The sequence below is a fragment of the Homo sapiens genome, chromosome 3, assembly GCF_000001405.40.
Source record: "Homo sapiens chromosome 3, GRCh38.p14 Primary Assembly".
Classification (NCBI taxonomy): domain Eukaryota; kingdom Metazoa; phylum Chordata; class Mammalia; order Primates; family Hominidae; genus Homo; species Homo sapiens.
In genome coordinates, this window is record NC_000003.12 from 176,332,900 (window position 1) to 176,404,988 (window position 72,089).

Sequence of the window (72,089 nt, forward strand, 5' to 3'; positions counted from 1 at the left end):
GGACTGTGAAAGAAATAGTCTAGAAAGATATAAAACTTTAAACAATAATGGTTTTACTCCAGACAAACACATAGAAAAAAAAAAAAAACTGTGGCCCGACCCTACTCACAGTAGCAAAGGTTGAGTGGGGAGCCTAGACTTCCATTTTCAACTGGCTTGATGAGGCAGCCCAAAGCCTTCCTCCCTGAAGGTGGTATCAGAAAGACTAAGTAGAAAGCTAGCACTTTCATCCCTACCCAGCAGTAATGAGGAGACCCTACTCCTCACTGCTGGAGTGGTGCCAGAGGAAGCCTCACACAGTCAGGACTTCCATCAACACCCATAAATAACAAGCACTTTTTCTCTCCACCCTACCCACCTAGAGTCAGATGTTAGTGGAGGCTGTGCAGTGAGCAGTAATGAGGAGTATTCCCACACATGTCAGCTGTCACTGAAGATTCAGTAAGGAGCCTGGACTTGTACGTAACTGCCTCCCACATCTTGCAGTATTGAGGCAGAGTGCCTTTTCTTCCCCTGGTGAAGTATTGTCAGAAAAAGCCAATGAAAAGAAGTTTAAATAAGACTCGAAATCTTATAACATAATACCCCAAATATTTAGCTTTTAATCAAAAATCATTTGTCATAACAAAAAGAGTATACTGAGTGGGAAAGGAAGTGAATACTGAGAAAATAGAGATGTTAGAATTCTCTGAAGAAGATTTTAAGACAACAATAAAGGAAATATTTCAACAAACATTATAAACAAGCTTGAAATAAATTTTGAAAAGAGGAAGTTTCAGCAAAGTGATAGAATACAGATACTCCTCTACTCATAGTGGGATTACATTCCTAATAGCCCATTGCAAGTCAAAAATATCATAAGTCAAAAATGCATTTAGCATCCACAGTGAACTCATCCGAAAGTTGAAATATCCTAAGTCATCCTAAGTCAAGAACTTATATTAAAATGGAAATATATAACTGAAAAATAAAATAACAAAAGAAACAATAGATGGGTTCAAAAACAGAATAGAGAGAAAAAGAAAAGAATCAGTGAACTCAAAGATAGAAAGATACAAATTACACTTTTGGAAAAACAGAAAATGGACCAAAAAAGGAAGAAGAAATGAAGAAACCCTCACAGACCAATGTATACATAATAAATGTATCTAGCATTTGTGTCATCAGTGTTCCAGAAAAAGAGGAGAAAGAGAATGGGGTGAAAAAAAGTGTTCAAAGAAATTATGACTGAAAACCTCCCAAAGTTGGCAACAAAATAAAAATCCACAGATTCAAGAAGCTAAGCAAACCCCAAACAGTATAACCCAAAGAAATGCAAAGCAACGTACATAATAGTGAAATTCCTGAAAACTGAAGACAAAGAAAAAATTCTTGAAAGCAGCTAGGGTGAAATGACACCATTCTTTCTTTTTTTTTTTTTTTTATACTTTAAGTTTTAGGGTACATGTGCACAATGTGCAGGTTAGTTACATATGTATACATGTGCCATGCTGGTGTGCTGCACCCATTAACTTGTCATTTAGCATGAGTTATATCTCCTAATGCTATCCCTCCCCCCTCCCCCAACCCCACAACAGTACCCAGAGTGTGATGTTCCCCTTCCTGTGTCCATGTGTTCTCATTGTTCAATTCCCACCTATGAGTGAGAACATGCGGTGTTTGGTTTTTTGTCCTTGCGATAGTTTACTGAGAATGATGATTTCCAATTTCATCCATGTCCCTACAAAGGACATGAACTCATCATTTTTTATGGCTGCATAGTATTCCATGGTGTATATGTGCCACATTTTCTTAATCCAGTCTATCATTGTTGGACATTTAGGTTGGTTCCAAGTCCTTGCTATTGTGAATAATACCGCAATAAACATACATGTGCATGTGTCTTTATAGCAACATGATTTATAGTCCTTTGGGTATATAGCCAGTAATGGGATGGCTGGGTCAAATGGTATTTCTAGTTCTAGATCCCTGAGGAATCACCACCCTGACTTCCACAATGGTTGAACTAGTTTACAGTCCCACCAACAGTGTAAAAGTGTTCCTATTTCTCCACATCCTCTCCAGCACCTGTTGTTTCCTGACTTTTTAATGATTGCCATTCTAACTGGTGTGAGATGGTATCTCATTGTGGTTTTGATTTGCATTTCTCTGATGGCCAGTGATGATGAGCATTTCTTCATGTGTCTGTTGGCTGCATAAATGTCTTCTTTTGAGAAGTGTCTGTTCATATCCTTTGCCCACTTTTTGATGGGGTTGTTTGTTTTTTTCTTGTAAATTTGTTTGAGTTCATTGTAGATTCTGGATATTAGCCCTTTGTCAGATGAGTAGGTTGCGAAAATTTTCTACCATTTTGTAGGCTGCCTGTTCACTTTGATGCTAGTTTCTTTTGCTGTGCAGAAGCTCTTTAGTTTAATTAGATCCCATTTGTCAATTTTGGCTTTTGTTGCCATTGCTTTTGGTGTTTTAGACATGAAGTCCTTGCCCATGCCTATGTCCTGAATGGTAATGCCTAGGTTTTCTTCTAGGGTTTTTATGGTTTTAGGTCTAACGTTTAAATCTTTAATCCATCTTGAATTAATTTTTGTATAAGGTGTAAGGAAGGGATCCAGTTTCAGTTTTCTACATATGGCTAGCCAGTTTTCCCAGCACCATTTATTAAATGGGGAATCCTTTCCCCATTGCTTGTTTTTCTCAGGTTTGTCAAAGATCAGATAGTTGTAGATATGCAGTGTTATTTCTGAGGGTTCTGTTCTGTCCCATTGATCTATATCTCTGTTTTGGTACCAGTACCATGCTGTTGTGGTTACTGTAGCACCATTCTTACAGAGAAAAAACAATTCAAGTGATGGGAGATTTCTCATCAGAAACCACAGAGACCAGAGCCGTTCCCCAGTTGCTCTCCTCTGGCCTCCCTATTCCCTGAGACACAGCAGTATTGAAATTAGATCAATTAATAATTCTACAGTAGTCTCTACGTGTTGAAGTGAAAGAAAAAGTCACACATCGCTCACTTTATATCAAAAGGTAGAAATGATTAAGCTTAGTGAGGAAGGTATGTCGAAAGCCAAAATAGGCCAAAAATGATCCCTTTTGTGCCAAACAGATTGCGGATGCCAAGAAAAAAGTTCACTAAGCAATTAAAAGTGCTACTCCAGTGAACATACAAATGATAAGAAAGACTTACTGCTGATACAGAGAAAGTTTTAATGGTCTAGATAGAAAATCAAACCAGCCACAATATCCCTTAAGTCAAAGCTGAGTCCAGAGCAAGGCTCTAACTCTCCTCAACTCTATGAAGGCTGAGAGAGGTGAGGAAGCTGCAGAAGAAAATCTGGAAGCTAGCAGAGGTCAGTTCATGAAGTTTGAGGGAATTGTCTGCATAACATAAAAGTGCAAGGTGAAGCAGCAGGTACTGATGGAGAAGCTGCAGCAAGTTATGCAGAAGACCTAGCTAAGATAACTGACGAAGGTGGCTACATTAAACAAGGATCTATATGCTGAAAATTACAAAATGCTGCAGAAAGAAAGAAAATTTTAAAAAATGAATAGAAACATTATGTGCAAATAGTTAAGATGTCAATCCCCACCAAATTTCTATACTGATTTAAAGTACTTACTGTCAAAATTTTTGTACATATAGAAAAGATTATTCAAAATTTATATGAGGAGCAAAGGAAGAAAAATAGCTAAAACAATATTGAAAAAAGAATAGAGTGGGAGAAATCAGTATACCCAATTCAAGACTTGTTGGTTAGCTATAATAATCAGTACCATATAGTATTTACGGAGTGATCTATTAGTGCAACAAAAGGGAGAACTCAGAAATAGGCCACAAATAAGGCTAGCCGATTTTTGACAAAGGAGCAAAAGAAATTCAATGGAGGAAACAGAGAATTTTCAACAAATTGTTCTCAAGTACTCCACATCAAACGCCATCCCCCACCAAAAAAGTGAAACTAAACCCGTCTCAAACCTAAACAAAAATTAACTCAAAATGAACTACAGACATACATACAGAACATAAAATTCATAAACTTTTAGAAAAAAAAATGGAAGAAAATATTTGGGATTCAGGGATAGGCAAAGAATTCTTAGACATGACACCAAAAGTCTTATCTATAAAAGAAAAAAATGATAAATTAGAATTCAAAAAAATGAAAAATTCTGTCCTGTGAAAAATTCTGCTAAGAGAAAGAAAAGAAAAAATACAGATTGAGAGAGAATATTTGCAAACCACATATCTGGCAAAAGAATAGGACTGAAAATATATAATGAACTCTCCAAAATCAACAGTAAAAACACAATCCAGTTAGAATATAGGCAAAATAAATTTAAAATATTTTCACCAAAGGATATACAGATGGCAACTAAGTACATGAAAATGTTTAACATCATTAGTCAATAGTAATATAATAATGAAAAGCCTAATGAGATACTGCTACATACCTACCACATGGCTAAAATAAAAAATACTGACAGTGACAAATGCTGACATAAATGCAGAGCAGCTTGGTCAATCATGCATTGTCATTGGAAATATAAAATGATACAGTCACTTTGGAAAACAGTTTGGCAATTACATAAGAAAAAAATAAGCTTGTCATTACCATACCATACAACAATTGCACCCCCTAAGTGTTTATTCCAGAGGAATGAAAACTAATGTTGGCACAAAAAGCCTGTACATGAATTTTTATAGCAACTTTATTATAATAGCTGAAAACTAGAAAAAAACTCGGATTCCTTCAGTGGGTGAATGGTTAAACAAACCATGGTACACCCATACCAGGAAAAATTACTCAGCAATAAAAAGTAATGGACTATCAATACAAAGAACCACCTGACAAACCTCCAGAAAATCATGCTAAGTAAAAAAATATATATAGCAGAAGGTTACATACTACATAATTTCATTAATAAAACACTTTTTGACATGACAAAGTTATACAAATAAATAACAAATTCATGTTTGCAAGGGGATAAGAAGGTGGTGATGGTGAGAGTAAAGTGGGTTTGGTGATACAAGGAGAACATGAAAGATCCTTGTGATGGAAATGCTTTGTGTGTTGACTGTACTGATAGCAATATCTTGGTTGTGATATTATACTATAGTGTTACAAGATGTTATCGTTGGGGGAAACTGAGTAAAGAGTACATGGAATCTCTGTATATTTTTTACAACTGCATGTGAATATACATTTATCTCAAAATAAAAGTTTCAAAATAAAATACAAACTTATGAAATATTTTCTTTCTTAGATCTGTTTTAAACATGAAAGCAGATGGCTGGTTCATGCTTTCAAAAGCCGATGTATAATTTGGACTTAGACAAGTGAGATTCTTAAAGAAAAGTGAAAAAGCACTTAAGGAGCCAAATCTGTTACAAGTTAGTTGCACTGTGTATTGTTTTCCCTCATGGGAAACTAGGTTTAGGGACTTCCATTTTACTTAACTGTTTTTTCAATAAGATTGCTTAAAATTTCTTAATTAAATAGTTATTTATTTAGCACATATTATACAACAGGAACTATCCTAGGTATAGAAAAATCGATGTGCAAAAATGACATGCCCAATAGAATGTGACAAGAATATATAATATTCAGAACCATGAGCCAAACAAACCTCTTCGTTATGAATTATCTAGCTTCAAGTATTCCTTAACAGCAACACAGACTGACACTTAGCAAGACTTCATGTGAATTTCCATGTGTTAAAAGTTCTATCTGCACTGAAAATATAGTTCAAGCTAATGACTTTCAAAATGAAAAAAAAAAATTAAACTTAATTTCTATACAATGCATAGGCAGTTTTAGGTTAAGTTTTTTGGAAAATCAAATTTTGTAGATTTTTGTATTTTTAAAAAAAGAATTTAGTAAATATCACAATGGAGTTTGCCTGCTCCTTTTCATTCAGCAAACAGCAGCATCTACAGTCACTAAGAGGAGCATACTTCTAAGGAAAATTACTAAATATTTTTTCCATGTTGTCAGTATTAATTCCTTTAAATGAAATCTCCATCTTATTAAATTTGTTTGTTCTTTAAAAGGTTTTGAAGTGAAAATAACTAAAGATTTGCTGAAAAATAAAATAGTATTCAGTTCCATAAGCCAGTAATGTCCATAAAATAATAAGGCAAATAGGAAACACCATAGCTATTTCATGGATAACTGGGATTTATGTAACTCATATAATTTTTGCTTGCCTTCTATTCCCTAGTCACACAATAATTTGTCCTTGAATTGCAGAATATCATATTTTTATAGAATTTGTTTGGATGACTAGAATCTAAAGCCCAGCAAAACATAAATCTCTCATTTACTATTTTGATGACAAAATTATATTCTTACCTTGTCTAGCTCTTCAAGTGCTCCCTATAATTTCCTGGATAACTCTTGTTGTTATAAAACTTAACATCGATTTTCTGTGGGTATCATTGTTTGGATGACATAATCACAAAATATTTTATAAGGAGAGCACATACTATTTTATAATATTTTAGTTGTCCTTTAAGCTTCACTATTGAATGTTTTTCTGAAACTGAAAGGTAGCAGTAACTTAGCATAATTAATTTCTACTGTGAGCAACAGAGATTTAAACATCTGTTCCTTTATTATTGAACTCTGCCTAAAAACCAATGTAAGATTTGGATTAAAGCTGTCAAGGACAAATTACACTTATGAAACAGAAAAAAAAAAGTGCCTTTTAAAAAAAGACCATTTATTTTTAGAAATCTCAACACCTTTGCCATTTATATCACCTGGTCAGTAACATGTCTTTATGGGACAAGGATTTCTGATCATGCCAAGTTATTTGCCAATTTGTTCAAACAGTGCATAAAAAGATGAATTAGAATAAATAATACAGAGAGAATTTTCTTTGCATACAAATAGTTTATTTCTCCTTTTTTACGTCATGGGATCCATTATGGAAAATTAAGTAAGCCACGATCACATAGTACATGCTAGTTTAAATATCAATTTCAAATCCACTACATCTAATCTTTTATAATAAGTATTTTTGATTGCTCCAATCATTGTCCCATGCTTCTGAAGGGAAAATAAGGATCAAAAGGGGCTTTTTAAAATTGATACATAATATTTGTACATGTCGATAGGATATATGTAATATTTTGTTACATGCATAGAATATGTAATAATCAAGTCAGAGTATTTAGAATATCCCTCGACTAAAGCATTTATCATTTCTGTGTTCAAGACCTCTCTTCTAGCTGTTTTGAAATATACAATTCATTGTTGTTAACTATAGTCACCCTACTCTGTTATTGAACATTAGATCTTATTTCTTCTATCTGTATGTTTATACCCATTAACCAATCACTCTTCATTACCCTCCGTCTACACACATACTCTTCTCAGCCTTTGGTAACTATCATCCAACACTATCTCCATGAGATTAACTTTTTAAGCTCCCATACACGGATAAGAACATGTGAATACGAATAAGAACATTGTCTTTCTGTGCCTGGCTTATTTCACTTCACCGAATGACCTTCAGACTAGGTATGGTGGCTCATGCTTGTAATCCCAGTGCTTTGGGAGGCTGAGGTGGGATGATCATGTGAGGCCAGGGGTTCAAGATAAGCCAGGTCAACATACAGAGACCCTGTCTCTCAAAAAAAAAATTAAAAAATATTAGCCATGTGTGATGGCATGCATCTTTAGTCCTAGCTACTCAGGAGGTTGGAGTGGGAGGGTTGCTTGAGGCCAGGAGTTCAAGGCTACAGTGAGCTGATTGTGCTACTGCACTCCCACTTGGGCAACAGTGTAAGAACCTGTCTCCAAGTAAAAACCCATAAAGGCCTCCAATTCCATCATGTTGCTGAAATAATAAGGTTTCATTAGTATGGCCAAATAGTATTCCATTGTGTATATATACCACTTTTTCTTTATTCATTCATTTGTTGGCAGCTACCTAGGTTGATCCCACATCTTTACCATTTTAAATAGCGTTGCAGTAAACATGTGTGGGTATCCCTTTGATATACTTCATTTCTTTCTTTGGATAAACATCCGGTAGTGGGATTGCTGGATCATAGAGTATTTTTATTTTTAGTTTTTTGAGAAACTGTCATGCTGTTTTTCATAGTGGCTATACTAACTTACATTTCAACCAACAGTGTATAAGAATTCCTTCTTTAATACATGTTTACCAGTATGTGTTGTTTTAGTTTCTTTGATAAGAGGCATTCTAACTGGGGTGGGATGATATCTCATTGTGGTTTTGATTTGCATTTCCCTGACTTTGATGCATTTTTTTCATATACTTATTGGACACCTGTATATCTTCTTTTGAGAAATGTCTATTCAGATCTTCATATTTTTGCCCACGTTTTAAAGAGATTTATTTTCCATTGAGATGTTTGATTGACTTACTTGTATATTCTGGATATTAGCACCTTGTTAAATGAATAGTTTGCAAATATTTTCTTTCATTCTACAGGTTATTTCATCTCTCTATTGATGGTTTCCTTTGCTATGGAGAAACCTTTTTATTTAACTTAACCCCATTTGTCTATTTTTGTTTTTGTTGCCTATACTTCTGAGGTCTTGCACATAAAGTCTTTGCCTAAACCAAGGTCCTGAAGTATTTTCCTTGTGTTTTCTACTAGTAGTTTTATAGCTTTGGGCCTTAAATTTAAGTCTTTAATTCATTTTGATTTGATTTGTGTACGTTGTAATTGACATATGTCTACTTCCATTTTGTTAAATATGGATATCCAGTTTTCCCAGAATCATTTATTGAAGAGGTTCTTGTATTAGTCTGTTTTCACACTGCTATTAAAAACTTCCCATCCTGGCCAACATGGCGAAAGCTCGTCTCTAATAAAAATACAAAAATTAGCTGGGCGTGGTGGTGCACGCCTGTAATCCCAGCTACTCAGGAGGCTGAGGCAGGAGAATCGTTTGAACCTGAGAGGCAGAGGTTGCAGTGAGCCGAGATTGCACAGTTGCACTCCGGCCTGGACAACAAGAGTGAAACTCTGCCTTAAATAAATAAATAAATAAATAAATAAATAAATAAACTTCCCTGAGACTGGGCAATTTATGTAGAAAGAGGTGTAATTTACTCACATACTCACAATTTGGCATGAGTAGGGAGGCCTTAGTAAATTTACAGTCATGGTGGAAAGGGAAGCAGGCATGTCTTACATAGCAGTAGGTGAGAAAGAACAAGAGAGAGAGAACCATGAAGGGGGAAGAGTCTCATAAAACTAACAGATCTCGTGAGAACTCACTCACTTTCACGAGAACAGCATGGGGGAAGCCACCCCCATGATCCAATCACCTTTTTCCCTCTACACGTCAGAATTACAGTGCCTCCCTCGAAGCGTGGGAATTACAATTCCAGATGAGATTTGAGTGAGAACACAGAGCCAAACCATATCAGTTGTCTTTTCCCCAGTGTGTGCTCTTGGTGCCTCTGTCAATAAATTGGTTGTAAATACATGAATTTATGTTAAGTTCTCTATTCTGTTCCATTGGTCTATGTGTTTGTTTTTATACCAATACTATGCGGTTTGGGTTACTACAGCCTATTGCTCAGGATTGCTTTAGCTATTTGGCATCTTTAGTGGTTCCATAGAAATTTTAGGCTTTTTATCTATTTCTCTGAAAATTGCCTTTGGTATTTTGATAGGGATTGCATTGAATCTGTAGATTCTTTTAAGTAGTTCAGTCATTTTTAACTACAATAATTCTTCTAATCCCTTATCATTGGATGTCTTTCCATCTATTTGTGTCCTCTTCAATTTCTTTCATCAGTGTTTCATAGTTTTTCTTGTAGGGATCTCTTACCTCTTTGGTAAATTTATTCCTATATAGTCCTTTTTTTGTAGCTATTGTAAATAGGATTGCCTTCTTGATTTCTTTTTCAGCTAGTTCATTATTGGTGTCTAGAAATGCTAATGATTTTGTATGCTGATTATTAAATTTGTTTACCAGATCTAAAGGTTTTTAGTGAAGTCTTTAGTTTTTCTATATATAAAACATGTCATATGCAAACAAGGACAATTTGATTTCCTCTTTTCCAATTTGGATGCCTTTTATTTTTTTCTCTCACATGATTGCTCCTGTTAGGACTTCCAGTACTATGTTAAATAGGAGTAGTGAAAGTGGGCATCCTTGTCTTGTACCAGTTCTTAGAGAAAAAGGCTTTCTGATTTCCCCATTTCGTATAATGTTAATTGTGGGTTTGCAATATATGACCTTTATTATGTTGAGAGATGTTACTTCTATGCATAGTTCGTTAAGAGTTTTTACCATGAAGGGATATAAAGTTTTATAAAAAGCATTTTCTGCATCTATTGAGATAATCATAGGGTTTTTATCCCTCATTCTCCTTGGTGTGATATATCACATTTATTGATTTGCCTATGTTGAACTATTCTTGCATTCGGGGTATAAATCCCACTTGATCACAGTGTATTATCTGTTTGAAGTGCTATTGGATTCAGTTTGCTAGTATTTTATTGAGAATATTTGTGTCTATGTTCATCAGAGATATTGGCATATAGTTTTCTTTTTTGTTGGTGTCTTTGTCTGGTTTTGGTGTAAGGATACTGTTGGTCTTGTAGAATGAGTTAGGGAGAATTCCCACCTTTTCAATTTTTGTTTTGAAATTAATTAAAGATAATTAGTGTTTAGTTCTTCTTTATCAGTTTGGTAGAACTAAGCAGTGAAGCCATCAGGTTCTGGGCTTTTCTTTGTTGGGAGACTCTTATTACTGATCAATTTTTTTTTTTTTTTTTTTTTTGAGATGGAGCCTTGCACTGTTGCCCAGACTGGAGTGCAAAGGCGCGATCTCGGCTCACTGCCACTTCAGTGTCCCAGGTTCACACGATTCTCCTGCTTCAGCCTCCCAAGTAGCTGGGTTTACAGGCACACACAACCACACCCAGCTAATTTTTGTATTTTTAGTAGAGATGGGGTTTCACTATGTTGGCCAGACTGGTCTCGAACTCCTGACCTCTTGATTTGCCTGCCTCAGCCTCCCAAAGTGCTGGGATTACAGGCGTGAGCAACCATGCCCAGCCTTTTTGTGCTATTTTTATGTGTTGCTCAGTGGTTTTGTTTTGAGGGAGGGCCTTGCTCTGTTCCCCAGCCTGGAAGGTGACATAATCATAGTTCATTGCAACCTCAAAATCTTGGGCTCAGGCAATCCTTTTGCTTCAGCCTCCTAAGTAATAAAGACTACAGGCACATGCCACCATGTCTGCCTATTTTTTTTTTTAACTTGTTTTAGAGACAGTGTCTCACTAGGCTGCCCAGGCTGGTCTTGAACTTCTGGTCTCAAGCAATCCTCCTGCCTCGGCCTCCCAAATTGCTGAGATTACAGGCATGAGCCTCTACACCCAGCTTGGTGTTCTAGTTCCTCCTGACGCAATCTTGGCAGGTTCTATTTGTCCAGAAATTTGTCTGTTCTTTAAGTTTTCCAGTTTGTTAGCAAATAGTTTTTCATAATTCTGTGATGATCCTTGGTACTTCTGTGGTACCAGTTGTAATGTATCCTTTTTCTTTCTGATTTTGTTTATTTGGCTCCTCTCTCTTTTTTTATTGGTTACTCTAGCTAGTAGTTTACGGATTTTGTTTATATTTTCAAAAAATAGCTTTTTGTTTTGTTGATTCCTTGTATTATTTTAGTGTGTATTTTATTTAGTTCTGCTATAATCTTATTTCTTTTCTTCTACCAATCTGGGGTTTGGTTTGTTCTCGCTTTTTTAGTTCCTTGAGGTGCATCTTTAGATTGTTTAGTCAAAATCTTTCTACTTTTTTGATGTAGGTATTTATTGTTATAAACTTTCCTCTCATTACTGTTTGTGCTATATTTCATAGGTGTTGCAATTCTATATATATTTTTTCAAGAATTTTTAATTTTTTAAAATTTCTTCCTTGACCCAATGGTCGTTCATTAGCACATTGTTTAATTTCCATGTATTTATACAGCTTCCAAAATTCCTGTTGTTTATTTCTAGTTTTATTTTATTGTGGTCTGAGGATATATTGATATGGTTTTGATTTTTAAAATTTGCTGAGAGTTGTTTTGTGTCTTAACATATGGTCTCTCCTGGAGAATGTTCCATGTGCTTATGAAAAGAATGTGTATTCTGCAGCTGTTTGTGTGTGAGTGTGTGTGTGTGTATGTGTGTGTCTGACTGGGTTATTTCAAAAGACCTCTCTTCTAGTTCTGAATTTCTTTCTTCTACTTAATCCAGTCTATTTATAACCTCTTAATTGAATGTTTTAATTTCACTCATTGAATTCTTCAGCTCCAGGATTTCTGTGTGGTTCTTTTGTGTATCTCTTTGGTGAATTTTTCATTCATATCCTGAATCGTTTTTCTGTTTTCTTTGTATTATATATCTGTGTTCATCACAGTCCACACCAACAGCTATGGCCTAAGGCACTAGTGAAATTACAAACACTACTGATGCTGTTTACAGCCAAAGAAATCATACAGAGACTACACTATTACACACACTCAGATGCACTACTCATTCCCCGGGGTGCAGGACACCGTGTGTACTAGAGTGCTGCGTAGCCTGCCACTCCACTTGGTCCAACCAGCATTGTGCCACTGAAGCCCTCTGGGTGGACATAAAGAGATGTCAGTAGAGCTCTAGGAATGATGCAGTCACTGTTGGGCCCCAGGGCAGCTGCAGTTTGTTTGAGGCTGGGCTCTCAAAACGGCACCATGCTGCAGCCACTTGGGGGTCAGGGGATGTGTGGGACCTAATGTGAGCTCTCTGTCTGGAGCAATATTGTCATATGAACTCATAGCCACACCCTATACCAGCCTCAGGGCTCACAAGGGTCCAGGGCCTCTCTCATGACTAGAATTGCAGGAGTCCACCATGGGAGTGTGGACCACTGGGGATTTCTCACTTAGTCTTTCCCCACACTGGGAAGTTTCTCTTGGCTCTCAGCCAATCCTGGCCCAGACCATCCTCACATCCCTTTGCTTCTGTGCCTGTAGGGTTTCCCATCACTTTTCTGCTGAAGTCCAGTGTTCTCCCTTGGATGCTCTATGTGAAGTATGATTATCTACTTACTATTTTGTGGAGGAAGCAAGTGGCAAATGTCTCTCTAGTCAGCCATCTTGATGTCCCCATGAGGATCAGAAGTTTTAATGTGACTTGCATCATAGAGCTTTATGAAATTCTTATTTAACCTGCATCAGATAGGATGGTCTATGATGGTTTCACACACATGAAAAGAATTTACTGTTTTTTTTTAATTTATTTGTTTTCTGTGATCAATGCTGATGAGAACATTTTGTACTGCAGAATCCCCCCAACATTTTTATTTATTCATTTTCAGTATTGTTTAGCATGGCATTGATTATGAACAAAATATTTAAATAGACACAGACAGAAGCAAAAATTATAAAACACAAATTCTTGCCTTGATTTATGACTTCATAATAATAACTAATAAAAACAATGACTGCACCAGTTATTGAGCACTGTCTAAAAGCCAGATGCAGATGCATATGTATGTGTGTGTGTGTGTGTGTGTGTCTGTCTGTCTGTCTGTTACTTCATTCAATCATTACCATGAGAAAATACTGTGAGAAATGTACTGTTATTATCTCAATTTTTCCCATGACAGAAACTGAAGGACAAGGAAGTTAAGTAACTTACAAAAGTACAAATATTTAGTAAAACTTTATAAAGTTTAGCAATCAGTAGGTGTACATTCCAAAGTTGTAATTAGCAAGGTTTTTTTTTTTTCCTTTTTCTTAAAACCAAGATATAGGTCCTAGTGCCTTCTTGTACAGCCCTGTGACTATCTACTGTTAAAGATTTGCCTGGGAATTTAAATAGAAGTGCTAACTCATAGCATTTTTTGTTTTCCCCACATCTTTTCTCCATTAGTATTTCTCTCTAAGTAGAAACTTGCCTATTCAAACAGTATATTCATCCCTGGATTTCTGATGTTCTTATAGACTTCTAGTGCCAAAGACTTTGATTCAATTTTCTTAGATAAGGGATAAACATTATCAATACTATACAAACCCTTCCAGAGAACAGGAAAAAAAATGGAAAGAATTCTTAACATACTTAGAAACCTGACAGTATTATTAGAGAAAAAAACTATAAACCAATAACTCATAAACATAGTTTCAAAAATTATTCCAAAATATTAGCAAATTGAATCCAGTGGCATACCACAAAGATAACATATTTTAACTAAGTAGAACTTATTACAGGTATAAAATGTCTTAACATTTTAAAATAAATTAATGTATTTTACCAATTTAACAAAAATATGAAAAAAATAATAGGATTATCCTATTCAATACAAAAGAGACAAAATTCAATACCCATTTATGGTTTTTAAAAATCACTTTAGGAAACTGGAATAGAAGAAATTTTTTCTTAATGTGATAACAATATCTACAAAAAAAACCCCAACAGCAAACATCATAATCAACAGTAAAACGTTGACTGAGTATGTTAGCAGAAAGGGGTTTCAATCCAGACCCCAACAGAGGGTTCTTGGACCTCACACAAGAAAGAATTCAGGGAGAGTCCATAGAGTAAAGTGAAAACAAGTGTATTAAGAAAGTAAAGAAATAAAGGATGACTACTCCATAGGCATGGGCTGCTCAACTGAATATACTTACAGTTATTTCTTGATTATATGCTGCTCACATGGTGGATTACTCATGAGTTTTTCAGGAAAGGGATGGGCAATTCCTGGAAATGAGGTTTCCTCCCCATTTTAGAGCATGTAGCATAACTTCTCAACGTCGCCACGGCATTTGTAAATTGTCATGGCACTGGTGAGAGTGTATCTTAGCATGTTAATGCATTATAAGTAGCATACAATGAGCAGTGAGGAGGACCAGCGGTCACCACTTTTCTCACCATCTTGGTTTTGGTCAGTTTTGGCTGGCTTCTTTATGACATCCTGTTTTATCAGCAAGATCTTTGTGACCTGTATCTTGTGTGAACCTCCTATCTCATCCTGTCACATAACCTCCTGAGAATGCAGCCCAGTAGGTCTCAGCCTTATTTTACCCAACCCCTATCCAAGATGGAATCACTCTGGTTCAAACACCTCTGACAAATACTTTCTTCTTCTTCTTTTTTTAAAAATTATATTTTAAGTTCTGGGATACATGTACAGAACATGCAGGTTTGTTACATAGGTATACACATGCCATGGTGGTTTGCTGCACCCATCAACCCATCATCTACATTAGGTATTTCTCCTAATGCTATCCTTTTCCTAGCCCCCACCCCCTGACAGGCCCCGGTGTGTGATGTTCCCCTCCCTGTGTCCATGTGTTCTCATTGTTCAGCTCCCACTTATGAGTGAGAATATGCAGTGTTTGGTTTTCTGTTCCTGTGTTAGTTTGCTGAGAATGATGGTTTCCAACTTTATCTGTGTCCCTGCAAAGGACATGAACTCATCCTTCTTTATGGCTGCATAGTATTTCATGGTGTATATGTGCCACATTTTCTTTAACCAGTCCATCATTGATGGGCATTTGGGTTAGTCCCAAGTCTTTGCTATTGTGAATAGTGCTAAAGACACATGACAAATACTTTCTCTGGAGATCAGGAACAAGAAGAGAATGTCTGTCATCACCACTTCTATTCAAAACTGTACTAAAGGAACTTGTCAGTTCAATGGGACAAAAGAAGGAAGTCTTTAGAATTGTTTTCAGAAAGTTTGATTTAAAAATTTTTTTAGTACCCAGAAAAACTTGAAATATGTGTCAATTTAGCAAGGAAGTTTTATATAAAGACTATATATTGTAATTTTATAACCTAGCAACAGAGAAGTTTATTTCAAAAAACACCATTTCAGTATTTTTAAAAACAAATACCCAATAATAAAGTTATTTAAAATGAGCAACTAAACACAAGAGTAAGATAAAAAAAAAACAAAAAGAAATTGAGATATACCATGTTCATAATTTGTAAAATTCTATAATATAAATATATAGATATTTTCAAATTAATCTGTAAAATCAATGCATCCCAATTTTTTAAATTTCCATCAGGATTTTTTGCAGAAATTTGGTAGACAATTTAAAAATGTATATGAATATGCAGGATCAAGAAGAGCTGAAAAATCATTTGGGGAAGAAAAGCTTCATTGTTGAAACTATCTATACCAAAATCGATTATAAAGCTACAGTAATTAAGACTGTGATATTTTTGTATGAATAGAGAAACTGGTTAAGGAATAGAACAAAGAGTGTAGAAATGCAATAGGAAAATCAAATGCAAAGGAGGAAAATGTGGCCTTTTAAATAACTGGTACTGGATCAATTGGATAGCTACCTGGAAAATGGTGTGTCTTCATCTCACATTACACCTTGCCCCCTCTGCACCCTGGCAAAAAGTAAAGCTTTCATTAAAAAGAAAAGAATACCTAGGAGGACATCTTTATGAACTTAAAGTAGGCAACTATTTCTTTAACAGAATATGAAATGTGCTGATTATAAAAGAAAAAAATGATCAACTAAACTATATAGTAATTAAGAACTTCTTTTAAACTGAGACCATCAAGAGAGTAGAGAGGCAAGGCACAACATGTGAAAAAATATTTGTCTATGCAAAAAGCTGTTTATCCAGAATATTTATTTATTTATTTATTTATTTATTTATTTTTGAGACAGAGTCTCACTCTGTTGCCAGACTGGAGTTCAGTGGTGCAATCACAGCTCACTGCAACCTCCACCTCCTGGGTTCAAGCAGAATATTTATTTTAAAAATACACACAAGGTACAAATGAGAAGTGAAAAATACGTGTACAGACATTCCATAGAAGAGAATATTCAAATAGCCCATAAATACAGGAAAACATGCTCAACTTCAACAGTCATCAGGCAAATTTAAACTTCAGCAACCACCACATGCATGACAAGATGGCCAAAATGAAAAGGACAGAAAGTTTCAAAATTCTATGGAAAAATTTGGAGCAACCACAATTCTCATATAATACCCATGGGACTGTACATTGTACATTGGTACAATATCTTCAGGGAAACTTCTGGCAGCATCTACTAAAGCTGAACATAGGAATAAGCTATGACTCAACAATTCTACTTGTTGGTATATAACCAAAAGTACAAATTAAATTAGCCCAGAACTCGAAACTACTCAAATATTCAACAGTAGTACAACAGATAAAACAAACTGTTGGATATTCACACATTGGAATACCTGAAAGCAATGAGAGTGTATGATCTCCAACTACACGCAACAGTAGAAAAGAATCTCACCACCATAATACTGAGATAAAGAGGCCAGGCACAAAAAAGCACATACTGCATGGTTTTGTTTATATAAAACATAGAAATAAGCAATCCTAATCTGTGATGTTAGAAGCTAAGTGATTATGCTTAAGGTAGGCAGGAGTGAATTGCAATGACTGAAAGGGCATGGATGGTGGGGAAAGAGGTGGCTTTGGAATGACAATGATATTAATTTTTTTAAATCTGGGCCCTGGTTACACAGGTGTGATGAGTTTGTGATAATTCTACCAGCCATATAGAGTGTACTAGTCAGAGTTCTCTAGAGGGGCAGTACTAATAAGATAGGTATATATATGTAAAACGGAGTTTCTTAAGGAGTATTGACTCACATGATCACAAAGTAAAGTCCCACAATAGAATATCTACAAGCTGAGGAGCAAGGAAGTCAGTACGAGTCCCCAAACCTCAAACGTAGGGAAGCTGACAGTGCAGCCTCCAGTCTGTGGCCGAAGGCCTGAGAGCCCCTGGCAAACCACTGGTGTAGGTCCAAGAGTCCAAAAGCTGAAGAAGTTGGAGTCCGATGTTTGAGAGCAGGAAGCATCCAGCACAGGAGAAAGATGGCGGCTAGAAGACTCAGGCCAGTCTAGTCCTTCCACATTCCTCTGCCTACTTTTATTTTAGCCATTCTGGCAGCTGATTAGATGGTGCCCACCTGGATTGTGGGTGGATCTGCCTTTCCCAGTCCACTGACTCAAATGTTAATCTAATTTGGCAACACCCTCACAGGCATACCCAGGAACAATACTTTGCATCCTTCAATCCAGTCAAGTTAATATTCAATATTAACCATCACATAGAGTTTGGTGTGTGCATTTGTAAGTATATATGTATACTTCAATAAAGAAATTCTAAAAATAATTTTAAAAGAAAAGCCGCCACCTGCATAGTACTTAAAAATCACTGGGTTCTAAAACAATTAAAAATTATAAGTTTGAATTCACAGACAGTGATTTGTAGAAAGGTAATTAACATATTTTTATTTAAAACATAGTTGTCTTTTATCAGCCTAGTTTTACTCTCTACATCTTAATATAATGACCAGTTTTATTAAAAAATCATTTTAAATTAAACTTTTCCACATTTGTGCAATTCCAGTGATGAATTCGTAAACAGGTTGTAACACATGTTTGCCACCTGGTATTAATTTTGCAGGAGTGGGAAGGTGTGAAACAAAATCAACCAACAATTATAGGTGATTTTTACTACAAAAAAAATCAAATATTACTATGCTAGGCATTTTGTGGCCATATGGAAAATTTAAATTCCAAACACTTAATTAAAACCACAGTGCATTTTTGGATAACTATCATAGCCTTTTTCACCCCATATCTTAGGCAATACTTTCAGATTCATTTGTGAAATTTTTCCACTTCTACTCATATTTCCGTGTCTAAGCACTAGACTGAAGTAATACCTCATTTTTCTTGGAAAACATTCAGTAAAATCCAGAGTCCATCCAAGAGCAAACTGTTACACGATAAAATGAGTCTTCAGTGCCTCCAAGCTTCCTATTTTCACGGTGCCTTCTTGGTGCCCCCACATACACACACATGCACACATACATTCTTATCCACTGCTATTATAGGTGTCTGTGTCCTCCAGTCCGGTGCCCATGGAGGAATCACACTCTGCCAGTCCTCCAGGAGCTGAGCGTCATGTCAAATTTCTCCTGCCCTTATTGTCAATAAAACATACTAATTTGTAATTTCATTCTCTTTGGACTAGGTGTACTTTCCAAAGGCGCAGCCAAAATTAATATGTCCTACAATCATATGTGTAAAATGCAATAGCCCTTGCTTCTCCTCCCAGGGAAATGCATCTCCCACAACAGTCCTCTTGAGACTAGGCTTTAACTGCAATGTACAATGTTTATGATGAACTTGTTAGACTCCACAGAACATTCACAAGAGATTTTTGGGGTAGCAAGAAACTCTCAGTGCCCGTCTCGTGTTTTTATACAAGTATCTAGCCTATGGCAGATCTTGTGCAATCCATTCTTCAATGATAATACTTCAGTATTTGCCATCTTCTTTTAAAAGACAGTCAAAATAAATATCAAAAATAGACAATGCTGAAATACTTGTATATTAAAAACAAATAAGCAAATTTGAAGAACAATTGTCCAGAATCAAATAGCGAAATGTTAGCCACCCTCGTTTAATTTCCCAAAGCACAAAAATTTACCTTTATTTGCCTAATTTTATAGACTCTATCTTTTGTGAAGCTAATTACTTGAAAATTTATTCTATTCGATTATATTTTTTGTTTTATTTTTCTAATATGGTCTAGAAATGCCTAGCTTATTGGTATGTTCTGACCTTTGAAATTAATAACTGTTTAATTGATCAGAATTGTTTACTATATAAAAGAATGAATAAGATCTATTCAGAATATTAGGGTTGGAAAATATCATTTTTAACCTTTCTTATTTAAAAACATAATCAAAAAAATTTTTTTAAGTCTATGTTAAGATCTTCCTGTAGAAGGGCAAAACTATCCCTTTAGGCTAAAAAAAGATCTCTATTCGGTTATGACATTTTCTCAGCACCCAAGTGAATGCTATACATATGAAAACCAGTTTTTTTTGAGAACCTCATCTATTTTACAAAGTTACTTAAGATTTTGTGGGAATTTTCAGTCAGACATAATCAAAGGGAGAAAAATGAAATACTCATTATGACTCAGCAGTTGTTTTAATGTGTGAATGCTCCAAAGGTCTTGACATTTATTTTCTTAGAAGAGTATTCACTTTCTCATTATTTATTTATAGTAAGAAAGAAGAAAGTACAACATACACACTGAAAAACATGTTGTATTATTGAATAAGGCAGGGAATGACTACGGGTGGGGTAATGTCGACAGTAAGTAAGTCAAGGTCATTGGGTGCTAAGGTTGTGGCCCTGAATAAAGTCTTAAATGAAAGCTTTGTATGGAAACTTGGAGAGGTTACAGGAATCAGCCACTTGGAAACACAAAGTGGGAAAGTCAGATACCACGGAACTAATGGAGCCACCAAGGAGAGAATTCCAAGAATATTGTTGAGTGAAAATGGCAAGTTGTAGCAAAATGTATGAAATATATGAAATAATGGCAGCAAAAATACTTGTAGCATTACTATGTATAAGGTTATCTGCTATATGTTTTTATGCTTCCCTTCTTATTTTACTCTCTCCTCCATCTATCCCTAAATAAATATTTTTAAACATCTCTCCTTCATCTGAAAGATTCATATAAAGTGTTACTGTTACAGACTTCCAGAGAAAGAATAAGATGATTTTGAAAGAGAGGGGAGGTGTCAAACAACTACTTTAGATTTAGAGATAAATTATTATTATTCATCAATTTTTAGAGGGAGAAAGTAATCATGTATTACAATAACTAATTACAATAACTAAAATTTTTAAATGTCAATAAAATGAATAATGAATTCAGCCATCAGAGCAGAAATGAGAAGCCATGGACCCTAAATAGGTTAGAAGTAAGTGGCAAGAGGAAAGTGCAGTGTACACAGAAAGAGTTTCAGTCTCCAGATCCCAGAGTGCACTTGCTATGACTCTACATCCCTTGCCTTGTCACTCACTCAGCAGATACTAATTTACCCACAATGTACCAGGGAACATACAGCTGTTGGGTCTTTGATGGCTCCTGACTTTGAGGGAAGACAGGCAATTAAATTACAATATGATATGAGCTTCTTGGCAGTCCGTACTCTGTAGTCCTACATACAATAATAAAACATTATTTTTGCCCTATGCAGTAAGGAGATAATACAGAAAAAAAATTCTTGGAGGAAGGTGCAGTAAAGTGCATAGGGATTTAGAGACATTACTTTAATTTGGATGTTAGAGATATTGACCTAAATCAGATCACCTCACTGAATAGAATGTAACCTCTAGAAAATCCTTGAAATTGGAGTCGATTGAGATGGAAGCTGATCTCTGCTCAGCAAACACAAGTTTCCTTCAAGTGGCAACTCCGGAAGTACCATGAGAACCACAGACTCAGTAGCATAAAGAGATACTTTTTTTCTTTCTTTTTTTGTTTGTTTGTTTGTTTGTTTGTTTGAGACGAAGAGTCTTGCTCTGTCGCCCAGGCTGGAGTGCAGTGGCGCAATCTCAGCTCACTGCTACCTCCGTCTCACGGGTTCAAGAGATTCTCTTGCCTCAGCCTCCCAAGTAGCTGAGACTACAAGGCATGAGCCACCATGCCCGCCTAATTTTTTGTGTGTGTATTTTGAGTAGAGACGGGGTTTCACCATGTTGGCCAGGCTGGTCTTGACTTCTGACCTCATGATCCACCCACCTCAGCCTCCAAAGTGCTGGGATTACAGGGGTGAGCCACCACACCCAGCCAAGAGATACTTTTCATAGTCTGTGTGTGTCAGTATAAATTTTTGCCAACTTTCAGTGGTCTTATGGTATTTCTCATGATCATCAAAACTGGGAAGCAATCACAATGTCCCTGGAGATGACGAATTAGTGTGCTTCTTATAATTGCTGATATTGAGATAAAAGATTGTGTATTTTTGAGATAACTAGTGTCTGTATTTTCATATAAATTGTTTATAATAAAATTTAGCTCTTTTTTAGTTGTGTCTATTTCCTAATTTCCCAGCTGACCTAACTAGAAGTATTGCAGATTTTCCCCTAAAGGTGAAGCCCATTCTGATTCACAGCCAATCCTGATCAAAGCAAGAAAAATATTTGGAAATTAATTTGGAATAGCAGCTGAAATGAAGAATTAGCATGCAGTTGGTTTGATGATATGCCCGCTAAATTGTAATATATAAATCTTGGCTTATGGTTCTGTTTCCAGTTTGTTATTTTGTCAGAACCTGCCAAAATTTGAAATGGTTTTTCTCTCTTGGCCTTCCATAACTTGATTACTTTAATTGGGACCAGATGATAATTTTAAGTGCTTGGGACTAGACGATCATTTTAAGTAAACAAAAGGTAGAGACTGGTCAAATTATTTTCCTAATTGAAATTCCTAATCAAATGTAACATCAAGATATTATATAAAGTGCTTCTTCTGTCTTTTTGAAAGTGAGATTCTTCAGCTGTCCAGATAGTTGTTAAAAACAAACAAACAAACAAAAAGAACAAGTCTGGACTTAGATAAAGAGAAACTTTGTAAAAGAAACTATTGTAATAGTTTTTGTGAACTATTGTGATAGTTATTGTAATTGAGGGAGAATGTCTCAATCTCAAAAATCAGCAAGTGTCTCAGAATAAAACAGAAAAAGATCTGTATGACAAAAAAGGTTGTTTTCTTCTATGGTAACATCTTCCACAACAGAGTATCACTGCCACGATATTGCCATTGATGCATCAAGATATAGGACATTTCCATCACGAGAAGAATCCTCATGTTGCTGTTCTATGGCCACATCCATTTCTCTTCTACTTAGAACTCTCTTTTACTTACCCATTTTTCAGCTACTTAACCTTGGCAACCACTGATATATTCTTCATCCCTATAATTTTGTCATTCCAAGAATATTATATAATGGAATCATAGAGTGTTTAACCCTTTGAGATAGCTTTTTATTTCACTCAGCATAATTTGGGTAGATTCATTGAGGATGGTATAAGTATTGATATGTTGTTTCTTTACTGTTGAGTGGTATTCCATTGCATGAATGTACCATTGTCTTTTCATTGATCAATTGAAAGAACACTGAGCTGTTTCCTAATGTTGGCTATTATAAATACACCTCCTATAAAAATTTGTGTACACACTTTTTGTGTGAAATAACTCTTCATTTCCCTGGAACAAGTGCCCAACAGTGCATTGCTGGGTTGTATGGTAATTATGTGCTTAGTTTATTATTAAGAAGCTGAAAATATTTCCCATTATAGTCATATCAGTTTATCACATTATGGTCCCAGCAGCAAGAGTGTAAGTCATCAGGTTGTGTCACATTCATGTCAGCATTTGACATTACCAATACTTTTTATTTTAGCCATTCTGGTAGATATGTAGCAACATCTCATTGAGGTTTCGATTAGCATTCTCCTAATGGTAAACCATGCTGAACTCCTTCCCATATACTTATTTGCAATCTATATATCCTCTTTGGTGAAATATCTGTTCATGTATTTTGCCCATGTTATCTTTGGATTATTTCTTTTTTTTTTTTTAACTATTATATTTTGAGAATTGTATTGGTTTTCTAGGGCTGCCTTAACAAACTACCACAGACTGGGTGGCTTAAACAGCAGAAATTTATTTTCTCACAAGTATGGAAGCTAGAAGTACAAAATTAAAATGTCAGCTGGCCTGGTTTCTTCTGAGGCTTCTCTCCTTGGCTCGTGCATGGCAAAGGAAGCCAGCCTGTGTCTTCATATGGCCTTTCCTCCATATGTTTCTCTATCCTAAATTTCTCTTTTTTAAAGAAGAGGAATCATATTGGATCAAGACCCACCCTTATGACCTAATTTTAACTTAATTAACTCCTGAAAGACACTATCTTCAAATATAGTCACATTCTGAGGTACTGAGGGTTAAAACCTCAATACGTGAATATTGAGGTGACACATTTCAGCCCATATAAAGTTGTATTATATATTTTAGATAATGTATCCTCTCCAAAAGTCAGTTATTTCCAATGTGATACTATTAAAAGATGGGGTCTTTGAAAGGTTATTAGGGCTAGGAGCAGTGGCTCATGTCTTTAATCCCAGCACTTTGAGACGCCGAGGCGGGCGCATCACCTGAGATACATGACCATATATGAGATCGAGACCAGCCTGGCCAACATGGTGAAACCCCATTTCTACTAAAAATACAAAAATTAGCTGCGTGTGGGGGTGCACACCTGTAATCCCAGCTACTCAGGAGGCTGAGGTGGGAGAATCTCTTGAACCCAGTGGGCAGAGGTTGCAGTGAGCCAAGATTGCAGTCTAGGTGACAGAGGGAGACTCCGTCAAAAAAAAAAAAATAGTTATTAGGCCATGAGAGCTTCTCCCTCATGAATCAGATCAATGCCTTTGCAAAAGAGGCTTCACGCAGCATTCAGCTAGTGTGCTCTTCCCCTCCTGACATGTGAAGGCCCTCACGAGATCCCAGTTCCTTGATCATGGGCTTTGCCACCTCCAGAGCTGAGAGAAAATAAATTTCTCTTTTTCATAAATTACTCAGCCCCTGATATTTTGTTTTAGCAGCACAACTGAACTAGGACAATCATCCTTTGTCAGATATGTAGTCTACAAATACTTTCTCCCCATCTGTAGGTTTCCATTTCATCCTCTTAACAAACTCACAGAGCAAATAGTTTAAATTTTGTTAAATTCTAATTTATCAACTTTTCCATTTGTACTTGTGCATTGATAGTTTTTTTATTATGAATAGATGTCAAATTTTGATTTTTCTGCGTGAATTGATATAATTATGTGATTTTTCTTCTTCAGTTTGTAAACAAGGTGGATCACATTGATTTTTTAAATATTAAACTAGTCTTGCAATTTTGGAATAAACCCTACTCAGTATAACATTCTTTTTTTACACTGTTACATTGTTGAATTCTATTTGCACGTATTTTTTAAAGAAATTTTGAGTCCATTTTATGAGAAATATTCATTGGTGGTACTCCTTTTTTGGTACTGTCTTTGCTTTTGCTGTCGGGCTAATTCTAGCTTCATAGAATAAATTCAGACGAGTTCTCTCGTTTTCTGTCTACTTTATCTTCCTAGAATCAGAAGTCATTCCTTAAGTTTTTAAGATTAACTTAAAAATTGTGTTACTCTTTTCCATTCTAACAAATTCTAAAAATCACTTTTAGGGAAATTTTTATAGCTTGATAAAATCACTTTTTTGAATCTTGCAATTGCATTTATAAAGTTAATATTAATATATGCAGGTTTTTTCCCTTTTTACTAACTTTAAAAACCTTTAGTCAGCAAAATGTTTGCCAATGTTTAAACTATTCTAATTTTTTCTATTGCTTACAAACATATCCAAATTATATTTTATATTTCTAATTAAAACTTGTAACAATAAAATCACTTAATTGTATACTTTTACTGTAATCCCAAGACTACTTTGAATAATATGTCAAAATATCTTAAATAGTTAAAATATTTTTAAACCACTATACCCATATTTTTCTGAACATAAAAGATTTGTAGTAAAGTAAGCTTTATTATTTCTGTACAAAAGTCTGAATCTTTCCAGGGTTAAAAAAAAAAAAGATTTCAACGAAAACTCACTAAAAAAAACAACTGTATCATCCCAAGCATATTAGAATTACCACATCAACAGCTAAATTTACATATCGACTGAATATTTGGGCAAGGGTATAAAACTCAAAGCTGTGACTATCAAGAGTGATTTTTCTCACTGCAAAATGAACAGGTTGAATCCCTTATAGGTGATTGGTCTTTCTTGGATTCAAGATATGCCATTAATTAATTCTTCTAATTGATTTCAATCTGGTGCCCCACTCAGGCTGTGGCTAACTTCGTTCAATATTGAGTTTGATTTTCCAATTTTCCCATATATTTGTTATTATTATATTTTAATTTTTTCGTCTCGTGCTAAAGGCATGTAAGCTTAGATACTGTATACCCTTATACTTATTTTTCCTACTTATTTTAGCTTTATCACCTAATTTGAGCTGATAGATTTCCTATATATTTTACATTTTTTTCTATTTGGCACTTTTTCATCATTACACACATATATATTTAAAAGGACCATACAGTGGGCTGACAAACTGCTAGTTGGATAACTATCCCAAACATTATTCACCAAGTACTATGAATCTGCTTCATATATAAGTGGGTCATTCTGTTACCTAGAGCCCCAAGTTTAGATTATTTTTCTTCAGACTGAGTTTACTGAAACTCATTAGAAATTATAATTAACATTAATTGGCATGCCTTCCTGGATTACAGTAATTCCCCAGCAAATAGGTGTCTTCTTTCTTCTGGCTTTAGGGGGAACTACTTCACCTACATAATTATAATTTGTTCCAAAGGGGGCTTTCAATAATGATACTTTGAATTATTTCACACCCTAAATATAAGAACATGTTTCAAACTTAGACAAACATAATACATTTACCCAAACCCTCTGCTGCAAAATGAACTAAGCAAGGTGTGAGCTGTGATAAATGGCCTGCCAATCAGAGTCCTGCTCTGATTTTCTACAAAACATTGTGGAGGGTAAAAGTCTCTTTTCCTCCAGCAATGAAGCTGCCCATCTAGTGGCCCATCTGCCATCATACGGTGAAAAGTGGTCGGTGGTAGAAGAATATTAAGGTAATACACAGAAAACCAGGAAAGGGAGGAAAAGAAAGCAAACCCCAGTGATGTAATGGTTATTTTTTAGCCATTTCCTTTAGTATTTCTGTAATTTCTGATTACATGAGCCAGTATATCCCTCAATTTGCCTAGGGGGCTTCGGGTTAGGTTTTTGTCACCAGCACCAAGAACAGACCTGATTACTATAGTCACAGCTTTTTGCCTTCCTCATGTGACAGACAGCTTTCTGCGCATTTCCCTTTCTACCTACACTCTTATTCATTTGAATTATAAATACTTGAGAATTATCTTAGACACTATATCTAGTTTTTAAATTTAATAATCAGAAAACATTCTACAATACTCAAAGAAAAGCACCAACATGCATGGTCTGACATACTATTTGTAAATTGAAAACAATTGGCTTTTTAAAGGAATTATTATGCTATAAGGGTGTGGTTATCTTCTTGGTTTGTTAGGTTCCTAGTAGCATTATAAAATGTTAATTAATATGATTCTATTTCTGTAAAGGATATCATCTATTCTATTCATTCATTCTAAACCAAAAAAAGTCACAGAAAAAGAAGCATAATTTGTCACCGTGTCTTTCTAGAATTTGCTTAGCATCCCAATTTTTTACACTAGCTTTTTCTCTTCCGTTCCATTTATAGTATTCCAAAACTGCCAAGAAATTATCCCCTCAAAGAAAATAAGATCATATTCTTAATAGCTATGCTCAGATAAGGATACTAATCTATGCCTTACAGAGTTATTCTAAAGATAAAATGAGTTGTCTTTGTCTCTCCAGTTACCCTGAAAAGCTCCTTGAGAATAAGAATCCTTTCTTCTGCTTCTTTTTTCTGTACACTGTGCCACCAAGGCTCACCAGGTTCACAAAATTGTTTTCAACCAATTAAAACTATACTACAAGTGTCTTCCTTTCTAAGCATTTCAGTCCTAGAGGTTTTAGTTGGATAAAGCGAGGTAGATGTCCAGAGCAAAAGTGAAGAGGGGTTGCCTCAATGAACAGAGCCTAAGCAGAGTGAGAATAACAACACTGCAGAAGAAACATCATGGTTTGGGGAGTTCAAACAGTGTGGCAAGGGGCGTTGGAGTGCACGAAGGCTGAGGAGACAGCCCATGCAATTGTGAAGGAAAACGTCCAGGAAGGGAGCATCGGCGTCTGAGCAGGGAGAGGACAGCCTCCATGCAGAAGAGAAAGTCGAAGCAGGGGAAGGAGATTGGATATATACAAGGTGATTGATTGGATTTAAAAAAAAAAAAAAGCCAGAGCTCCTTGGAGAAATGGATTATTTCTAGTTTGAGTCAGGGAAAGTACAAGATAAGCCTGGGCCATATTTTTCTTTCAGAAAGTAAGGAAATGCCCAGAGAAAAATGCGAACATCTCAGAAGCACAGAGCAGATAGCTTGAATGAAATAAAACTGGCCAAATCCAGGGACAATTTGAGCATCAAAATAAATAATGATAGCAATGGATTGTAATCAACTGAACACAAAAGTAACCATGAGTGCATATGATATGAAAAAATTAATGAATAAATGGAAATGTTAAAAGGGAGGATTATTTTCATAGATTTCAGAGTAACTCTATGTAATACTAATTTCAAAGTGAAAAGGTGTACTTTTAAAATTGAGGAACCTGACAGTCATCACCTTAAACAAGTGATCCAAGTAGACAACATCAGTGATGAAACAAATTGAAACCGTGCATCAACCTGATAGTACACACAAGAAACAACATTATATAAAACTCTTGCCATAGATGAATCTAAACATGAGGAAACATCAGACAATCCCAAATTAAGAAGTATTCCATAAAATAACTAGACAGTAATCTTCAAAAATATGAAGGTAATGAAATCAAGGTGTGTTCAGAATTGGTGGGTTCTTGGTCTCACTGACTTCAAGAATGAAGCCGCGGACCCTCGCGGTGAGTGTTACAGTTCTTAAAGGCGGCGTGTCCGGAGTTTGTTCCTTCTGATGTTCGGACGTATTAGGAGTTTCTTCCTTCTGGTGGGTTCGTGGTCTCACTGGCTTCAGGAGTGAAGCTGCAGACCTTCGCGATGAGTGTTACAGCTCTTAAGGCCGAGTGTCTGGAGTTGTTCGTTCCTCCCCGTAAGTTCGTGGTCTTGCTGGCCTTAGGAAGTGAAGCTGCAAACCTCCAGTGAGTGTTACAGCTCATAAAGGCAGCGCAGACCCAAAGAGTAAGCAGCAGCAAGATTTATTGCAAAGAGCGAAAAAACAAACCTTCCACTCTGTGGAAGGGGACCAGCCTGGCGGCTGGGCTAGTCCCCAGCCGGCTGGGCTAGTCCCCAGCCGGCTGGGCTAGTCCCCAGCCGGCTGGGCTAGTCCCCAGCCGGCTGGGCTAGTCCCCAGCCGGCTGGGCTAGCCTGCTTTTATTCCCTTATCTGGACCTACCTACATCCTGCTGTTTGGTCCATTTTACAGAGAGCTGATTGGTCTGTTTTACAGAGCGCTGAATGTTCCTTTTTGACAGGGTGCTGATTGGTGCATTTACAATCCCTGAGCTAGACACAAAAGTTCTCCATGTCCCCACTAGATGAGCTAGATACAGAGCACTGATTGGTGCATTTACACACCTTGAGCTAGACACAGAGTGCTGATTGGTGTATTTACAATCCCTTAGCTAAACATAAAGGTTCTCCAAGTCCCCACTAGACTCAGCAGCCCAGCTGGCTTCACGTAGTGGATCCTGCACTGGGGTCGCAGGCGGAGCTGCCCGCTAGTCCGGCACCTTGCGCCCGCACTTCTCAGCCATTGGGCAGTTAATGGGACCGGCGCCGCGGAGCAGGGGGCGGCGCTGGTCGGGGAGGTTTGGGCAGCGCAGGAGCCCACTGCGGGGGCGAGGCTTGGGCATGGCGGGCTGCAGGTCCTGAGCCCTGCCCTGTGGAGAGGCAGCTGAGGCTCAGCAAGAATTCGAGTGCAGCGCTGGTGGGCCGGCACTGCTGGGGGACCCGGCGCACCCTCCGCAGCTGCTGGCCCGGGTGGTAAGCCCCTCACTGCCCGGGGCCCGCGCCGCCGGCGGGCGGCTCAGAGTGCGGGGCCCTCTGAACCCACACCCACCCGGAACTTGCGCTGGCCCGAGAGTGCCGCTCGCAGCCCCGGTTGCCGCCCACGCCCCTCCCTCCACACCTCCCTGCAAGCAGAGGGAGCTGGCTCCGGCCTCGGCCAGCCCAATGAGGGGCTCCCACAGTGCAGCGCGGGGCTGAAGGGCTCCTCAAGCGCTGCCAGAGTGGGCGCAAAGGCCAAGGAGGCGCCGAGAGCAAGGAGCAAGCGAGGGCTGAGGGCTGCCAGCAAGCTGTCACCTCTCAAAGGTAAGATTGAGGAACTGTTACAAATTGAAGAAGACTAAGGACTAAATGCAATGAGGGATTCTAAACTGAAATCTTCTGTCATGTGTAAATTACATGACAAAATTTTTAGGGAAATTGGAAAAATTAGAATGGGAACTAAGGATTAGGTAGTCATATGTATCATTGTTAAGTTTCTGGTTTTGATAGTTATGGTTATTAAGGAGGATACAACTTGTTTTTTGTGCTAAAAACTATGTCCTACTACTACTAAATGCTACTAAGAGCTATTAAAAACACAACCACTATGGAAAACAGTGTGGAGGTTCCTTAAAGAACTAAAAGTAGATCTACCATTTGATCCAGCAATTCTACTACTAGGTATCTATCTACCCAGTGGAAAAGATGTCATTACATGAAAAAGATACTTGCACATGCATGTTTATAGCAGCACAATTTGCAGTTGCAAAATATCGAACTAGCTCAAATGACCATCAATCAACTAGTGGATAAAGAAAAAAATATATATATATATACCGCATTTTCTTTATCCACTAGTTGATATATGTATATATATGTGTGTATATATATATATGAGTACTACAGCCATAAAAAGGAATGAAATAATGGCATTCACAGCAACCTGAATGGAATTGAAGAGTATCATTCTAAGTGAAGTATCTCAGGAATAGAAAAACAAACATCATATGTAGGCGTAAGTGGGAGCTAAGCTGTGAGGATGCAAAGGCATAAGAATGATACAGTGGGCATTGGGGATTCGGGGAAAGGGTGGGTGTAGGTGAGGGATAAAAGACTACACATTGGGTACTGTGTACACTGCTCAGGTGATGGGTGCAACAAAATCTCAGAAATCACAACTAAAGAACTTATTCATGTAATCAAACACCACTTGATCCCTAAAAACCTATTAAAATTAAAAATAAATTTTAAAAAAAGGAAAATTGAAGTTTGTCAACATAAAAAGACAGAGTATAGTACAATAAGTGTAATAAAATAGCAAACAAATCCAGAATGTTAACAAACCCTGATATAGACTATGTTTTAAAAATGAATAAAATGCAGGTGACCTTGAATGACAACAATTAAAAAAAAAAAAACCTATGTTCTTATTTCTAGGACTAAAGTATTGGAGTGTTAAATGGTATTAGGTTGTCAATTTCATCTCAAATTAGTCAGAAAAAAAATGTTCCTTGTCCAGTACATCCAACTTGTTTATGTTTAAAATTGTTACAAAGTTAATAAGAATACTATTTACTAGCATTATGAAATGTAAAATATCCTGAAGTATATCACTGTCACAATACACGCAAATAAAATTATAATACAATTACTATTTATTTCATGTACAGTTTATCTACCTAGTTAAGTATTATGATTCTAGATAGAAATCAAATATCATCTTTTTAGGTAAAAGGCAAATCAACCACTTTAAAATAAAAATACAGAAACAACTTAATTGTGTCAAGTAATTGTATCAGATTGTAAGATGCATAAGGGACTTGGTTCAATTTTTCAATTTTTCTCCTGTGCTTTGCACTTAGAAATAAGGACATAGCTATTTCAATTCCCTTCACACACCACATTGTAATTATGAGTTTCCTTGTCTGTCCACCATATTGTGAGTACCTGAAGGGCAGAATCCTTGTCTTACTCAGCTTTGCACAGCTGGGGCTTATAACATCTGCTAAAAAAAAAAAAAAAGAAACCATTTATTAAACTGTTGCTATTTTCATGAACTTTTGTTAACAGCCTGATGAGCTTGGGAATGATCATTGCTACCTGAAATGAATGAGCTGTGCAAATGGAAGATATTCTCAGGGCTCATGACCACACCTGAAGCAGGTATAAATGCAGGAGTGGATGAGAAAATCTATATATTGACACAAAGTGAAGCGGAAAATTTAGAGTAACATAGCAATCAATTTTTTAATCTATAGGTTATATATATATATTTGCGTTCTCCTTATCCTCTTCTATGAGAACTGCCTTTCCCTTAGCGGTAAGACCCTGAGACTACTATATGCGCTATATGGCTCTCCGGGCCATAGGTTATTTGGCAGAAAATGAACACCTAATAGAGAGTATCTCTAGAGATTTGGCTAGGCCAATTAAATTCTGTCTTCCAGGAATTCAGAACAAGGATAAGAGAAGTGTAGACACTGGACCAGTGAATATAGATATAGAAGCTAAGAAAACTGACCAGAGAAAAGAGGAAAAAAAGGGAGGGGAAGAGCAGAAAGACCAATAAGTCTTTCTGTGAAGAAATTGTAGAAGTGCTGCCCAAATTTTCAGGGTTGTTGGAGTCCCAGCCTCACTTCCTGTCCTTGGCTTTAATGTGATGTCCTTTTATCTTTCCAATACAATGATTCTTTTTTGTGCTATAGGTGTTTCAAATGAGATTTGTTCCTTATAATCAAAGTATTTCCTTATAATCAAAGTATTGCTGATCAAGAAATTAGTGCAGTATACACATAGCCAACATCTATCAAATGCAATGATTGCTGAACCAGACTAAGCAGGGAAAGTAATAAAAGTAGTAATAACAATGAGAACACAAAATCAACTCAACTGAAGCTACCAAGTGATTTAATCAACTGAGACAAAAGCTTTGTTGTAGAATCTCTGGGCAATATCAATATTAATAACTTGGAGGCGATTGGTAATGTTATCAAGAATTATTTTAGTGGAATCCTGGGGCCAGGTAACAAAGTGAATTCTATAGTGAATAAGAGGTTTAAATGAGCTCTGCTGTTCTATAGCACTGTAGCATGACTATAGTTAACAATATTATATTATATAGTTTCAAATAGCCAAAGGAGGAAATTGAATGTTCCCAAAACAGATAATAAATGTTTGAGATGACAGATATGTTAATTACCCTGGTGTGATCATTTACATTGTATGTATCAAACTATCACTATGCACCCCATAAATATTTACAACTATTATTTGTTAATAAAAAAAGAAAAAAGTTTAAAATATTGAAGTAAGTTTAGACAAATTTTATATCATTTTTAGATATGGAGAGGAGGTAGAGTGGGATTGGAGAATACATAAAGAGTTTTTATGGCTTTTGTGTTTGAGGACTGACACAACACAAAGTTTAGATGTACAAGAGATAAAAAGTATAATTGATAGTGCATGATTCATTCAAAACAAGTGTTTACTGTATGCCCACTTATGTGCTGAGCTTTATTCTAGGAGCTAGAGATGTGGCAGTAACTACGAGGTCACCTTTGTCGTGAAGCCCACAATCTAGTATGCAAAGCGGACAATAAAGAAATATATGTCAGTTCAGATCAAGATTTTGGAGGAAAAAATAAGCATTTCAAAGTTAAGCAGAAATATAGAGTGTGTGGGGAGGAGGTGTTAGTTTAGGTGCTGCATAGTTAGGGAGGTATGGGTAAGGTGATACCTTTCCATCAAGAACTGAATGGAGTTATGGAGCCAAGTAAATATCCAGGGGGAAGTTTCAAGTAGAAAGTATAGAAAGTACAAGTGACCTGAAAGAAGATAATATTCTGAGGCATCTAAACAAAGTAAGTTTGGCTGCAGCACTCTGCAAATTAGAGAGCGGTGAGAAGTCATAGAGGTGGCCAAAAACTAGATTTTGTAGGACTTTGAGGAGTCTTGTAAATTTTTTTTTTATTATTCTGAGTAAAATAAAAAGCCATTGGAGTTTTTTAAATTTGGTTATAACAGACAAAAAGTGAGGAAAATATGCCTGTAGCTTGGTGAATTTTGCACATATGCTATGTAACTACCACATTAAGCAAGTATACAACATTTGTAGCAGTCCAAAAGATTCTCTTCCTATTTAATAGTTCATTTTTTTTCAAAGGCAATTACTATTTTGATTTCTATTAAAAAGATTAGTTTCTCTTGTTCCTGATCTTCACAGGGAAGATGAAGTAGGTAATTTTTGTTTTCACATTTTGGCAACATAGCATCTTTGATGTTTTTTATGTTTTGCGTGTATTTTTTATGTTGCCAAAAGGTATTCCTTATATAAAATGTGATATATATAATTATAAAATGTGATATAATTATATATATATCTTCAATTTTTGGCATTCGGGTCGCTCCTGGCTTGAGCTTTATGATGAATAAAGCTGTCAGGAATATGCTTGCACATGTCCGTTGGTGTACACATGCACACATGCACTCATTTTTAATAGGTCTGTAACAGGGATTGCTTGATTGTTGGGTATGTTTCAACTTGGAAAAAAAAAAACTACCAAAAGACTTTCAAAAATGATTTTACTAATTTATATTCCACCCAGAAATGTGTCCGTTTCAGTTGCTGCCTGTTTTTGCTAACACTTGATATTACTAGGCTCTTTAATTTTGGCCATTATTTTGAATGTTTATTAGTACTGCTTTGTGGTTTTAGTTTTCTTTTTCCTTCTTTTTTTTTTTTTTTTGGATGACTGTTGGGCACCTTTTCATGTGCAAAGTGTCAAATTAAATGTTTTATTTTTTGAATCATCTGTTCATGGGTTTTTGCTGACTTTTGTTTATTAGGATTTTTTCTGTTTTGTCTTTTAAAATTCATTTATAGAAGTTCTTTTTATATTTTGTATGCAAATCATTTGTGAGATATATATTACCAAAATCTGTTCTGAGCATGTGTCTCGCTTTTTCACATTTTTAATGATGTCTTTTAATAGACAGAAGTTTTTACTTTAATTAAGATCAATTTTTTTCTCTTATAGTTTGTGCTTTTTGTGTCTTATTCTTAAAAGTTATGCCTACTCTAGAGCTTCAAAGATACTGTTTCTTTAATACAAGCTTTATTATTTACTTTACATATTCATATATGTAATCCATTTGTGTGAGTCTTGTGTATGGACTGGTCACAGCCAAAGTTCATTTGTTTCATATGGATATCCAGTTGATCCAGAATTATTTATTGAAAAAGCATCCTGTACCACTTTGTTGTACATTAAATGAATATGTATATGGAATTTCTGTTCTGTTTCCTTATTTGTTCATCATTATAATATCACAGCATCTTAATTTCATTTTTTATGATAAGCTTTGAAAATTTATCAATGTAAATCTTGTGGTTTGTTCTTCTCTAAGATTGTCTTGTCTATTCTATGTCCTTTGCATTTCTATATACATTTTGGAATCTACTTACAAACTTTTACACACACACATATTAACACAAACATTCTCAAAGGAAAAAGAAACCTGCTGTAATTTTTACCAAAATTATACTAATTCAACAACTTAATTTGAGTGCCACTGACATCTCTATAATATTGAGTCTTTCAATCCATAAGCATGGTAAACCTCTACATTATTTAGGGAGTCACTAATTTCTCTCAACAATATTTTGCAGTTTTTAGTGTAGAAGTCTTGCATATCTTTAATAAGATGGTTTTTTGTTATTGTAAATAATATAGTTTAATTTCATTTTGTAATCTGTTGCTTGTGTATTAAAATATTATTGACTTTTTTGTATAGACTTTGTATCTTTTGTATATTGACCTTGTATCTATGAACATACTACCTCAAATTCTTTCATATTGATCTTGCTAATTTACTTAATAATTCTCATGGCTTTTTGTAGAGTCTTTGGATTTTTCATTTATACAATATTGTCATTTGCAAATAATGAAAGTTTAGCTTCTTTCAAAAATGTATCCCTTATATGTTTTCACGCCTTGTTGCCCTGCCTAGAATTGACAAAGATTTTAAGTAGTGAAGTCATAGAATTAAAATATTTTTGCTACTATGAGATAAATGGGCCAATAGAAACAAGAATGGAGGAAGAGACCCCAATTAATTTCCTATTTCAATAGTGCAGGCCAGTGATGGTGTCACTGTATAGGTGTACAGAAGTAATCACATTTTAAATATACTTTGAATGTAGTCAGTAGGCGTTTCTGATATATATAATAGTATATGATCGTAAGACGAATTCTGAAAACTTCCAGATCTTCTTGTTGTTGTTACTTGACTGAGCATCTGAGTAACAGGAATTGCATATTACCAAGATGAAAATACTGGGAAGATGAGGTTACAAGAGTAGAAACAAAAATTGCATATTCAGTTTTGAACATTAATTTGGAGATTCTTACCAGATTTCTTAGTAGATAGGTTGAGCTGGTAGTTAGATACAACAATCTAAAGTTTAGGAGGGAGGTTTTTGAGTTCTGTAAATATATATTTGGAAGTCATCAGCGTATGTGTTATTTGAAACTGTTGAGTATTTGAAATAAGTGTAAAGAGGAGGAATAGTATAAAAACATAGCTGTGGGACACTCTGACACTTTTTGGCTTGTTCCTTTTCATACAGTAAAGCAAAACAAATAGGAGCAGCCATTAAGGTAGGAGAAACCCCAGGAAATTATGTTTATCCCAGTAACTAATAGAGGAAAGTGTTTAAAAGGTAAAAGGAATTACCAACTATGTCATATGATGCTGATAGTTCTACCAAAGTGAGGACTGACAAATGACCATTGAATTATTTCTTTGAGGTTGTCAAATAAGTGCAATTGAAAATCAGATTGGCAAATCTTCCCACCAAAAAGTAGTTCTACTTAACGATAAAGACCACCTATCACAAGTAGAATCAATAACTTGGTATCAAGGAACTCAGTTTCCTCCTCTATAAATGCCAACAGATTTTTTAAAGTTAGCAAAACAATGATAAATGTTTAAATCAGTAAAAGTTTCAAAGTGGTAGTTATATTTTCCTGTTCATCATCTTCACATTTGGGCAAAGTTTGTCTTAATTCCCGAAATCTTTTCAGTTTGCATTTTCCCCAGCTTTAAGTGTCCTCTCCTTCACCCAAAGCAACAGATATTCTATGATGACCAAATGGCATTGCCTTTTGCCTATTCACACTGAAATGTAGAGTTTATTTTATCCCTTCGTCCAGAAGCATTTGCATTTTGAAAGAGAATCACTGAGTTGGAAGCAACTTTAATACACATGAATTCACCACCAATGATATAATTTCAGTCATTCTGCTGGTTGGTTTTGTGGGTGTTTTTTGTGCCAGTTGGCAACCATTTGTTAAAATAAGTGCAAACATTCATGAAGAACTGAGGCACAAACTGTCAATATCCTAATACTATGTATCTTTTAAAATTTATAGAGTTCTTATGTAGACAAGCCATCAAGCTACACCTAAGCCTCAATCTAATTCTCATAATAAAGAATGATATTTTTCTTATTCAGTCTTGCGAATAAGAAAAAATCATCTTGATTTAATTCTGTAAGACTAACTCCTGATTTCCTTCATTCTTTCCACATATATTTCTAATTACAAGAAAGCATATACATTGGAAATATTATTTAGGTCTGTCATTAACTTAGATTAAGATATGCCTACCTTTAAATGACCATATTTACCAGTTTTGTGAATATGACCCCCAAATAATTGTCAGGAAAATTGCCACTGATTTTTGTTATTGATTCAGATATCATTTGCACATTATCCTCAAATGTTCTCTTTTACAAAATTTGCTCATGCAAAAGTTCAGGTAGGTATAATCCAGCTCAATATATTCCCTTCTTCTTTCACTAATTCTTCTCCTTGAACCCATTGCCAAAGACTAATATAGTTTAGGTTAATACAAATAATCTAATTTAATAAAAATAACCTTAATCAAATAAGTTTAATCAAAGAGGTAGTCTAGGGAGTATGATAGGGAGATTGACCTCAAACATCTGAAGATCAAAGTTAGCTCGTTGGAATAATGTAAAAAATCTCATTCTCATTTTAGAGTAGGATAATGATTAAGTATAAGCCACAGATGTGTTGTATAATGTAAGAGATATGATTTTTTTTCTGCTACACCAGTGCAGCTCCTGGTCAGACTTTAGGGACGAGATAATTAGAATATCTTGTAAGAAATCTAATTTTTCTACACATTTTGCACAAGCCCAATATGTCACTTAATTAAGACCCTGGAGTATTTATGTTTACTTTAAGAAATTATAAAAATTCAACAAGAAAACAAGAAAAACTTAGCAAAGCTCAACTGGAGCTGACTTATATAAAATATTTCCAAATATAGATCATAGAATACTTCCTAATACTCATTCATATTCCTCTGTAAGTATATTTCCATTAACCAAAATGAAGTTTACATTAGGAAAAAAGATGTGTTTAAAATGCAGATTCATCTTGCTTTGTTAGGAATATAGAAGCCTTGAATATTTTTTTTCCTGAGGAAATGGTATGAAACAAATAAAAAAAGTTCTATTAAATGCAGAGAAGATAGTCAAGTTATTTGTCACCTAAAATGAGTTGTGTTTTTTGTTTTTGTTTTTCCAAATTCAGGAATTATCTTCTGAAATACTATTTAAAAGTCTATTATAGAGATATTTGTAAAGAGTCATAGATAAGGATGTTCAGACTCTAAACCTTTTTCAGAATAATGTAACTGACCTTCCACAGAAAGGGAAGAGGCAACCCTTAGTAATAAAGTTAATTTTAACCTAATTTCTGCAACTTCCTTTGAAATAGCAGCTTCTTGGGAATTGCTGTTATAGGACAAACCCAGACATTTGGTTCCCAAAATTATACCTAAACCTTCTCAACTTTAGAAACAGTAAGACTACAGTTATTTTGAATACTTCAATAATTGAATTGAAGATGATAAATCCAATATAAAACACTCTGTGGAGGTATTGTTATTCATATCAACTAAATGAATTTTTCAGAAATTATAATTAATTACTTAGCTAAAAAAAAGTAATAGTAGAGCTGTATTACTGGTCCTGGAAGTGTGAGGTAAAAACATTAAAACCTGTACAGGGAGAGGGAGAGATTACTTAAAAGTTTTATGCAAGAATTCCCGATAACAAAACCAGACAATGGCACAGCAAACAAAGAAAACCACAGGCCAATATCTCTGATGAACATAGACATAAGAATAAATCCTCAACAAAATCCTAGTAAGCTGAATCCAGCAGCACATCAAAAAAATAATACAGCATGATCAAGTGGGTTTTACTTCAGGAATGCAAGGATAATTCAGCATACACAAATCAATAAATGTCATATATATCCATATAATAAAGGACAAAAACCATATGCTCATCACCATAGATGCAGAAAAAGCTCTTGATAAAATTCAACATCCTTCATGAGGAAAACTCTTAATTATGTATAGAAAGAAAATACCTCAACATAATAAAAGCCATATAGGACAAACTCACAGCTAACATCTTACTGAGTGGGAGAAAATCTAAAAGTATTTTCTCTAAGAACTGGAATAAAACAAGGATGCCCACTCTAACCACTCATATTTAACATAGTAGTGGAAGTCCTAGCAGAGCAATTAGTCAAAAGAAAGAAGTAAAGGACAACCGAATTGTAAAGGAAAAAGTCAAGTTGTCCCTGTTTGCAGATAACATGATATTCTATATAGAAAAACCTAAAGACTCTACCAGAAAACGTGAAATTAATCAATGAATTCAGTAAAGTTGCAGAATATAAAAATAATATACAAAAATTAGTAGTATGAACTAATTTTTGTATATTATTGAACAACAAACTGGCTGAAAAATCAAGAAGGCAATTCCATTTACAATAACTACAAAATAAAATACCTGGGAATAAATTTAACCAAGGAGGTGAAAAAACCTCTACAAGAAAAACTACAAAACACTGATGAAAGAAATTGAAGAGGATATAAGCAAATGGAAAGACATCCCATGCTCATGGATTGAAAGAATTCATATTGTTGAAATGACCATATTACTCAATGTGATTTACACATTCAATACAATCCCTATCAAAATACCAATGATATTCTTCACATAAACATTTTTCAAAAATTGAAAATGTGTATGAAATTACAAAAGACTCTGAATAGCCAAAGCAATCTAGAGCAGAAAGAACAAAGCTGGAAGTATTATATAACAGACTTCAAAATATACAACAAAGTTGTAGTAACCAAAACATCATGGCACTGGCATAAAAAGAGGCACATAGAACAATGGCATAGAATAGAGGACCCAGAAATTAATCCGCATATCTACAGCCAACTGACTTGAGAAAGCTTCCAAGAACACTCACTGGGAAAAAGACAGTCTATTTGATAAATGATTCTGGGAAAACTGGATGTTTGTGTACAGAAGAATACTAGATCCCCACCTCTTACTCTATACAAAAATCAACTCAGAATTCATTTTGCAAGACCTGAAATGATAAAACTGTTAGAAGATGACACAGGGAAATGCTTCACAACATTGGACTGGAAAAAGGTTTCATGAATAAGACCTCAAAAGCAGGGGCATCAAAAGCAAAAATAAAATTAAATTATATCAAACTAAAAGCTTCTGCACAGCAAAAGAAACAATCAACATAGTGAAAAGACAATCTACAGAAATGGAAGAAAGTATATGCAAACTACTCATCCAACAAGGGACGAATATCCAGAATACACAAAGAACTCAAGCATCTTAACAGAAAAAAAAAGCCAACAATCTGATTAAAAAATGGGTAAATGATCTGAGCAGACATTTCTCAAAAGAAGACATATAAGTGGCCAGCCAAATATCTGAAAGAGAAGTTCAACATCACTAATCATCAGGGAAATGCAAATCAAAACCACAATGAGGTATCATCTCACTCCAGTTAGGATGGCTATTATCAGAAAGGCAATATCAAATGCTGGTGAGGATGCAGAGAAAAGGGAACCCTTACCACCGTTGGTGGGAATGCAAACTAGTACAGCCACTATGGAGAACAGTATAGAGGTCCCTTTAAAAACTACCAATAGAATTACCATATGATCCAGCAATCCCACTACTGGAAATTTATCTGAAAAAAGGAATTCATTGTATCAGACAGACATTTGGACCCCCATGTTTATTGCAGCAGTATTCACAATAGCCAAGATATGGAATTAACCTAGGTGTCCAAAAACAGATGAATGGATAAAGAAAATGTGTTATGTATATACACAAAAGAATACTACTCAGCTATAAAAAGAATGAAGTCCTGTCGTTCACAGCAACATGGATGGAACTACAGGACATTATGCTAAGTTGAATAAGCCAGAAACAGAAAGTTAAACACTGAATGTTCTCACTCATGTGAAAGCTAAAAATGTTGACCTAATAGAAGTGAAAAGTAGAACAGAGGGTGCTAGAATCTGGGACTGATAAGGGGAAAGGAGGGATAAGATGAGACTTGTTAAAGGATACATAATTACAGCTAGCTAGGAGGGATAAGTTTTACTGTTCTATACTACTATAAGATAACAATAGTTAACAACAATGTATAGTTTCAAATAGCTAGAAGGGTAATATTGAATGTTTCCAACACAAATAAATGACAAATGCTTGAGATGATGAATATGCTAATTACTCTAAGCTGTTTACCGTACATTATACTTACTGAAACTTCACTATGTACCCCATCAATATGTACAATTAAAAAATAAAATAAAATAATTTTAAATAAAGGGAAACCAATACCAAAACACATAATACAGAAATTTCTGAACTCAAAAATTAAAAGATACCTAAGGACAGATGGAGAAAAAAGACAGATGGAATAAAATAGATCATTTATCAGGTATTCATGCTCACTTTCATGGAAGCAGTATACTTCCCTGCTCTATTAATGCTAGTATTCTCTGTGTGTCTTCTTTTTGTCTCATGATAGACAGAACATAACTCATCAACCATTATTTTGGACTCAACCTTATGATTTGTTTTTCCAATAGTCGTTAACAGGAGTGTCCCCAAATACAGAGAAAATGTAATTGAAAAGTCAGGCATGGCTTCTCACACTTTTTCCTTTCCCTGTGAAAAGAACACATCCTGGATAGTCTACTTATTCAAGAAGAATGAGGAACAGCAGACTTGCACTTGACCTGCATGGGAACCAAACTCAGCAGATCACAGACTTTATCAACAGACCCACTCTTTCCCACCTCCTGACAATTCCGCAAGAATGTGTGATTGCTTTTTAGACACTACACTTGTAGTGGTTTATTATACAATTTTGTTGAGGCAAAAGATAACCAAGGTAGACATGGACTAGAAGTGGGTTGCTTCTTTAACAAAAACCTAACAGTGGATTTAGGACCAGGTATTACTCCACAAGGAAGTCATTATAGAAGCCTGGAGAAATGATGAGAACTGTGGTGAGAAGCTGAAAAAGTGACAACCTATGTTATGGAGTAGAAAAACATTTGATAAAAATGTGTGAGATTATATTAAAGATAAAGTATGGATATGACAAGTTTATAGTTGAGGAGTGGAATCTTAGACAAGATGTAAAAAGCATGCTCTGTTTGGTTTTTGTTAGGTTGCTTGATTTATTTTATTCCATTTTTTTACCAGCTGCATTTGATAAGAAATTGCAAGGAAGAGATACGGTAAGGAAATAACCCAGTTTGTAAGCAAAATTTAGTGAGTATATAAGAAGCCAATTAATTTCAGCTTGAAAGATGAAGTTATTTTCTACCAAATCGAAGGTGTGACCATTATGCTTTGGCTCTATGTAAAGGACCAAAGCCAGGGCTTTGGCAGTAAAATAAGACTTCAGGGTAAAAATTCAAGGGTGAGGCTATAAGACCCTTTGCTATTCACAAACTCAAGCTTGTTGTGATTCTCAACTTGATGAGGTGCCTCTAAACTTTATTCATGAAATTTCTGTATCATTAGTGATCTTGTCTTTACTGGGCTGAAAGTTTGCCATTAACTTTCACAAAAGACATAGCAGCTATATTCGTTTCCTAGGGCTGTCATAACAAATTACCACAAGCTGGTGGCTTCAAACAGCAGAAATGTATTCTCACAGTTCTGGATGCTAAAAATCTAAAATCTAGGTGTTGGCAGGAGCATGGCGCCTCAAAAGGCTCCAGGGAAGAATCCTCTCCTGACTCTCCCTAGCTTGTGGTGACTCTTGTTAAACCTTGGCATTCTTTGATTTGTGGTAACCTCTCTCCAAGGTACTGAGTTGATGAACAACTGGTTGTATGCAATTTGGCATTTCTGGATCATAAAGCCCATAGGAGGGGCTGATGAGAGATGATACTGGAGAATTGAGCAATAGCTAGAGAATAGAGGGACTTGAATGCCACATTAGCAGTATGGACTTTCTCTTTTGAATATTGGATGGTTACAGAACAATCATAAGCAAAGAATGTGACATAATATGATCTACTTAACAGATTTCAGTCCCCACAAATCTAAAAGTGGCCTACTTCCCTTCATCTCTACATAAAAGAAAAGTATGCTCCTCAGAGTTGCGTTATCCTCACCACACTCTCATTTTAATTAATGAACGCATCAGATGGGGCTCTTTCACAATTCTGACCAAGAGATACCATATAATTACTCTATCCTGAGTAGTCATAAAAATATACATAATTTAAATAAGAATATATAATTGTAAAATTATAAATTTTATATTTTATATGTAAAAATTATATAATCTTACTTGAATTATTGTATAATTTTATATGTAATATTTACCTTAGTATCAATGTCATGCTCTTTATTGCATCAGTTCCTCCTTTCTTATATGTGTATGAATACAAATTGTTTTATGCTTGTTTCATTATTTTAAGTATTCAAGGATAAACTTGCACAACAATAAGTTTGCATTATCAACCTAGAGAAAAGTCTTTTGATTATGCTTTTTAAATTCAAAGAACAAATTCATGGAGTTACTGAAGAGTCAAATCACCTTGTATTTTGCAAAAAAATTTACATTACAAATACAAGTAAAATAATCATAAATATATTGCTACACATTGCAATGTGACAATGTCACTTTTTTCTTCCTATGAAAAAGAATGAGTCACACACTAAAATAGAATTGTTAAAATATTCTTTTTCTGAATCTCCATCAGGCTCAATGCAGGTGCAATTGGCCTCTTGTGTTCTCAGAAAAAAGAAGCAAGTGGCCAATTAAACTGGGAATGAGCCCATTGAATGGTCAATTTTTGGCAGGCATTAACTTGCAGATGTAAAAAATTGGCTCTAACCTACTCAGAAAACCATGACATGCACAAAGAAGTAAACAGGAGAGGACACCTTGAAATTGGTTTGGTCTCTTATAACTAGCAAGAGAGAAAATAAAATGAACAGTTTTCTCACTCACAGATGTCTTTGCATAAAACTATGGTTTTCAGAACAATTTTATTTTAATGTTATTGATAAGTGTGACCACCTCTTCTGGTTATGTATATGATTTACGAATAAAATCACAAACAGTGAGGGGGAAAAAAAACAGGGAAATAAACTAATGCTTAGTCTCCTCAGTACCAAAGAATCCATTTGATAGTGTTAGAAGTTTGGTAAGTTGGAGTCATAGCTCATTATGCCTTTTGACAGAATACAACTTTAACCCCTTCCCTCCTTAGTGACAATAATATTCAAACACTTTTCTTGCTATCAGCAGTAATTGAATATCTATTCCAATAAAAGGGTGTGTGTGTATGTATGTGTGTACATGTATGTATGTGTTTGGGAATTTGGATGAGGCAGATAGTCATATTCAAATGTGGAGTATAACTAGACCAAAAAATCTTACTTCCTGACATATTTTAAACAATGCCCTCATTTTTTTCCAACACCTGAGTCCAAGAACGCTCTAAAAGGCTATCTTCAGTGTTATACATTGAGATCCTGTAAAGCCTTATTTGGAACTTCTAAAGAATTAAGGATCAACCAAACATGATGAAGAGGCAAAGATACAAGTATCAGACACAGCAATTAGGAAAGAATCCTGGGATCTATTAGCTTAAGCTTGTAAGTGAGCAAGTTTATACGCACACAGTGAATAAAGATAGCTGTCTTTCAGTGTGGCTTAATACTTGTAGTTACTGGTGGCATTCAGCAAAGAGCACACATCCTTTTCAATTCTTTCAGTAAAGAGATCTGTTAATCAGAAATCCTGCCTTTCACCTTTAACCTTGACCCTAATTCTATGAATGTTTGCAAGTCACATCACTTCTTTGTCTCAACTTCCTCATTTATAAAATTAAGGTGTCAAACTCAATGATTTAAAAAATCTCATCCACCTGTTACATTCAGTGATTCTACACTTAGCAAAAAGAAGCATATGTGTCTTCCATATTACCTAAATGAACTCGGGTATTCAAGAAATTTATAGAATAGTTTTTATTTAAAATAAACTCCAGCATAATTTTTAATTAAATTTAAAATGCACATATTGGCTAAACCAGTGTTTTATTGAATCAGAAAATTATTTAATTACTCATTCATTACTTGATGTCATTGTAGAACACCCCTGCCAGTGAATGCAAATAGTAAGTTATAGACTTCCATTGATCCATAATGCATACCCTCTAAAGGCAATCTGTTCCTTCCTCAGACTATTTGGACTCAACATTTTTCTTATATTTAGCTGAAGCTTAGCTCCCTATGGCTTCTACTCATTTCTCCTGGCTCTAATGCTTTGGAAGGCTATACATAATGTGTTTAATCCCTCTTCTCCATGACAACTCTTAAAGTATTTGAAGATAGCAATCATATCTTCTCTAATCTATCTGCAGTTCTCTCAATGACTCTGAATATGAGAGTTACATGTTCCCTTATCCTTATCCTCTGAATGTGTTTCTATCCCACTTAACACGAGGGTCCAAGCACAAAAACTAGACAGTTTGATAAGTGCCAAGGAAAGCAGTTCTTTCTGTCCTTATTGTGGGCAAATTATTAGTAAAAGTTGAAGAGTAATTACCTTACATTATTTGCTCATATCAGGTTTATAATGTACCAAATTAAAATCTTCTTCAGTGTCTCCTGGTTACACCCATTTTTTTCTGCTTATATTTGTACAATTGGTTAAAAACGGAAGAAAAAAGATGTATAAACAAAGTAAAGAGGTTCTTCTTGTGTAAATACTCGCCATAGCTTATAATCGCTTGTCCCTACAAAAGAGCTTTGGAGAGACAGTTCACTGAAGCATATTGGCCTAACTGTGATGCAAAGAAACTCTATTTGTTCTCTGATTCTTGCTAAGTGATATCTGGGGCTATTTAAAAATGAAAATGTTTTAATTTCATCTTGGAGGTTTGGTATTCTGTTTGGTTTTTCTTTTTTCTTTTTTTTAAACTGAAAAAACTAAGAATTCTTCAGGGTATACTTTCAACAGATACCACTTTCTCTTTTAACTCTCTACACGTGTTGTAAAAGAATAAGCAGAGTAGAAACAAATGCCCAGTTTTAGCTGTGTGTCACACAGGCCTGAAGCTTTCATGGGAGATAATGGCACATTACACAATAACAAATACGAAAGCTTTCCACATTTCAGTCACTGGGAACAAAAAGCAGTAGCATTGTCTCTTTGAAATGTCTAAAACATGACAATCTTAGTAGTTAATGAAACATAAATACTTTTTCTTGTCCAAAAGTACACTCAGAAAGCTAGTGCTGATAATGAGACTTTCTACAGTGCAATCCCTGGGCTTTTGATGTGGTAGAGTGGTTATACATCTATAACATGAAGAAAGGATGCATTACTTTGTCAACAATTTACCACAAAATAAAAAGCAGTGTACAAACAACACAAACTTAGTGTTCATCAAATTATCTTGTATAGTCATGAATGTTTTCAAAATCAAAATGTTTATTTCCCCCAAAAGTCTTAATGTTTATTTTGAAAGAAAGTCACACAACTTTTGAATTTGACATTTAGGGCAGGCAAGTCAAATTTTTAAAATTTAAATGAGAAGCATTAGATATTTGAGATAAATGATGATCAAAAGGAAGCAACCAAAATGAAGTTTATTTTGTACAATCTGCAAACTGAGTTATATGATAGCAAGAAAAGCAGACTCGGAGTAGTTGCTTTTCTCTACTATGTCTACCAGTGGTTTGTTTAATTTACATACATCACCTTAATGGTAACAATAATCCTGGTCATAACTGCTCTCCAAACACACTGTTTTCCAGTCCCTGACTTTTGACAAAGCCCACACTAAACTTTCATTAGCAACAAGAGTTTTCTATAATCTTGGCAAGACTTATAATCCTTGTCCTTCAGAGAATTGTGAAAATCTCTTCTACAGATTGTCTTTTCTCCCACTCCGCTTCAGTGCAAGAGGAGAGCTTACATCAACGTGTTAAACCTAAACCCCTTGAGTTGAGTCTGACCATATCTCAACTCTGAAGATCCTTTAGTGTCACCACAAAGGTCAGCATTTTGTAACATTATTCATTTCTCTTATTTAAATTCTCTTCTTTCTCCAGCAGTGTGATGGAGGCAGCAAAATGTGTGGAACCGTCATTATGAAGAAGGCAATGCTCTCCTGCACCAGGGAGCTCTTCACCCCACAACTACAGAGCTCCTGTCTTCCAAGGTTCCCGAACTGTTCTGGGAAGTGCTCCTAATCACCTGAGGTTTACATACAAACAACCCCAGGACATTTCATTTAGCTACCAATGTCATGATTACCAAAAATTAATTAACAATATGGTGGTCGTCATCACATCTGAGTCACCAAATCAAAATTCAGGACACATTTCCATGCAAAGTGCAGCCTTCTTCTTACGTTTCATAATTGTCATTTCAAATGAGATCTTGGTTGGAAACAATTGCTTAACTGTTTCAAGGTATACTGGGTTATCACTAACTCATTTCTGTAAAGCAGAATACAAGACCTCAACCTGTTAGAGATCCTTTGTTGATTAACAAGCTGATTAATAAGCTGATTGTTCTCCTGATTTAAGGCCTATACCAAAATTCTTGAAGCTCAATTTGCACCACAGAGTACGCCAATATGTTTGAGTGAACTGGCTCTGGCTCTCCGAAGCTGTTTTGTAAAGACAAGAGACTATAAGCCATGGTGAGTAGTTATACATGAAGAACCTCAATTAATGCCTTACATATGGCATGAGGAGACTAGAAATTTTCTTGTTAATGGGGCAGGGGTATAATAATAAATATCTTGGCAAATGAGAAGGGTCAAACTGTTTATGGTTAAGAACACAAATTTTGAGCCAAAATACATGGATTTGAATCCCTGCTATACCCCATTATTAGCTATGTGACTTCAGGCAAGTTATTTAAGGTTGCTGTGCCACATTTCCATCCACCTGTAAAATGGGGATAATATTTATAGAAGTTAAAAACTAGCTAGCACTTGTTAAAGTGTTATCTAACACATTTATGAAGAAATCAGCAGAAAGATAAAGTAGCTGGAAAGGAAGATTTAAGTCGAATTGCAAATTGCATGTAGTGTTCACTAGGTTAACTTTCAACAGAGCTATAAAACCATATCACCTTTAGAGTTAATATATCTCCATGGCTATCAAATTATAAAAACTCTTTAATTTCTGCACGTCAATCTCTTGACCTCAAAGGACCATAAACCATCCACACACTTTTCAGTTGTTGATTGTTAGCCAAGCAAAGTTACATTCTCAGCATGTGTCAGATGATGCTCAAATGGGCTTATTGGAAAATGACCTAGCATGACATTTTAAAAATCAAGCAATAATCATTTATCTCATCTCTAAATTTAGGATAAATATTTTTAGTAGCCTTGCCATGATTTTCATGCCAATTTATATTTGTAAAGCACTTTGAAAAGTGTCTGGCACAAGGTTAAGTAAAATACTCAGTAATTAGGCAGTAGTAAAAAGATATGGCCTATAGAATCTGTACTATTTTAAAAGAGCTTACGTCATTTGTCTGAAATAATTTTTAAGGATGCCACAGGAATGGTTTGGTTGTAGACCCCACTCCATAAATCAAGTTTCCCTGAGGGAAAAAATTAAGCAACAGAATAGAAGACAGAAATAGAGAAAAGAACTACTCAAAACGAATTTGAATGCCGTAATAGGATAATCATTTATATTTGGAGACAAAAATGCTAAGAGTTATATTAGAATATTCCAGAGAGACAGAACCAGTAGGATAGATGATAGAGAGATAGACAGATAGATAGATAGATAGATAGATAGATAGATAGATAGATAGATAGACAGACAGACAGACAGATAGATGATGCATAGATAGATAAATGATAGATGACGGATGGATGGGTAGGTAGATAGACAGACAGACAGATGAGAGGGGATTTATCTGGGGAGTTGACTCATGTGATTGATTATGGAGGCTGAGAACCCCACAATAGGACATCTGTAAGCTGGAGACTTGGGATGCTGGTTGCATGGCTCAGTCTAAGTTCAAAAGCATCAGAACCAGGGAAGCCAATGACATAACTCTCAATCTGAGGCTAAAGGCCCAAAAACCCAAGGAGATACTGGTATAAGTATCAGAGTCCAAAAGCCAGAGAACCTTGTGTGCTGATGTCCAAGAACAGGAGAGGAAGGGTGCTGTAGCTCCAGGAGAGAGAGAGTAAATTTTCTTAGGTGGTGCAAAAGTAATTGTGGTTCTTGCCATTGAAATTAATAGCAAAAACTGCAATTACTTTTGCACCAACCTAATGCTTTCCTCTTGCTTTTTGTTCTATCCAGGTTCCCAGTCAATTGTCCACCTACACTGAGGTCAGATCTTCCCCATTCAGTCTACCGACTCACACATCAATCTTCTCTGGAAAACATCCTCACAGAAACATCCAGAAACAATACTTTACCAGTTGTCTAGGTATACCTTAATCCAGTCAAGCTGACATCTCAAATTAGCCACCACAAATACATTTTTTTTCCAAAATATCTAGGCACTACTAGATAAGCATATTTTTAAAATGTTTTCTTCCCACTGTGTAAACTTAGAAAATAATAGAGAGATTTACAAAGCTATGCTATATTCACGATCCATTAAAATAATATATATTTTATGAGAGAGACTTTTGCTGCTACCAACATTCCAAAACCCTCTTTACCTCAAACAATGTTAAAGATGGTATTTGTTTAATATTGGAAAAGGATTATGCCACAACCACTTAATCAAAATCTTGTTTAGTGTCAGTATCTATTCAATTTTGCATGTCCCAGCTTGATGGAAACTAACTACCTCACAGCACTCCATAAATATTTATATCGTAATCCATTATTGATATCTTACAAACATTTTACTATAGCTTGCTAATGGCTGCAACATGACAGTTCTGGATGGAACTGAACAATTATTTTAATTTTATTTCCATAGGAGATGCTTTGCACATGTAAAAACAAAAATGCCAGTTTAATTGGGGTACTTACTACCAACACAAAACAAAAGCATAGTATCTAAAATCAAGTCCTGAAAATGAATGAAAAAATGTTTTCAAGAATTTTTTAACACGAAAATTACAATTCCCTATTATGTTAAAATCTCTCACACTTGTATTACAACCTATCATACTCAGATAATTTATTTAAATCTCAAAGTATCACTATAATATAGGAAATATTTCAATGTTCCCACTTTCCAAATGAAGAAAATGAGCAGTACAGAAAACTTTAATGACTTACGCAAAGGCACACAGCTATCTGGGACTAAAATAAGAGCTTTTGCCTCTTATGCTCATGACACCAATAACTTAGCCTCTTGCCACAAGTGTATCCTCCTTTATATATATTTCTTACCTTACACATATGCTAAAAGCTTCACCTGTATGACATATATAAAATTATTCTTGTACACCTCCTAAATGAAGGTATACAAGCCATCCTAATATGTACCTAGTGTGTGAGTTTATTTCAGTCTTTACTCATCTGTTTTCTGTTTTAGACTGTCAGTTCACTGAACCAGAGTTAGTATTTTTGAAAAGCAGGATAGGTAGTTTTCAGCATCAGATGGATAAAGATGAGGTCAAGTCAAAAAGAGCAGCATGTGTGCAGAACGTGAGAGCAACAGAGGAAACAGACCTGTAGGTGTTCAGATTCTAAATCTGCCATTTACTCGTCGTGTGATAGTCAATAACTTATTTTCCTGAAGCATCAGTATTAAATGAGGTAATGTAATATAAGTGCTTAGCACAAGCATAACACAGAGTAAATTTTCAGTTAATTAAATGATAATTGATGCTTTTACACACAAAAAAAACCACTTATTGTATTTAGAGTTTATAACAAAGAGAGCTATTTATTATCTGTTCAAGGAAAGAAGATTTATGTATTATTATTCCTATTAAAGATTATACCATCTCATGTATTGTGAAAGCTGACCAGTAGTGGTGAAAAGTCTTCCCATATGTATAATCCTTTATAAAACATATTTATTTCCATTTTTCATTTGAGCCACTGAAAAGTTCTGTGAATTTAGTTTATTTTTTATCATCATCATCATCATCATTTCCATACTTAAATTGAGCAGACTGAGTTTAGAAGAGGTAAAGTAATAGGCTCAAATTCTTTCACCCAATCTCTACACCAAATCAGTTGCCAGCATGTTTCTCATTTTCTGAATTTTTGATAGTGCTGGATGTAAAACCTGACATGAGTTGTATAGCAACAAATAACCACAATAAAATCATCAGCCAGGTTTCTTTTAAGCTCCCACAATCCCATCATGTTCATTAATTTTTAACATAATTCACTTTAAACAGAATTTTCTAATGGGTAAGAAAGAGTTAGGAGGGTATTCACCAAGACATCTTTTGTCAGCCTATGGCAAACCAGTTTAATTTATTCTTTGGTCAACCTCAGTGCCACGTTTTCAGTTATTTTTTAAGACTACCACAACGGACTTGTAGACATGTGTTTGAAAAAATGTGATTCTCAATTCACAATAGCATAATGAAGAGGTAATAGTACTGAAAAGAAATCAGAAGCATTCCCTTTAGCCAGTTATCAAGATGCAATATAGAAATATGATTATGGGCCGGGCGCGGTGGCTCACGCCTGTAATCCCAGCACTTTGGGAGGCCGAGGCGGGCGGATCACGAGGTCAGGAGATCGAGACCATCCTGGCTAACACGGTGAAACCCCGTCTCTACTAAAAATACAAAAAATTAGCCGGGCGTGGTGGCGGGCGCCTGTAGTCCCAGCTACTCGGGAGGCTGAGGCAGGTGAATGGCGTGAACCCGGGAGGCGGAGCTTGCAGTGAGCCGAGATCGCGCCACTGCACTCCAGCCTGGGCGACAGAGCAAGACTCCGTCTCAAAAAAAAAAAAAAAAAAAAAAGAAATATGATTATGTAGAACCATAAACGTGCTCTACTGCATTCATCCTCACTTAGTTGATATCTATTCAGTCAGACTTCCTCACACCATTTAAGGCTTTAATGGAGTGTATGGTTATATGTGACTTCTCTACGGATTCTTAATCTGTAGCAATCATCTGCTAAGATCTCCAAATCCTCACAAGCCTAGTTTTTGTTTTCCCTTAAGTATGCAGCCAGTATCACATATTTTAAAAGGCCATAAAATCAACCTCATTCTTTGCTTCTTTTAGAGAAATGTGACACTCGAAATTCTCTGCTTCTCTCCTTTGCCTCTATTGTACATTCATGGCTTTTTGAAACCTAACCCTTTCAATTTACAGATGAGGAAATTGAGGCCCAGAGAAGTGGTATGAGTACAAACCAAATATAACTGGTATGTAGCAGAGACAGAATATTGACCCAAGTCTACTGTTTCCAAGAGCCATGTGTTCTCTGCTGCTACATGATCAGAAATTAAAGGAATGAGAACTAAAAAACTTTCACTACTGGGGCTATTGAATGCTGTATTAGAACTCAGAAAGTTTTGGTCTTGGGCATAATCGAAGTATCTTGCTTAATTATTCCTTTTTCAGTAAGCTCTAGCCTCTCTTTGCCATATCTAAATCCACCAGAGATCAAGAAAGACAAGGAGAAAGTTACAAGGAAAAGAGAAAGAAAAACGGGAAAAATAATTTAAGAAACCCTATGTATGTTTATGTCTTGTCCAATAACAGGTGAATGATTTAGCAAAGCAAAACAATAAAGTGACAGCTATGAAGAAAGTGCAGATATTCTTTGGAAAACACATTTTTCTGATAAACATAGAAATGGTCAAAAGCAGTAATCTAAACAGCATGGACATAAGTGTTCTCACTGTGTGTGTGGGATTTTGTGTGTGTGGATGGATGGTTGGATAGATAGATATATGCATGCATACATATATATATGCATATGTACATATATATATGCATATGTACATATATATGCATATGTACATATATACCTGCACAGATATAGCTGACCAGAAGTAAATGAAACAAGCCAAAACAAAATGAAGATATAATAATTAGAGGTGAACTTATTCAATTTTAAAATGTTGTATGTTATTACTATAATATATACTAAATAAAATTAACACTTCTTCAAAAATAGTTCTTAAATCTTTTTGGGGGTAGGGGGTGAGTCTACATAAGGAGATTTATTGATGGTTCAGATAATTATCTATAAATAACATTATTTTTGTGTGCTTATAGTTATCAAAAGCCTGAGGAAGAGTGAAAAGAACAAAGCAAAATAAGTTTTAACCTTTGTTAAAATATAATTTATGACAAGAATAGCCTAACTCCATATATTTTTTAAAAGAAAAAATTACATCACCAGAAAATAAGAAACGTCATGCAGTGATTACTGATGGATTATGAATAAAAGGGCTTAAATTTTCAAAAGCAGAATTTAATCACCAGGAGGAAAAGAATACTTGTATAACATAAGGAAATTTGCAGTGCTGATGAAATGCTTACCATTTTGAAATGTTGAGTGCTTTGACCTGGGGTGATATAGAAAGCAGTTTATCACATTTGCATAGTAAATAATTAAAAACAAAGGTAAACAATTATTTTGTATATTTTGGCAGATGCTTTGAAATCACTGTTCAAACCTCCAATATTTTTCTACACATGGAAAGAATGACTCATAGGAGGCTCTATCAAAAGATATTTTTTGATTACCAAGGAGAATTACCAAAGATAAAGTCATTCCTGCCATTCAGTGGCTCTGGAAACCACACACCACTCATTTCTTTTTCCGTACCTAATATGCAATCTCCAGTCATTTTTATCCATCTAAATGTTATTCTTCCTCAAGATTCAACTCAAGTTCCACCTCTCTGATTATGCACAAGCAAACATGCACACACAACACACACACAGGTCTTTTATCTAAACTTTGTTGCTTTTTTTGTCTTTATGCATATTGAATATTTCCATGCGCTGTTAGTTATGCTTAGAAGTGCGTAGGTCTAACTATAGCATACTGGAGCCTCTTTATTAGGTCTGGACAGTATCTTATGTCTTTGTATTTCCCCAGTCCCTTGTACAAAGTAGGTGCTTTGTCTACATGAGAAGGAAATAAAGATGATAAGAGTCTTGGAATTTAAACTGAGATCTGAATATTTAAAATTGAGAGAGGCATTTAAACTCTTTGCACATCAAAACAGAATTTTCATGCTGGTTTGCTAGCCAATGTAGCCCATGTCGTTGTTCTGAAGATAAATTAGGAAACGTCTATGAACTGATTTTTCAAAACTATAAAAAATAGATCTTTTATAGAAGCAGAGTCTTAATCCTCTAGAGAAAATAACTCAGGCTACAGAGACAAACAGACATGGATTTTCTCAGGGCTTCTGCCACTTAGTAGCAGGATCCACTCACAACCCCATCATAATCTATAACATTGTAATAATAATACATATCTAGTGGGATGCTGTGAGGATTAGTAGCTCACAGAGTCTGGAAAGCTATCAGTAAATGGCAGATTTATCATTATCCTTGAGATATAAGGTATTATAATAATTATTATTATAGATGCCAATATCCAAAAAGAGATATGCTGCAGAACACTGCAAATGCAATCTAAAACATCACCAGAAGTTTGTGGATTACAAGCCTTCATGCCATATTTGTTCTCTTTAAATTGAAATACAAGCATAAATGGTCAATTCAATTAACACTCAGTAATTGGGCAACAATTGATAAAAAGAAATAAACTCTGGTTTTATGTTGCTTTTAATCTACATGTATGTGCTTAACCCTTCTATACATCAAAAACGTGTAGGATTTTATAAAATGCTGAATCCCAAGCCCCATAACAGATATACCAATTATCCACCTACCAATCATCAAAATTGGTGGGAACTCAGAAAGTTCTGGCTATTTCTAAGTTTAATAATATCTGAAAAGGGTATCTTTAAAGGTTTAATCATTCTAAATTTAAAGGTAAGGCAAGATCCCCATATTACAATGAGGATCTATAAGGAAATACGTAACATTGTTTTGGACATTGTAGAGGTTAAAGAAGTTGTATTATAATAACAAACTTTTAAAACTTTTACATTGTGTCATTATTAATAGTATTCTTATTATTACTATTATCGTTGTTATTATAAGTATGTGTGCATATGGGTGCCTTTCAAAGCATCAAAAAATAAATCTTTTCATTTGTTACTTCACTCAGTAGCCTCTTAACTTCACCATCAACCAACTAAGCATTTGAGACACAAGGCAATTATTCATGAGAATTCTAGAAACATTTAGCCAAGTTATTTAATCTCAAAATAAGAGAAAATGTGGCACCTGTTTTATCTAAAGCAAAATGGGGCACAATCTGGAAGGTTGATCTGGGTACCTCATTCTTGAGGCTTTAAAAGACCTTAAATGAATGATGTATGTCAAATATGTAAGGTGAATCAAGTGGTCAATGATATAATGGTAATAGGTATAAACTTTAAACTGACTCTAAAACCTTGTGATTAAGAGATTCATGTTTATTTTAATAATATATTCATCTAATAGTATATCAAATATATTTAATCTATTTAATAAGTAATATACATCAATATATTTAACATATATATTAAACACATCTAATAATGTATTTATCAAATAATACATTCTATCCAAATGTCATGTACAACATGAAATACATGGAAAATTCAAGATACTTTGTAAAAACTTCATTAACTGAAGTAAAATCTTGACTAAGGCAATGATAAAAAAGAAATTATTGCATATATTCCTCAAATGTTAGCTCGTTTTATGGACATTATAGTACACAATTTAACAGAATATTTTAAGTACTGCTCAATATTCCAAAAATAGACAGCTGCCATATAGGTTTTATTAATCTTGATTTAAGGCACTGAAGGTCAAATTATTTTCCTCTTTCCTTTTGAATGGCCCTGTCTTGGAAGGCTACCTGTTGAGTACTATGCTCACTATGCTCACCTTGGTGACAGGATCTTTTGTATACCAAGCCTCAGTGACATGCAATTTAACCATGTAGCAAACCTGCACATGTACCCCTGAACCCAAAATAAAAGTAGAAAAAAATAAAGAGCCAATAAAATTTATTCTTGTTGTCATAGTCCTACATTATCCAAAATATATACGTTATTCACATAAGAAATTGATGGCTAAATTTTTATATATAGTTGAATTTTCATTTATTCATCTTTTTGATGCATGATGCACACAGTATTATTTTGTTGACTATCTGCATTTTTAGTAATTTGCTTTCTTTAGCATAACTTGGAATTCTGTTATTAAACCTATTGCAAAAAGATGCACTATTTCCGTGTGAAAGGACAAAAATCTCATTCATAATATGACCATGAAAAAATTGTGTCACATAAAATTTGCCACCCACCTATCTCAAAGAGTGATTTTGAAACATAACAAATAAATTATTTAAAGAGATTTTAACACAATGTGCTTCACATATGCTCAATAAAAATGAATAAAATAATGCTGGAATTCCTTCAAATTTGGATTGATATTACATATAACTCATAATGTACACACTCCAAACATTTTTATTTAATAAAGATAATAGGTACTCAAGAAAGTTGATTATTTTAAGACGTAATAAAGTAAATCATTTTATAACTTTCATAACTTTGCCCACTATTAATAGTATAGATAAATACAACTTTGTGAGAATCCAGCACTTTAAAGACAAAAAGAGAGAAAGGAGGACAAAATACTATATTTTGCACTAATGTGCAATCTTCCTTAATTTCTTATTCTCATGATCATGATTATTTCTAGACTAAAGGATCTTTATGGATAGGACATCTCCTACCCTTCCAAAAAACCATGAACAGAGGCAGCTGCTTACCTTCATATGACAGAGGAAGAGACATTTGGGCTTGGTGCCTCTCTTATAACTTTGGGTCAAGCAGCTGTAGGTAGCACTTTCAGAAATAGTTAAATTTGACCTGTGCTAAATTCCACTGCTGCAATCCAGGCTCTTTGCTTGAGTTAGTGGCAGAAATGTTTAGGAAATGCTTCTGTATTTTAGCTCTAGAATGAGTGAAAGAAAGAACACTGGAATAAAAATTGTTATATCATCCTTTGTTCTTACAGCTCATCTTCAATCAGCTTTGAAACTCTATCAATCCCACACCTGAAATTGCTCTCAAATTCTTCCCCCTCATTTACTATCTAATTATCTCAGACCTGAAATGTTGAAAAAGACTTCTAAAAATCTAAAATTTCCCAACCATTGTGCCTTCTTCAAGGAGCCTTGCACATTACTTCAAAGAATTATCAGGCATCAGGGTCAGTGCCCATTCTGCAGGGCAAAGGGGGTGGCAACACTCCCAGAGAGGCAGGCAAGTTTAGAAGATCACCCTTCGAAATGCAAAGGAAGGGAAATAAAAAGATAGCAGATGGCTTTAATAGTAACTCCCCCTAATAAATATTTATTTAAATATTTTGCATATTAAAACATTATTTTCCAATTGTCCATCAAAATAAAAGTTATATTTTTAGAATAAAATAACTAGAATAGATTGATTTAAAGCATGCCCAACAGAAAAGTAATCAATTCTGTTACTTCTTTTCTTAAAACCTGACTGAAAACATATTTGTATTTTTAGTTCATAGTCCTTTCCTCTATCCCCAACCTACATATCCATCTGCCAGCTTGACATCTATACTTGAACATCTCTCAAGCATCCCAAATTTAACATGAACAAATGTAAACTTTTTAAATTACCCCCTTAAACATTCTCCAAAAATTGGCTTATCTACATTTTAGTATATGCCTCCTCTATCTTTCTACCTGAATTATCTTTAATAGTTTTATCTCCCAAACGGCACTCATCCAAGTCCTCTTGGATTTCCCCAAAATATCTAGATTCAGACCACTTTTCTGCATCACTTCTGTCACAATTTCTGCATCACTGATGGACAAGACACAACCAGTTCTAAACTGAACTCTTGTAGCAACCTCATTACTATCTCTCTGTTTCCATTCTTGCCCCCCTTAAAATACTCTGCATTGTAGAGCAGAATAAAGTTTTGTGTTTTTTTGTTTGTTTGTTTTTTGAAATGGATTCTTGCTCTCTTGCCCAGGCTGGAGATCTCGGCTCACTGCAACCTCCACCTCCTGGGTTCAAGTGATTCTCTTGTCTTAGCCTCCAGGGTAGCTAGGATTACAGGCACACCACCACATCTGGCTAATTTTTGTATGTTTTTTGAGGAGAGATGGGGTTTCACCATGTTGGCCAGGCTGGTCTGGAACTCCTGACCTCAGGTGATCTGCCCACCTTGGCCTCCCAAAGCACTGGGATTGCAGGCATGAGCCACTGCACCTGGCCCAGAATAAAGTTTTTAAAGAATAAATTGGATCATATCCCTCACTTGCTCAAACTCATCCTCTTTGTACTGAGAATGAACTAAAAGTTCTTAAAGCAGTCTCCAAGCTCCTGCCTCATCTGATTGCTCTCTTTCTCTCCAGTCTCCTGTCATGGCTAGGATTTCAGATAAACAATATGTACCATACTTATTTCCAAAAAAAATCCATTGTTTATCTGAAGTTCAAATTTAACTGAATGCCTATAGTTTACCTGACAATCTTCATTATGACACTTTCTGATCTACTCATGACATATCAGCCACAATAGCCATTTTAAAATGTCCATCTGAACTACATCCTTTCTTGCTGTGATGCCTACTATTTCTATGAGCAGAAATGCTCCTCCACCCAAGTTTTACCTGACAAGCTACAACTCTTTTTTCCAGATTCATCTTAAATTCTACATTGTAAGGGAGGCATCTCATATGCCAATCCAAGTAAAATTGTATCATTAAATTCTCATAACACCTTATTTCCTTATTTTGTTTTCTGATTTCCCCATCATAGTTTATATTGGCCTATGTATTTGGTTTACCACTATATGCCCAGTGCTAGCAGAAAGCCAGGAAAATAGTAGAGCTTCAATATGTGTCTATAAAAGGCAGAAAAAAGAAAGGAAGGGAGAGAGTAAGTCTATGTAAAGCTTCCCTTTATTCTAAGTCTGTGCTGCTTATGCAACCTTCAGTTCTGTAGTTCAACTTCCTGAACACATTTATGCTCTTTGGACCAATGCACCTAATCTTAAACCATAACACAATGTTCAGTCATTCTTACAGATCTGCTCATCATTGTAAATGAAGAAATGGGACATTGACTTGTGGATTCAGTTTTTATCACTAGATTTTATAGGATTTGATCATTTTGTTATAAAGTCCAGCCTGATTCCCAGTCACTTCCATTTTCCCCTCATCAGCATGCCAGGAAAACAGAGGCAAGTTCTTCCTGGTCTCTGCTTTCCTACTCTCATCCTAATTCAACCCAAAAGAAATGTAATCAGCTATAACACCATACATAAGGATTTACTTTCTTTCACTATCAACTTTAATAATTTAATCACTAGTTTGATGTTATTCCAGAGAATTATATTAGTCAGTATAGCACAGTAAAAGCATATTTGTTTTAGAATTTGGAGCCAATATTTCTGCTGTAGTCATAGCAGCTTACTAAACTTGGAAAAAAATTCTGCAACCCTTTCAATGTCAGTTTTCTTAACTATAAAATTAGGATACACTATCTACTTCATGAGACTATTATGTTGATTACATGAAATTGCCTTCTGCTTAAAACTATAAATCCAAAATCCAAAATCCTAGACTTTGTAGGATCTTGGTACTACTGAACTCATTGGCCTCATTGAATGCTGCCCTTTTCTTCCTCCATATAAAGGGCCATACATTCAAATAACTGCAATAGACAGACAGAAAATGCAAAGAATATGTCTGACAGTATGTAAAGGAAAATAGGAAGTGGTGGCAATATTGGTGGACTAGACAATATAGTCCCTGTCTGAAGAAATCAACTCTTACTCAGCCCAGGCAATCATTGCCGGGTAAGAACATAGGCCCAGTACTTTCAGCTTCTTCTTTTTTTTTTTTTTTTTGAGACAGGGTCTCACTGTGTTAACCTGCGTTTGAGTGCAGTGGTGTGATAAAGGCTCACTACAAGCCATCCTCCCGCCTCAGCCTCCTGAGTAGCTGCGACAACAGGCATGCACCACCATGCCTGGCTAGTTTTGGTCTGTTTGTTGGTGTTGTTGGTGTTGTTTTGTTTTGTATCACTATCTCACTATGTTATCCAGGCTGATCTCAATCTCCTGGGCTCAACTGATCCTCCTGCCTTGGCCTCCCAAAGTGCTGGGATTATAGGCATGAGCTACCATACACTGGCCCATGTGATTTTTTAACAGAGCCCAGAACTCAAAATGTTTTTATAAAAATTTTTAATTTTAAAATATTAGGTACTAACTAAAATAATTTTAGAACTCAGTGCAGAGTCACCGATCAAGTTAGTCAGTGAAGGCATGACTTGATATGCCTTTTCCGTATACATACATGGCAAGAACGTAAATGATAACTAGAATATTTAGAAGGGAAAATATATAGTTAGGATAAAGAAAAAAGAAATATTAAATATCTCCAAAGAATGTAAATGTAACACAAAAATCAAGGAGGTAAAATTATTTTCTCCATGATGAAGACTTGCCTTTAATCATTCTCTAGTATTTCATTCTGTGGCTTCCAAAATAAAACACACTTTTAGAGAAGCAGTTATATATACCAGTCTCAGGCACTAACTCCCTCTAACATCCCCAGAATTTGGTCTATCATTTCAAGGAAGTTGACTCAACCATTTCTTTGCACTTGAGGGCACAGAGTGTAGAGGCAGGCCTATCATGAGGGAGGAACCCCAAGCTCTCTCCATCCCCTTCTTAGAGGTTTAGGAGTAAGGAGTCTAATGTTAGCAGAATTAACAACAACAAATCCAAATTCCTAAGCTCTGTGAAAAACAAAATAGGATTCTGGGGAAACTTTGTTTTTGTTGTTATTCCTTTGCTATCTTGTTCATTTTATATCCAGGTTTAGGACTAGACTGACCCCCTAAATTCCAGGGCTTTCTTTTAGAAAAGAAGTATTAAGGTTGTTAGAAAACAAATCTTGTGCTAACTTCACTATCACTGGTACAGAGCTTCCTGCAGCCAAACAAAAATCTTTCCAAATTTATAGATTTTGGTTAATTTCCCAGAATGACTTTTTAATTTTTTTTTTACTCATACCTCAACATGGAGGGAATATTTAAATCATAGCAGGAAGATTTGACAGGGTAATTTTTTTTTTAACTTAAGGGCAGATAACAGAATCTTATTTTTGAGCAATAAACCCAGCTGGAAGCATTTTAAAAATAAAATTAGCTTTACATATGAAAATGATATTTTCAAGGTCAGGAATTTAAGCATTTCACACCAAAGAAACTTTAGAAAAAGTATGCCTGTAGATACAGAAACACTAACTATAATAAAGTTTATGATGTAGACTAGCCATTTAGTTTATAAATTACATAAAGTTTATGATGTGAACCTAGATCTCCCAAAATAGCACCTTACTACAGAGAGACCATCACTGTGCCAATCTTAGTAGTGCCTCAAAATATGGAAATCAGAGCATACATCCAATGGGCCTGGGATAGGAGATTTTAAGGCAGATATTTCTTTTTTTTTTTTTTTTTTTTTTTGCTGTACAAAAATTTTTTATTTGTATCCTTATTCTACAAGTTTTTTCTATTTTAAAAATTTTTTATTTTTATTTTTTACTTTTTAAAATTTTTTGTTAAAAACTAAGACACAGAACATATCTTGTCCCACTGGGAGGTTTTCAGGGGCAATAACACGCATGTAGCTGTCATCTCCTGGAATAACAATGCCTTCTTCTGAAATACCTCCTGAAGGACCTGCCTGAAGCTGTGTTACAGTCACTTTGTTCTTTTTTCTTTTTTGTATTATTATACTTTAAGTTTTAGGGTACATGTGCACAATGTGCAGGTTTGTTACATATGTATACATGTGCCATGTTGGTGTGCTGCACCCATTAACTGGTCATTTAGCATTAGGTATATCTCCTAATGCTATCCCTCCCCCGTCTCCCCACCCCACAACAGTCCCCGGTGAAGGCAGATATTTCAAGACAGAGAGTGGTTGGAATTGGGCAAAAAAAAAAAGGTATTGAAATGTATATAGCAAAGCTAGAGTCTTAAAACTAGGCTTGACGATCAAAGTGTACGCTTTTTCAGGTTGGTTCACAGTCTTACCGTCTACGAGAAATTATATTCTGGAACAAATACTTAAGGTATTTTTTTTTCCTGTCCCCAGCATTATTTTACACAGAAACTAGAAAGTGTGTTTGTTGCCAGAAATTCTAGCATATAGATACAAATTATGTTTGGCTGCAATTTTCAGTACTTAAAATGTATATGCCTCATTTCTACAAAATGCCTCTAGTAGAAATCTGAACTATTTTTACCGTAAATATCCCCGACCTTTCTACTACTTTAATGAAATGCCTTCTCTGCCTCTAAATAGCAGCTCATCTCCTTATTCAGTGTTCTTCTTTCTGTATCACTTAAGATGTTAAAGGGATTTAAATCTTTAAAAGACTTAAGTTATTGAAAATAAAACATAGCCCTTAATTCTTAGCATACCACTTACTTATGAATCATCCAAATGATTATATACTTAGTCTACCAAAGAGAGTACCAGAAAGAGAAAACTAGTTTATTGCAGTAGAGAATCTTTCTATTATAAATTGTAAGAAGATCAGATTCATGGTGTAGTTAGGCTCTGTCTTTACCCAGTTTAGCAGATTAATTTGGTTTTCTTTCCCATGAATTCAAATTTGTAACTAAAGGGAGCTTGGAGAATACTTACTTCAAACTTTTTCATTTTAAATTAGAAAACAAATAAATATGAGGTAACAGTGTTGTCTGTCCAAGGTTACACAGCTACTCAGTTCTTTTAGATGCCATATTTTAGGAGACTTTAATATCTGAGAGTGCATTTTTCTTACCACATGCTCTCACTCTGCCTCAGTTTTTCTTTCTCTCCCACAGACCTTGGTCTCCAAGGACAGAATGTCTCTGCTTGCTGACACCATATCCTCTTGTGTTCTTACCAGCAACCCCTGATGACACTATGCTTCATATCTCTCCCCACAAGGTCCATCTCCTGAAATCTCATGACTGAACCCCTTTCCAGGCATCCTGCTTTCAGGTAGGCATCCTCCAATTTTAACTGAGCGCTTATACCCCTACTTAAGCTATTGTTTCTTCCTTGGAATTTAGATATTTCATAGCATGGTTGAAGACAAGTGGGAGCATGTGCCAAGTGTCTATCTGCTTGATGGGTTGAAGATGATTCTGGAAAACACTTCTTAAATAGGAAAGTGAAGTAGCAAATATATGAAACCAGCCGAATTGTCCCAAAGAACTGATGTTTATGATTTATTTTTAATAAACATAGCAGTTGATCCTCTCAGTCTTAAAACTTGAGAAAGTGACAGTTTTCTTATCTGAGTTCCTTTCTCAAGAAACCAAGCATCAGGCCTCCCAGAGAGAATTAAAGAACTATACCACTGCATCTGGAAAATGAAGACACCAGACCCCTCACCCATGATGATTCCCTAACCTATCACCTACTCCCTAATTACCAACTCCTCTTCCTTACACCTCCCTAATTCCTATTTTCCTGCATGTAGTTACATTTCTTTCCTGCTATATAAACCCTTGATTTTAGTTGGTGAGGGAGATGGGTTTGAGACTGATTTCCCATCTCTGTGGCTGCAGCACCTGATTAAAGCCTTCTTCCCTGGCAGTACTCATTGTCTCAGTGATTGGTTTTCTGTGCAGCAAGCAGCAGGACTTTGACAAAACCCCTGGCATTTCAGTAACATGTGGACCAACAATAAGCCTGCAGTTATCAAAGAAAAGAGAAAATTATGTTCACACTTAGATTTGCTCTAGCCAGGATCACCATAGGCACATTTGAAACCTACAGAGAAAAAAGCTAAAATAACTGTTTTTAACGATAAATACAATGCTCAGGTACCATGAGACTAAGATGAACATAAAAGCAGAGACATGAAAGACCTTTGCACATTAGTACTGCAACCCACAGTGGCACTGACAATAAGAAGACACTCCTGATAGCTTTGAGAGAGGACACAGAGCATACCACTTGTGCTAGTCCTTGTGTTGAACATCAACGGTAGAAACAGTAGAAAGCATCATTAGCAGCCATCACCAACAGGATCTATGAGAGCAGAGTATTACATTGCATAATATCCAAGAGAACTTGGCTTCCAGACAAACAGAAAAAGCTTACCCGGTTAGATGTTAGGAGCCCTGGAGATTCCATAAGAGCAAGCCAGACTGACACCTAGAACAGTACTATTGATTAGTTTTCCCTGGAGCTCTGGGCCTGAAGAAATATAAGTTACAGTCTGATGTCTTGCTCATTGTTCTGGCTCCAGTCCAAATCAATGTTTTAAAATTTTTACAACTCCTCTATTCAGGCAATTTCTTTGTCCCACCTGTTTTCTATTTTTATTCCATTTACTTCTGATCAATCACAAAGTTAACTTTTATAGAATTAATAATTTTGTTAAATATATTTAAGATACTCTTGACTTATGCATAGAAACTAAAGAGGACATGCAATTATGGTAAATATTGATGAAGAATAGTCATTTATTAAACTATAATTTGTTGATATTCTCTTGCTTCTTCTGAAATATTTGCTCAAGTTCACAGATACTGTGTGTCTGACTCAGTTCTATATTCAAACTCCTGTTTGGGCAGAGAAGTGAGAAAAATGAGATTATTAGACAAAAAATAAATACCTACTCTATTTGTTTCAAGAAATTCTTGAAAACAGATTTGTCTAGACAAAAGTTTGCTCACCTGGACAAAATCTCTCCTATCAGAACAACAGACTGTTCACCTGGGTAAACAGCTTATTTACCACCCAAAAGTTTACAAGTTTGTTAAAAGTTCTAAATATCCACTAGAATTCTTAATTATCTTTGGCACAATTATGCTGTTGTTCTTACAAGAAGCACCTTTGAACAAAAAAGAAGGAACAAAAAATTAAAAATATTTATTGAATGGATTTTACTTTGTGTGAAAAAATTCCCCAAATAAATTCTGATTCCAAAACGATTTCTCAAAAAGAGTCCTTGGCCAACATACATGAAAATGTAAAAAATTCAAGCTTACCTATTTTATATCCCCCAAATCATAACTAGAACATAGCGGCCCTTATCTCACTTATCCTCTTCCCCTTTCTTGTATTTTTCAGTACTCTCTAATCCTATCTCTCTTTATGACCCAATTTATTTCCATTCCAGACAGCCATAAACCCCAAGTTGTAACTGCCTCTTAACTTAAATTCACTTTAAAAGAAAGCATGGCCGGGCACAATGGCTCACACCTGTAATCCCAATATTTTGGGAGGCTGAGGTGTGAGGATCCCTTGAGCCCAGGAGTTTAAGAGGAGCCTGGGTAACATAGTGGAACCACGTCTCCACAAAAAGTAGAAAAAAAAATTATCCAGGCATGGTGGTGCACACCTGTAGTCCCAGCTACTTGGGAGGCTGAAGCAGGAGGATCACTTGAGCTCAAGAGGTCAAGGCTGCAGTGAGCTGTGATGATGCCACCACACTCCAGCCTGGATGAGAGAGTGAGATTCTGACTCAAAAAATAAAATAATAAAATAAAATAAATGAAACACAACATTCTGGCATTAGCACTCATGTTGAGCATCAACATGAGCTGTCATTCATGTGTTATTGCTACTCCTATTACATTTCATAAGTAATAAAATACCTGTAAACTTTATATGTCAGTATCTTTAACTTCACTTTTCCCCCCAGATCTTTGAACAAAGAGCCTCACATTTTCATTTTGCACTGGATCTTCAAATTAGGTACCCAGTCCCTATGCTGTAATTCCAAGCATAGCAGAAAAATGAAGCAATGTCAAAAAATGTATGTAATTCCTCTGCTGCAATTTTCATAAAATTATATGGGAAGTAAATCAAAATCGACCTCTTTAGATATAATACTAGTTTTTCAAACAGGAATGTGTGCAATCTTGGGAGAATAGTTCTGTACTTATATCCCTAAAGTCTTCTATGGTATCTTAACTGTTATGAAAAAATATCTGACCAAAAAATAGGGAGAGGATGTGATAAAATTAGGTAATTTGATTTATATTTCCTGTGGTGGTTGATTTTATATGTCAATTAAGTAGGCTACAGGGTACCCAGTTATTTGCCAGCCATTATTCTGAGTGTTTCTGTGAAGATATTTTTGGATGAGATTATTAAATCTGGCAGACTGAGTAAAGCATATTGTCCTTCTTTATGTGGGTGGGCCTCCTTCAAGCAATTGAAGGTCGGAATAGAACAAAAAGGCAGACCCTGCCCCACATAAGAGGGAATTCCTCTTTCCTGACTGCCTTCAAACTGGGGACATCAGCTTTTGTTTTTGACTTCAGACTCAAACTGAAACATTGGCTCTTCCTGGATTTTGAGTCTGCTAGCCTTTAGCTGGAACTACATCAGGAGCTCTCCCAGTTCTCAGGCCTTCAAACTTGGACTGGAGCTACGTCATCTGTTCTCTTGGGTCTCCAGCTTGCAGACACACCCTGTGGATTTGGGGACTTGTCATCTTCCCTAATTGCATGAGCCAGTTTTTGATAATAAATCTCTTTATATAATGTATCCAACCTATTGGTTCTGTTTCTTTGGAGAACATTGATTAATATACTTACATAGCTATTTCTGTGAACTCTTCATATTGGGGACCAATTTTGGTCTCTTGACTTAATGTAGACACTTTTGGCTTCTGGATTAGAAGGTGACTACAAACGCTAATAATAAACATTATGTATTTGTGTGTATGTAGTCCTCATTGGTGATTTCTGGAAGTTTAAATGCCATTGTCCCACTGCTGATCCATTAAATGATTCTAAAAATAGTCACCCAACAAAAAGAACAGGAAAATGCGATGCTTATTTTAGAGACTGCAATCATACCTGCTGGAAAGTTGGTACATGATCACAATGCCTTAACCAATGAGGTATTAATAGATCTCTTCTTTAACTCAAGCTTATGAATGTTCCTGTGAAGCAGGGGACTGAGACCACCTACATCCACTTAGAGTAACAGGACAGAGAAGTGAGGCTGCCAGTGTCACCTATGACTTAACTATTTTTTCTATCACATTCTGGCCTAGGAATATAAGCCTGGTGACCAATAAATCATACACCTGATTTAGAAAATTCCTGTAACACATTTTGTCTGAAAAAAAATCGTTTTCTTATCTGGGCAAACAGCTCTTCTTTCAAGACAATGTATCGTTCACCTGGCAAACAGTTTGCATGTCAAACAACGATTTATCAAGACTCACTTTATTTTGAGGTTTATTTAACCTCACTTTATTTACCAACTTTAAATTATTATGCCATAAAACTTGCTTATTCCTGATCAATTTTCCACCTAGAATGACCCTAACTTAATAAATATCAGACCCCATAACTTAATAAATATTTTTTGTAGGCATTCCTCTTTACGGCACTACTAAGACTCTGTTGGGGGGGCAAACATCTCTCATTGCAGTACAACTCATACTTAGCTTTGCCTAACCAGCTGATTTTTTGGTGATCTTTTGAAAAGTTGGCAAACAACAGGCACATGTATCCCTGTTAACCAAGTTACATTTGCCAATATAGCAAGATAAGAAAAAAGAGGAGAAAAGAGCAATAATTAACTATTGTAGCTAGAAACTACTCTACTAAAGGATAAAATGAAAAAGCTTCTCCATCATCCTAAATTTACTGTTGTATAAAGATGACTACCATTTAACCATACAACCCCAACTTTTATTTTTCCTCAAATATTTTAATACTCAATAGATTCATTGAGGTAGGGTGGTAGAACAATAATCAGAAAGAAAATGTCTGAAAAAATCATCTGGGGTGTCCATATAATTGAAATTAAGATTTATTCCTTTGGTGTCCGAAAACCTAGAATCGATGTCTAGTTATATATTTATTTATGCAATTTTTAAAATCACTGATTATCTCTTTGTTTAGTTTGAGTTTTTTTTAGCAATTTTTAAAATCAGATATATGATTTGCAAATATTTTCTCCCACTCTGTGGGTTGCCTTTGCTCACTGTTGATAGTGTCCTTTGATACACAAAAGTTTTTTTTTATTTTGATGAAGTGCAACATCTATTTTTGGATGAAATTCCATTTCTTAACTCTTTCCTGGGAAATATTCAAGAATGTCTCTAATTTTCCAAGAATTTACTGTTAGAAATTGTGTTGGAGTCACTTTTTTAATGAAAGCCAACATCTAACTGAACAAACAAAAAAAGTGCTAATTCACCACTGGGAGGAGAAAACAGATTTGGAGAACCCTGTTAAAATAAGTACAATGAGTAATGATCCACTGCACTCTTCATTTGAGGATAGAGAGGGAAAAAGTACATTGAAGTACCTCATGTTTAGTGGGAAACAGAGATAAAAATAGAAAGGAAATAAATCTTTCCAGTTTGGAGCTGTGACATAGTCTCAGGCGGAAACCAAGAAGTACCACAGAGCCAGGTCTTGTTTAGCCCATGAGCATGATGGGCCTCCTGCTGCACTCTGCCAAGAGCCATTATTTTCTGTGCAAGCAAACGACATTTCCATAGTAAGATAAGTAGCCCTGCTATTGGCAGTGAGTGGAGGAAAAGTAAGTAAAATATGCTGGTGTATACCATGGAGCGCTATTCAATATCTAAAAACCACAAACTAGATCTCTACCCAGCAACATACGAAGCAAGGAAAAATAGTGTGAAGTGAAAATAAACAGGGTGAGGGTTTTGTTTTTTGCTTTTTGTTTTTGTTTGTTTTGTTTTGTTTTGAGAGGGAGTCTTGCTCTGTCGCCCAGGCTGGAGTGCAGTGACGAGGTTCGGCTCACTGCAACCTCCACCTCCTGGGTTCAAGCAATTTTCCTGCCTCAGCCTCCCAAGTAGCTGGGATGACAGGTACCCGCCACCATGCCTGGCTAATTTTTGTATTTTTAGTAGAGATGGGGTTTCACCATCTTGGCCAGGCTGGTCTTGAACTCCTGACCTCGTGATCTGCCCACCTTGGCCTCCCAAAGTGCTGGGATTACAGAGGGTTTTTTTAAAACAATACCATTTATGTAAAACGAACATAAATACACATAACAATTACATATTTTACAAAGATGATAATGGTAACAAACCGAGCAGATGTGGTTGCTTTTGAAAGGGAGAAAAATAGGGTAAGTAATAAGGAGAAAATCAAAATATGTGTAATTAAATGAGAGGGACTTTGTATAGACCAATGACAACAGTGTGCTCTGAAGTAAGGATTAGAATTAGGTACACTCTTCTACGCATATATGGTACCATTTTTTCAAAAAAAAAAAGTAGGCGTTATGAAGATATAACAAAGAATATCAGTGAGCTAGATGGCCAGTAGGTAAAACTGGTAATGACTTCATGATGTCCATATTTTGAGATGTGTCCTTAGGAAGCAGGTAACCCTATAATGTGAAGCCTTTATGGAGAAGTAAACGAAAGTAAGAGTGCAACGGCAGAGAGTGAGAGTGAAATCAACACAGCAAAATGGAGGTTGAATTTCATGCCTAAAGAAAGAGCAACGCCAAAGAGAATTTAGGGAGAAGCAACTGCAACAACATAAAAAGCACTGGAGGGAGAAGGTTGATGGGAAGAAAACTGTGAAAATGAAAAGGTGTTTAGATAAGAAAGCAGGAGAAAGTTGAAATAGTTATTCTAAGATTCACAGGCTGGGCAAGCTCTAATGTTCATATATGGATAAAGGCATTTAGTGGTTTTGTAAGATCAATGTAAAAATACAACATGATTACAGAGAAGCAGAGCAGTGTTTTTTGTTTCATTTGTTTGTGTTCATTACAAGCAGGGCTTTAAAGTGGGTAGATAAATTAATGGTTTTCAAGTTAACAGGTATCACAAACACCTGGAGGGCTTGTTAAAGCGGAGATTGTGTTGGGCTCAACTCCCAGAGTTTCTAATTCAGAAGGTCTGTGTTGTGCTCTGAGACTCTGCCTTTCTCACAAGTCCCCAGTTGATGCTTATGCTGCTGACCGCGGAGCAATCTTTGGGAATTACTGATCTCAACAATGTAAGAATAACTAGTTTAAGAAGGTATTTGTAGAATAAGTACTGATCGCAGTGTGTTTTCCTTGGGCAAGCTTTTCCAGAGAAAATAATTTTTGCTTGGACCAGTAGCTCAAGTTCTTGAAGTAAGAAATTTTTATGGCCAACTTATTTTGAGGGGAAAGGTTAGGACATTTTGTTTGTTTGTTTGTTTGTTTAAGTCAGTTTAAAAGGATATGATTTGAGAAAGCCTTAGGCTTAGTTTCAAAGCTAAGGATTTTGAAAAGCGATCTAGAATTTGAAGCCAGGATTTAAGATAAAATGTAAGAAGTAGTAAGGTAATAAGGATGTTGGGCTATAGGCCAGAAAGTCTTAGTAACAGACATTTCGGCATAGCGTGGTGGTTAACAGCATATTCTTAAGGATTAGGTGACCAAGGTTCAGCTTCTGGCTCTCATTTACAATTGTTTTTCTGTATGCAAATTATCTAGCATTTTTCCATCTTGATTTCCTTGTTTTAAAATAGGATTGATAAGGCACGACCTCATTAATCAGGATAGGCAGTCTGCTGTAACAACTCACCCCAAAATTTCAGTGGCTTGACACAGTAAGTTGATTTCTTGCTTCATATATTTCAATTTATGTAAACATTCCTGGTTGGTATGATCTTTAAGGTAACTTCATTCCAGCAGTGACTTAGACTCAAGCTGATTGTATCTCATGATTTCACATTCCATGGCTTCAAGGCTGTCCTGATGTCATCCCAACATCAGATGAGAATGTAGGTGGAAGGAAGAGAAAATATGGAGCATTGCACTTAGCACAGAGAGATACTCATCACTCCTATTGAAATACATATGACTAATGTCAAAAACTAGTCATATGACCACACCTAAATCCAAAAGTGGCTGAAAACATAGACCCTGAAGCTTCCAAACGCAAATCAACTCCATGAAAGGGGAGTGTGAATGATCTTGTAAAATAGTCATCTCTGCCACACTAGTTCCCAGGATTGTTTTAAATAGTAAATAAAGTACTAAATGTAAAGTGCTTAGGATGTAGTAACAATGACGATTAACCTAATTTACTGGTTCCTTAAGTGGCAAACAGCCATAGTCAGTTTTGGTAGCATTGAAAGACCAGAAACTTTTAGGACTACAAGACATAATTCCTGCTTAAAATCTATTCACCTGGCCTGGCACAGTGGCTCATGCCTGTAATCCCAGCACTTTGGGAGACCAAGGCAGGTAGATCACCAGCCGTCAAGAGTTCAAGACCAGCCTGACCAACATGGTGAAACCCCATCTCTACTACAAATACAAAAAATTAGCTTGGTGTGGTGGTGTGCACCTGTAATCCCAGCTACTCGGGAGGCTGAGGCAGGAGAATCACTTGCACTCAGGAGGTAAAGGTTGCAGTGAGCTGAGATGGTGCCATTGCACTCCAGCCTTGGCAACAAGAGCAAAACTCCACTCAAAAAAAAAAAAAAGTATATATATGTATATATATTTTCCCTTGAAGAAAAATTTGATTTCCTTTGAAGAAAATTGATTATCAAAACAAAACCACTCTCTTAAATGTTTTGTTATTAATATTTCTCATCATGTCAACAGTACAGAGAAGAGCATAATTACTCTCATGTACCAACTAACTAGCTTCAACAATTATCAACATTTTCATTTATGCCTTCCATGTTTCTTTTAAAGCAAGTCTCAGTTATGGTAGCATTTCACCTGTACATGCTTCAGTATTATCACTGATAAATAATGTTATAGACCAAGCTAAATTTATATTAATTCCTTAACAACATCTAATCTCCAGATCATATACTTATTTCCCTGATCATGTCAAAAAACATTCTTTTAGAGTTTTTAAATTAGAATCTAACTTTAAGCAAGTTCCCCATGTGTCATTTGGGTGTTACGATTCCGATGAGTTTTTTTTTAATAGAAAACAGTTTCTCTTCTCATCCATTTTTTAAAATGTAATTTGTTTTTTGAAGAAAGTGGGACGTTTGTTCCATAGA

General features: G+C 35.5%; 1 long non-coding RNA gene across 1 annotated transcript; it reads left to right on the forward strand.

The window, feature by feature from the left end:
• The first annotated feature begins 29,821 nt into the window (after nucleotides 1-29,821).
• LOC124909460 (uncharacterized) lies at nucleotides 29,822-47,808 on the forward strand. Its single transcript, XR_007096175.1, has 2 exons — nucleotides 29,822-29,896; nucleotides 47,100-47,808. It is a non-coding gene; the product is annotated as an uncharacterized LOC124909460 (long non-coding RNA).
• The last annotated feature ends 24,281 nt before the right edge of the window (nucleotides 47,809-72,089 follow it).